Here is a 72,089-nt window from a genome sequence, read left to right on the forward strand (position 1 = left end):
AAGTGTCGTTTGCTCATAAAAGGAACTAGAAACCCAAACATCACTCCTGCATGGTACACGTGTTTAAGACATTAATTTGTGACGGAATTATAATTTTGTCTTAAAAAAAATATTACATCATATTTTTTAATTTTTAATTATCTCCAATTAAAGCAATACCTATATGCATGGTCTTTATTATAAAGAATAAATTTTTATTCATTTCCTCTTCTCCCATGACAGAGAACTCACCGTGCAAAGCAAACTAATCGATCAAATGGAGTTGTATGAGGGATCAGCGTGCAAACTCGTTGAAATGGAGTAATTAGAGGCACTGAATCTACAGTACCCACTCATACAAATGCTTCCAAATGGAGCAATCAGAGGCAAGATATTTGGATAGGGGGTATTTTTGCTATAAGAAGAATGATATCATGTAGTTTTTATGCCCTAGGCACTGCAGTCTTCTTCCACGGTTTTGCTCCTAGAGATTTTCGTTATTGTTGTCTTGTAGCAATGGAGGATCTATTTGTTTCAGCTGTTTAGTTCCAACAACCTTTCCCGTTGCACTTTGGTCATCTTCGTGCCTTGAAATCAAACATAAATGGTATGTTCTTGCTTTTTAGAGTTTATGTAGGAGTATTTTTCTTTTTCTTTTTCTCTTCTCTAGCTATCTTTGTCAATGTTTCTACCTGTAAACCCTTCATTCAAATTGGGGTGGAATCTAGATCTCCATTGAAATGTTTCTACCTATAAACCCTTCATTTAGATTGGGGTGAAATCTAGATCTCCATTACAAACAGCTCATTATTTTATTTATATAATATGGGTATCATGTGAAATAATACTTATAATAACATTCTTTATTTTGCATAAATGATCATGCTTTCATTTTCCATCTAATGCAGTGAGTTGTTTGTATTGCATCAGTTTCTTTCATTTAGTTTCCTCCATTGATGCTTATATTTTCCCTTTATCTTGAAGCTGAATGGGTTGATTGTGTCAAATCTCTCTTTGGTCTATAGCCCCTATTTTGCCTCTTGTTATTAGATCCCCATGCATCCCTTTAGTCAAGATTGCCTTCCTAATAAAAAAGAGGATATTTTGCCCATTTTTACAGGTTTGACGTCTGTAGAAATCAGCTTTGGCACCCACTCACCCAAAAAGGGAAGAATAGAGATAATATTCAAAATGCTAAATCTTAGATTAGCATAAAGTCACCCTTATTAGAAGTAAATATTTAGTGAAGCATTTTTATTTATGGGGTTTGATATGCTTTATCATAGTAAAGAATGCACAGAATCCTCATTCAGGTCATGTTATTTGTTCTTCTAAATGGCCATGCTTTCAAATTACATTTCCATACAATTTGGTCTAGATCTTAATTTCTATAATCAAACAAGTTGTTACCAAACTATTAAGGTGAACATTTAAAATACTTTTATGTACCATTAATATTTTTGTTATTAATTAGCATATATCTAAATTACTTTGATTTGACCATAGGAAATTTTTTTAAATTTGGTAAATAGATTTTTTATAGATATGAATTTTTTTGTTTCATTTTCCTAACATGGTATTTTTAATCCCATACTCTGCTCCAACAATAGTGGTTCCCATACTCTAATCTAACAATAGTCTTGGTGCTGACAGGAGTCATGTTGAGTGTAATAGGAATGGCACATTTTGGGTAGAAGGATCAGGATCTACGAGCTCAGTGTCAAACCCATGTTATATATTCACAAAAGGAAAAGAAATAATTAAAATTATCTTGTGAATAATGGCTTCTCTACATTCATATTATAGATCTTCATATTACCTTTGTCATTCTTGATTGTGCTTTCTAGAAATGAGGTTAATTAAATGATTTTTATTTTTTTTGCTATTTTCAAAATTTTCTTTGTTTACCTTGTATATCTGTTTAAGATAAAAATCCAGTTACACCAAATGAAGTGATCTCACTTTGATCTAGTGTTCATGTCAAGGAACATAGTTGTCATTTTGAAACCTTCACAAAAGCCAAAACTTTTTTTGTGAGCACATCCACTATTTTCTTGCTAGGTCTGGAGGACAAGTCATCCTCTCAGGTTTCATGCAAAGTGTAATTACTCTATGAACCATTTGTTTTCTAGCTTATAACCTTTGGTAGACACAATTATGAATCCATAGATAAGTTAGCAATCAACTGCCAACATGATAGTTTTCTATTGTTTTGTCACAAATTGTTTTATAATAGAACAACAATTATGCAATTTTATAAATGGTGGTGAAAATGGTTATGTTAAAGATGAAACATTACTACTTATGTTTCATGAAGAAATCTTTTGTTATAAAGTTATCTTTTATTATTTATAATAACCCATATTAGATAAACAAAATGTATGATATCTATAGGTCCGTTAGGAAAAAAGTATATGAACAAAATATCCCTATTTCTGTAGCTTAGACCTGCTCACTGCTTTTCACACCAGCTCCTCCAATGTACAGTATAAAAAAATGTATTAGGTCTACTAATACATTAATATTATTTGAGATAAGATTAGCGTGCAAGTCAAAACCAATATCAGTAGTTCAGCTAAGACTCAGTTACTATAAAACAGATATAAAGATGCTTGAACTGAACTAAGTATCCAAGCCATTTGGTTACTCTATTTTAAAACCCACAGTAAAATATGCTTGGAGAGGAAAATATGCACAAGCCCAAATTGTGATAATGCTCAGGACTAAGAAAAGTTCTGAAAGCTTGCATTTAGTATTATTTTCTAGTTGGTTAGGTAAATAGAAAAACATTCTTCATGACAAAGATCATCAAATTTTCTTTCAACTATCAAAAATCCAATTAGCAAAAGAGACATCAAATCCATATATAATGTTTTGGAGCATACAACAATTTTTTCAGGCTCTTCCTTAGCTTCGTCAACTCTTGCAACATTACCAAATGTTATAGCGTTGCCATTTTCACCAATTTTGGAGCTTCCAGAACCTCGAGCTTTACAATTTCTCAACTAACTAGTTAAACACCCTAATCATTAATAAAAGTGAAACATAAAAAGTGAAAACTTTTACTCTCACTATCATGTTTATTTTTAAATTCAAACCTTACAACTATCTAGTATATTGCTTTAAAAGTACCTAGGAAATTTTGAGTCGAGGACAAAAATGCTTGCAAAGAAAGCTATGGAGAGAAGTGCAATCTATGGAAAAAGGATACAACAATCACTAAGAATTGTATGCTAGCATGTGTTGATTGTGATTGTGCTTGTATAAGTATCACTATGAATTGTATGCATGAGTATCGTAAACTTATATCAACTCTTAAAGACAACATAGAGATATCTCATTGTTTCCAAGTTCAAGTTGATAGTTTATACTCGCAAAAATATTAAAAATATAGGGTGGTTTCTACACTATGTTCTAAACCCAACCAATATGGTATATGTATGAATCTGCTCAACTATTGACACCACTATCAAAAGTGAGGTGGAATGCCTTAGAACTTTTTTTTAGACCCATATGTTTTAGGGTATATTATAGTTATTCTGACTATTTCTATCTAAGTGACTACTATTTTGACACTATGTTCTAAACCCAACCAACATGGTATACGTATGAATCTACTTGACTTTTGATAGTACTATCAAAAGTGAGGTGGAATGCCATATGACTTTTTGTTTGACCCATATGTTTTAGGGCCTATTATAGTTATTCTGACCATTTCTATCTATGTGTATAATATCCCAATGACTACTTATAATACCATCAATTATCTTCCACAAATTTCAATTGTTGTGATAGGGGACCACTAATATTTCAAGTCTCTTCTAATTATTGTTATCACCTAGCTCTACCACTATTTGACAATCCCACGTAGTTCATTTATGGGTTCTAGTTTTCTAGTAATCAGCTCCATTGACTTGTATCTAAATATTGCAAGATAGTGGAAATCATTAGCATCTTAGGAATTACCATCTCAATTATATGGACTATTGTTGCTTCATCCATAGTCTATGTGCCTTTCTATGCCATAGTCCCATATTATTGTGTGATAACTATTTTACATTTCTAAACAGTACTTTATACTTTGGAACAGAAACTCCCATAATTTTCATGGTTCTTTATTGATTGTGCTCCTCCTTTTGATTTTCTCTGAGATCATATTGCTCATTCTAATAACATCTTGTCACTATAATAACCTTCATGTTGCATTCCAAAATGAAGTTGTATTGAATATTTATTTTTTCACTATGACTATCATTGTATCTTTCTCTTTATTGCATTACAAATCACATATTTTGTATTGGGTATCGTTGTTCTAGTATTTTAGCAAATAGCCTCTCTGACTATCTTCTAATAGTACCATTTATTGATTATAGGTCACGTCTTTTCATAATCAATTTTGAAATGAAAACTATTATGTTAAATGTGTTTATGAGACATCGTTCATAATGTCTTGATAGTTCTCAAATATTTTCATCGCATCAATGTATAGTCTTCACTAATGAAGATGAATGGTATCTCTATTACATATCTTACACTATGGTTTTATTCTTATTGATTAGATTAGATTGTTATAATTTTCATTAACTATTAGGTGCTCCAAAAAATCTACAAAAATCCATGTTTTGATTTCAATATGATTTGTTTAACGAAAAATGTTGGCCACAAAATCATAAGCAAGTGGTGGTGAGCCCTTGTTTATAATATTGGACTGAAAGTGTGTCAATGCCGCTTGACTGTTATTTTCTCTTACTAAGGGAATATGGACATGGATGTAAGTGTTTTTCAATTCATGGAATCTAGTATAGGCAAACCCACAACAAGAATATGTGGAATGGTGATAGATTGTATCATTAATGTGCATATTTACTTCTTGCTAGATTCTAAAAACTATGGGCAAACTAAATCTCATCTAGTGTTCGTAGATGAGGTCATTTGTGTGTATATTTACAAAATTCAATCTAATCCCTCAATTTTTTCCCTCTACTTTGATCATCTCGTAACTGCTAAATGAATATTGCTCAGATTCCATGCTTATGGTTTTTCTAGCTTAGAAATCATGATACTTTAGGGACACATTGAAATGCCTATATACTTTGACAATTTGGTTGTTGATTGACCCAGTTATGCACTAGGCTAAAAACCACTTTCTTGCCTAGGCCTAGTTTGTCATTCATTACCTCCATTCTTAGCATCTTGCACTCGATATCTTTATCTTGCACCTAGTTTATCATGTTCACCTGGTCACAAAAAGGAGAGTTGATAGTTGCTATGTCTTCATAATTCAATAGCATGTAATGTCCATGAAAATTTCCTCTTGAGATCTTCACTAATGTACTACATGTTGTCCTCTAGTTCTATTAGCCCTTGCATGTACTATGAGTATAAGAGAAATTTGATCACTTCTTCAATACACCTTATACAATTTTCTCTATACAAGTATTGGTCTGTCAAACTTTCCATGCCTTTATATTATGCTCATAGGTTGCACATGCATTAACAAGTGGTGCATAATAAGGTTAACCAAATATCAGTCAGTAGGGAGTTGTTGTTACCTTTAACTTGCTACCACATCTACAATGAATATGACAATCTCACCTATATCTGGAACTATTTGCTACGTAAATGCCTAGAAGCTGAGCATCTTCTTTTCTAAGGAGACTTCATAGACATCCAAAGCTAATGTTCAATGAGTTCAATACCAGAAAGATAATAGAGGAAGAGATGGATGCAATGGGAGTACATTATGAATGGTCATGCCCTTGTGGTTACCTTTTGTGCTGATGTGGATTCTCTGCCTCTCTAGGTATGAATGCCTTCTTTTTAGATTTTTATTCCAAGTTGAGCTACTAGATGTAGTCATCTTCCATCTAAACATAGCTATAAAAGAAGAAGGCATGCATATAAGGTAAGGTACTATTTAGGTGGGCACTAAATTTGGAAATGATGAAGAGTTGTGCCCTAATTTTTTTATTTTATTTTTTGTGGGGGTGTGTTGATGTCAGTTTTTATATCACGTAACATATTAGCAATTGAGTATCTGATATGGAGTATCAAACACACAATTCCTCTCTTGAAAAGTTAATACTCATGGGACATGAGAATAACTCCAATGTTCCTTACACCTGTGGATACTAACTCAGTATATCAATGTGATTTTTTGGTAATCACATAGGCAGCCTTACATTATTCATTCGAGGATGACTTGGGTTTTTGGTGAGATGGTGATGATTTTGTATGAGTGTCAGGTGATGTTGATGGTGACAGTGATGGTGGAGGGTGTAGTGCCAGATACTTTTGATTGCATGAGGAGGCAATAATGCCTCTAATGACTTCCACCTTCCTAACTTTCTTAGAGTGAAATCCAACTACTCAACTACTTTCTATTCTACTCCTACTCCTATGAATGGAAAGATTAGAAAATGGATGGGGATCAAATCTAATGAAAGCTAACCAGCGGCTCCACCTCCATAAATGCAATGATTCAAAGGAAAAGAGAACTATTTTACCACACAAGGCTCCCTAACTAGTAGCTAAGATGCTAGTGGCCTAGTTGTAGATCCCTATCAAACATTCACTAATCATCACCATACAATTAGCCATCTACTTCTAATCTAACAACATGAAATGAAATCCTACTTTAATTTGAGAGATGAGACGAACCATGCAATACACCACAATGATCAAGCCACAACAACGAATAGAGAATAATTTTGATAGTATCATTGCAAAAATTCTCTAACATAACTCCCTCACAAATGAGAGAAAAATGGCCTTATATAGAGGATCCAAGAGATTAAGAGGAAAAATCGAGGGCCAAGATTATATCTTACAAACCCTAATTAGGGTTACCATGATTCAACCAATTACAGGAGGGCACCAACTTTGTGGGCCAATGAGAAAATTACAATAATTTTTCAACCAATGAGAACATAGGACACATGGCATGATTTGATTGCACGCACATGAAAGTATCACTTCATCAACCTTATCTTATAAATCTATTCAATCCTTGAGACAAGGTGAAGCCTTGGATGCTTAAGCTTGTTCTTAGAAACTTTCTCATCACCACTCAAACTTGCTTATACTTGATGTCCTAACCCTGAAAGGATGAGGTCTTCATGCACTTGGAGTAATCTTGCCTTGGCCTCAATGGCTTTCTTGGATGTGAACTTCTTTGCAACTTCAGAGCCTTACTCTTGGCCACTACCTTGAAATTGAACTTGATCTCCCCCATTATCCTTGTCTTCCTAGTCTTACAACCTTCCCATTTGAATTTGGTTTGCATGAATAGAGAAGCCTTGCTTAGCCTCAAATATTTTCAAGCCACTTCCTTTGAATTTGATCTTCTTTGAAATTCACTCTTCCTTGATATTACGGGGCTTCTTGAATCTCAATCTTCAATCAAATTCCCCCTTCACCTGATTTCATTCTTCACCAAAGCTCGCACTTCAGCCCTTGCCAGCTTGCAATCAACTAGAAGGGCTAGGACCCCATGTGGAATTGCTTCTAGTTTTGCACTACCCTAAGTTGTAATTCTAGATTTCCACTTATAATTCTAGCCCAATAAAATTTGTCCCTTCCATTTGCAATTTCATCAATAAAGAAGTACATCTAGTTTTCAGATTGCATACCTTGAGCTAGGCCCATGATCCGGCTAAGAAGCACCATGAGATCAACATATTCTAATTTGAAGTATGCCGCTGTGAGCCTCGATGATCTAGTGATTCCTTTCTTTCCTTTGTGTAGCCAATTCTACTTTTCTAGATCTTTGCCATGGGGAATTGTCCTTCCTTCAGTCTATCCTTTACTTGTATCATTTTTATTGTTCTGACATTGGTATCAGTTATTCGCCTCATTTTCGAGAAGAAAGTTGTTTTGGGCATCATATCCTCTTTGTCTTTCTTAGTGTTTGTTCCCTTAGGGTTCTTGCTTGCACTAACATCTACCATCCTAAACACTTATTTCTACCCCTTCATTCTAAGTGATATGGACTACCCTTATCGATCTCCAACCTTCTTTCTATTGATAGATTCTACACTTATTTTTGCCTCACCAAATGCCCTATCACTATACTTATCAATCTCCAATCTTCAACCTAAAGGTGGGACTACCACTTATTTCTACCTTGCCTTTGTCTTAGGATGGACTACACTTATATCTCCCTCTCCAATACCTAGGGTGGTCTAGCTTATTTCTGCCTCTTCAAATGTCCTATCATAGATTCTACACTTATCAATCTCCAAACTTCAACCTATGATTGGATGATGAATACAAAAAGAACCAAGGGAGATAATATTTATACAAGAATGAAAGAGAGAAATCAGCTTAAGGACCCCTTTCAACTCTAAATGATTTGAAGTTACCTTTACCAATGGTCGATCTTCTTGTGGAATTTAGGATCAGACTTGAGAATTTCAAATCCCTTGCAAATCTTGAGGCCCTAGCTGAAAAAATTAGAATTTTTTCCACTTGAAATTGCCCATGCATGTGTGAAAAAATCAGACTTTATCACTTGTTTTATTCACCAAAAAAATCATCCAATCTCTATCAGAAAATCACAGCTCCCCTTGAAAATTAGAAATTTGTCTTCCACAAATTTTGGCTCCCACAAAATTCAACTCGCCTCCCACAAAATTCGCCAAGCAAGAAGAGTGTAGATCTGCCCTCAATCATGGAAAATCACCAAACATAGAGATCTCTACCATGAAGAAATTTGCCAACAATAATGCCAATCTACCCTAGCTGGAAAAATCACCCAAAGAAGATGCCAATCTACCTTAGGAAAATCTCTCAAGGAAGAGAAAATCTGCTCTTAGCCAAAAATTGCCTAAGCAACAAAGAGGAGTGAGGGATGAGGAGAAAAGGGGAAAGAGTTTCCTCTTATATCCTACTTGCTCATCCTTCCTAGCTGGCTGACTGGGACCTTAGTAGCAAAAACTAAATAAATTAGAACATAAAATTGGCCCCCAATTAAATGCCTAGCTCGAAGTTAACTTTTCCAAGATGAAATTTACTTTTTTTAAATTGCCAATTACACCAAAATTGCAAAAAAGAAAGTAAATAATGCCTTGGAGGAGCTAAATGTTTCCATTTAATGATGATTTAACAATTAATATGTCATTAAAATTGGATTTTGGCTAGCCAAAAGCCATTTTTTTTCAATATATTAAATTACCAATTTTATTAAAGGCTTAAAAAATTTCAAGGCAAATTTAATCCATTTAATGCCAATTTTTTGCACTTCAATTCAAATTGATTTTGCCAAGCAATTAAAATTTTTGACAAAAATAAAATCATTTCTAGAGCCTCAAATCGATTTTGCAATTTGATTTCATCTTCACAAAAGAGTTTTTTTTCTCACCAAAGAAATTTAAGATTTTTCAAAAACCTAAATCTAACAAAATTTTACCTTTTGAAAATTATCTAAATTTACACAATTATATCCAAATTTTCAAAAGAAATTTTCTAAGTACAAAATCTACAATTTTATCCTACCAAGAGTTGCTCTTTGAAATTTGTCCAACCTAAGGATGAAATTGGTTGTTCTAGAAAATCAAGTTGAAACTGGGTGAAAAAGGACATCACAATAAATCAAATCCCTCCTGGCCTGAAGGCGTCAAAGGTGTGAAATGTTCAAATTTGAAACCTCAAGAGTGAAAAATTGCTAAGGCAACCAAAAAAAGGGGGTCCCCAAAATTTTGGGGCGATGGTGTGAAAACCTCACAACAGGGTGAAATGTGGCTCTTTTTCTTTGGAGAAATGTTGCAAATATTTTTGGCTTTTGATGGAACATATGCATTATACTTACTTCGTGCATACTGCATACCCTATAAAAAATGAAAGTGTGGTCTCTCCAATGTTTGAAGATATCATAAACAGGGTTTTCGTAATCATCAATTTTGAAGCTTGACTAATCAAGATTATTTTTCAAAGCGGACTAGTATCGTATGCTTTATCTTCACCATAGAGTGTTAGTGCTTGTGATTAAAAATAAAAAGACATTGAATGAATATGGTCTTGTTCACTTAAGGTATTCTATTGGAGTTGTAGACAAAAAAAATTCCCAAAACTTATCCTATAGAGGTAGTACAATATGGCGGTCAACATGTGACTTCAACCTCTCCAAAGTAGTCATTAGCCAAATCTTTATCATAATGCATGATGTATAGCCAATGTATAGGCCCTGAAAACTTGCTAACAAATAAAAAATTGTAGAGCACAAATCCTATTGAGGTGACCTTCTAGAACTAAGTTTTAGTAAACAATTTATTACCATTTTAAAAAATTAAAATAAGAAAATATTCCAATTTATTCTTTTCGATATCTTATATTTTTCACAATTTGCAACTTATTGTTGGGGCTTAGTAAAGACTAGATGAGTCCAAAAGTAACTTTAAACAAGACACCCAACAATGAAATGATTAAATGGTGATTAAAAAGTGTAGAGAAATTATCCCATTTTTCTTTGTCCTAAATAAATCAAATTCTACCATTGTTGAACAACTAGTGCATTTCTCCCTAGTCACCGTCCCATACCTATTTAGTCAGCTTGATTTATAATCTGCAACAATAGTGGATCGGGAACATAAGAGTATAAATTTTGGAAAAATGCATGCTTGTGGACATGATGCCCATGTAACTATGCTTCTAAGGGCCACCAAATTGCTCCATTGACAATAGGATAAACTGTAGTTATTCTCCAAACACATAATTTTTTCAATTTTAGGATAGTACCATAGGGTGGCTGGTAGATTGGCAATTGCCAATGATGACTTACTTCAAACTATGTTACAAGATATAAATCTATTGATGTACAAAGTGTGTATGCTTCTGAAGGTCAAACCAATAAAATCATCTTTATCTCTATATCATCTTAAATGGATCATAGTGAAGAATTTGCATAGTATAAGGAAAAGCATAACATATACTTCTACATCACGCACAACTTACATGCTGGATAAACCTACATAACTTGTCTTTCCATATTTCCCCTTTGGTTGATGAAAGTATCTTGTGAACCTTGTAAGGGTAGTGTTAAACTAAATTTCCAACTAGCAGGAGGGTACACTTGGTGATGCAAAAGCTATAGTTGGAATGCATATTACACCTTACATATCAATAGATATTATATCTTCAAGCCTAGGGCTAGTTTTTGACAATTCATGTGTGATTGAAGTTGTTATAATAGAGGGTTAGTTATGCTACTATGCCACATAGGACTATAGATCCTATTGTAGATGCATCACTTAAAACTTTTAGTTAATGACAGATAATTTATGGAGAGACCAATCCACTTGACATTTGATATTTTTTAATTTTAAAATTATAATGTCACAGTATCAAAACTCTGCAATTTAGACAGAATTTCAATGAGATAGTTTTACCTCTGAAAACTTGGCCATGAAAATTTATACTCATAGCAAAATATACTTAAGAAATACAATAAGATTGTCCCAAAATGATGTCTATTAGGTTCAATACTTCTGATAATAGGTTTGTAAAAAGAAAGACAATAGCTTTAAGACTTTTATAATTGTTCATCCTAGACTTTTTTATTTGAACTTATTTTTTGTTTAATTGTATGATGTATTTAACTCTTATACTTTTTATAATGATCTTAATAATAAAATTAAAAAATTATTTATAATATTGAACATGAAAATTTAGTCTTACTATCTTTTTCTTTGACATAGACTTGTTTTGGGAAAACATGTATACTTGATAATGGATAAGGGTTGAGAAGTATTATAAGTCCTTAATCAAGCTATGTTTCATGAAATGTCAGGCTTCCACCTTTTATTGTGAGTACTATAGTGATCACACCATGCTTTATAATGTGTTTTATTGTTCTCAATTTCAACTTGCCAAAACCATCCACAAACACACCTTCGTCCCATCCAGCCCTAAGCAAGGACTACAACTACATGCAGCCCTTGTTTTGGACTATAGTTCTAAATTCTATTGATATTGTGTTTTCTTATTCTTGAACAACTATTTTGTTGTCATCGTCAATTTATCACCCATGGCTCTTTCTATTTTGAACGTTATTTCTACATTCTCTATCACTTTCCATCTATGGTTATTTCTTGTGGCTTATAGATTGGATAAGTATGATGAAATCCCATGCTCAATATCTGAAATCTTCTTTTCCAACTGTATACAACAAAATGGATCCTACTTATCCTTCTCACTAGTTGGGTTCTACTATGATGTTTTCATTGAGATGCCTCTTTTCTTCCATCCATAATCCTTGCCCTTTGTGCATTTGTTTGTCTTCTTTTATACATGGTCTAAAGAGTCAATGCCTCCCCCAAAATAACTAAGAAAGATTGGCATTTACAACTTGATATGTTATAAAAATTAAGACCTTTTTATTAAAAAAATGGTTGGTAGTTTTTTTTCTCATACAAGGAATTTATACATATTATAGGCTTATTGGAAGGAAACAGAGCATTTACAGTCTTCCAGTTCTAATAATTTGAAATTCTAATGACTATTGTTTTTGTAAACTAGTTTAGACATGCACATATTGAGATAACTTCTTGTGTAACATACAAAAGCACTCTTTTCTACTATTTTGGGTGAGTTTCAAATTTTTTGTGATACATTTTTTTTTCTATATTTTAATAAAATTTTATTTATTGATCCTAACTAACATCTACAATTTTTTTTTTCTAGCTTGCTATTTCAAAATATTCTTGGTCTCCACACAAAATGGTGAACTCGGTATTTATGTTATTTTTTGTACTCCTAATATCATTTTATTTAAATGAAATAGTAAATAGAATTAAATATTTAGCACATAGAGTAATATTTTATATCATCATTAATATGATTAAAATACTAAACTGGTTAGTTTTAATTGTATTAGTAATTTACACTATTAATGAAATGTCTTTATGACTGTGATAAAACCCTTGAAATAAGAAAATACCTTCAAAAATCTTACCATACAATGATAATATGTGTAATAAGTGAGACAAATATATTAATCTTACCTTTGGGATATTGAACCAAGATAATCATAGGGTTAGCAGGAGATTTTTTTGAAGAGAACTATGTTTCTTAGATGGTGCTTAGGTACAGTTGTATGATGATATGGTGCTTATGTATGATTTTATGATGAGATGGTTCTTACTTATGGTCACATCCTCTTTTTGCTATAGAATTGTGTTAAACAAAAATACAAATTATTCTAACATATTATCTCGAGTGAGCTAAAGACATACAAATATAAAAATTAGGTTTCGCAAATTCTAAATTTCTCAAGTTGCAATCATGAGCTCATGAAGAATATATTCTATGCAATTTTAAAACTTACCACACTTATTGTTGATAGTACATGGTGGATTCAAGAAATTAGGACATCATCATCATCTGAATATTCAGATGAACAAGCTCCAAGACTTTCTCTAGGTATGAATGTATACTTCAATGAAATGATATATTGCATTTGCAAAAGGTGCAAAAATAGGGAACTACAGAAGTGATGACTTGTTTGTATCCATAGAATGAAATACAAAGTTTATATATAAGAGGTACATTTTAATGACATATCTGATAATAATAATTCATATGCATATTGTTTAATACTTTATTGATGATCATTTCATTTGATTTTTTTATTTGTGAAATGCCACTTCCAACTTTGAACATCATTGAAGGACTTGTTAATGATAATGATGATAGGCAATCCCAAGATGAAGAGAAAGACAAATTTATGGATGAAAGCAATTCACAGATAAATGAGGTTGGAGTTATTGAATTTATCCAAGACTTCTACATATCTTTTGAGAAAGTTATTGATTCACCCATATCTCAACTGGCTAGGATGCCTCTATTTCTAAATGCATACACTTATATACTAGCAACACTTATGTTATTGTTGAACTTGAAGGTTACACATGGATTGACAAATGCATGCTCTACTGACATATTAAGGTAGGATATATATTACTATAAATAATTTCTCTTTGGCATCTTCATTTATTTAAGAATTTTGTATAATTATTAAAATTATTTTTTATCATGTAGGCTTTTGACAAACAAAATACTTCCAAACGACAATAAGTTGCCTCATTCTCAGAGAGAGGTATCTTCACTGATGAAAGACATTGGAATGGAGTACAATATATATGATGAATGTCCAAATGACCATATATACAATTACTATGGAAAGAATGCAAATTTGAAGCATTGTCTAGTGTGTCACACAAGTAGGTATCCCCAAGATCAAGTGTCCAAGAAGATTACACATAAAGTATTATGAAATATCCACTAAAGACAAGGTTTGAGAGAATTTTCAAATGTAAGGAATTGGAAAAATATATAAACTATCATGCACATGGGAGAAGTCAAGATGGTGTCATGCGTATGGTTGCAGATAGCAAATATTGGAAAAAGATTGAGGAAAAATGGCCACACTTAAGAAATGTGCCAAGGAATGCAAGGATCTCTCTAGCAATGGATGGTGTCAATCCTTTTGGAGATCTTAGAACAACATATTCTATCTGGCCAATTTTAATTATTAACAACAATCTTTCTCCATGGATGGAAATGAAAAAGGAGCATGCAATGTTTTGATTAAATAAAAATAGTTTTAAAAGGACCCAAAACCTTGTATAGAGGGACAAGAAAGATATAACAATGGGAATCTTTAAAAAACTATGGAAAACCACCTAACAAACTAGAGGGACACACTAAGGTTCCCAACAAGAGGGCAAACAACCCAAGAGACCACAGACCATCAAGATTTGCATTTTAGTCCATTCTTTTGAGAACATAAAGACATATCAAATAAAGGTTTGGAGGATTTTCCTTTTCTTCTTTTAACTAAAGTCCAACCATCCTCCACCTTCCCTGTAGCTTTTTGCCAATCCTCACTAATCCCCAAAACCCCCACAATAGGAGAACCAGCAATAGTGTTTTGGACAAAGTCAACAGCAGAAGGGACAAAAAAAAAATGTTGACTCAAATCTATCAAAGGAACAATAGAGTTAGCAGTAGGAAACAGATCACCAACAACCTTTTATGTCAAAACCATCATAGAGACAACATGTGAATCATCAAAGACCTCAACAGAATCCTCATCCAAAGTGAGATTAATATGAGAGGAGCATGCAATCTTAACTCTTATCATACCAAGTATTAGAACATATAAATTCAATGGTTTCTTGAAGATTTTATGCAAATACTTCATTTTTGTTAAAACCTAATAATTTTGTTGTTTTACATAGGAAGTATCAGGTAAAGGATATGAATATATACATGGACACCCTCATTAATGAGCTTCATGAACTATAGAATGGTGTAAATATGTATGATGTATCAAGATCAATCAATGATAGAAACTTTCTCTTTCATGTAATATTGATCTTGACAATTCATGATGCCCTTGGGCTCTCTATGTGTTATGGTGATATACAAAAAAATACATTTTTTAATTATTATTTTCATTGTGCCATTTACTAAATCTAATTTCCATTCTTATTTTAGGGCTACAAACAAAGGGGAAACATGGTTATCCAACATGTGGGCCAAAAACCTTATAGAGGCAGTCAAAAGATCTTAGTAAAACTGTGTATGATGAGTATAGACATTTCTTACCACAAAATCATTGTTATCGAGTGCGTGACAAAACCAAGTTCAATGGACAAGAAGTGGAAATGAGAAAGCCAAGAAGAATGAACCTTGCTAGGTGGAAAGTGATATATGACAAAAAGGAAGGGGCAAGATTTCCACTAGGAATGAAAAGATTCTCAAATGTTCAAATGTTCCAAGTATTATGAAATATCCACTAAAGACAATGTTTGAGAGAATGTTAAAATGTAAGGAATTGGAAAAATATATAAACTATCATGCACATCGGAGAAGTCAAGATGGTGTCATGCGTATGGTTGCAGATAGCAAATATTGGAAAGAGATTGAGGAAAAATGGCCACATTTAAGAAATGAGCCAAGGAATCCAATGATCTCTCTAGCAATGGATGGTATCAATCCTTTTGGAGATCTTAGAACAACATATTCTATATGGCCAGTTTTAATTATTAACAACAATCTTTCCCCATGGATGGAAATGAAAAAGGAGCATGCAATGTTTTGATTAAATAAAAATAGTTTTAAAAGGACCCAAAACCTTGTACAGAGGGACAAGAAAGATATAACAATGGGAATCGTAAAAAAACTATGGAAAACCACCTGACAAACTAGAGGGACACACTAAGGTTCCCAACAAGAGGGCAAACAACTCAAGAGACCACATACCATCAAGATTTGCATTTTGGTCCATTCTTTTGAGAACATAAAGACATATAAATAAAGGTTTGGAGGATTTTCCTTTTTTTCCTTTAAGTAAAGTCCAACCATCCTCCACCTTCCCTGTAGCTTTTTTCCAATCCTCACTAATCCCAAAAACCCCCACAACAGGAGAACCAGCAACAGTGTTTTGGACAAAGTCAGCAGCAGAAGGGACAACAACAAAATTCTGACTCAAATCTATCAAAGAAACAATAGAGTCAGCAGTAGGAAACAGATCAGCAACAACCTTTTATGACAAAACCATCATAGAGACAACATGTGAATCATCAGAGACATCAACAGAATCCTCATCCAAAGTGAGATTAATATGAGAGGAGCATGCAATCTTAACTCTTATCATACCAAGTATTAGAGCATATAAATTCAATGGTTTCTTGAAGATTTTATGCAAATACTTCATTTTTGTTAAAACCTAATAATTTTGTTGTTTTACATAGGAAGTATCAGGTAAATGATATGAATGTATACATGGACACCCTCATTAATGAGCTTCATGAACTATGGAATGGTGTAAATATGTATGATGTATCAAGATCAATCAATGATAGAAACTTTCTCTTTCATGTAATATTGATCTTGACAATTCATGATGCCCTTGGGCTCTCTATGTGTTATGGTGATATACAAAAAATTACATTTTGTAATTATTATTTTCATTGTGCCATTTACTAAATCTAATTTCCATTCTTATTTTAGGGCTACAAACAAAGGGGAAACATGGTTGTCCAACATGTGGGCCAAAAACCTTATAGAGGCAGTCAAAAGATCTTAGTAAAACTGTGTATGATGAGTATAGACATTTCTTACCACAAAATCATTGTTATCGAGTGCGTGATAAAAAAAAGTTCAATGGACAAGAAGTGGAAATGAGAAAGCCAAGAAGAATGAACCTTGCTAGGTGGAAAGCGATGTATGACAAAAAGGAAGGGGCAAGATTTCCACTAGGAATGAAAAGACTCTCAATTTTCTACAAATTGGAATATTATGAGAGCTTGCCTATCGCCCACCTATTTAATACTATGCACATTGGAAAAAATGTGGCAAAATGCTTATGGAAACATCTAAATGGAACCAATCATGAAGCACAAATAAAGTTGCAGAAGGCCTTGCAAGTTGCCAATATCATGTTGAACATGTGGTTACACGAAGACAACTCATATGTTGATGCTCCATGGACTCTTATGTCAATCGAGAAAGAAAACATCATTGAAACAATGAAAATGATTAGATTTCCTTTTGGATTTGGTGCCTCATTAAAAAACTTATTCACAAGAGATGGATCAAATTTATTAGGCCTAAAAACACACGATTGATATAATTAGATAAAGGTAACTTTGTAGTATGTTACCAATATTGGAAATCTTGTTAGAAATTTGCATATCCAAGTGATAATATCAGCTCATGCATATTTTAAAATGGTTATTCATCAACCAATAGTGCAGTATGTGTTGCCTACAATAATACCAAGAAGTTTTGATCGTGATGTCACATTAATAATATACAAATTATTCAAATATTTGAGGTATTTTGAATCAATAATGCATAATAATATATTAATCTTATCGTTTTAAGTGCATCATTACTTGTGCATATGTATGAGATAATCCTTTCAGTTTTGAAGATATCAAAAATCTTATCTAATAATTGCTAATAATTTCTAATGTTTGTAGGTAGGTCTGATCTAAAGAGATACATCAGGATGACTTGAAGTATTGGAAAAAGGAATATTTAATTTTTGATGTGTGATATTCAAATGTACATCCCTACCAGTTTTTTAATTCTCAAGAGCACTACCTTGTACACTTAGTAGAAGAGATTGAGTTGTGTGGTCCTATTCATATTCAGACAATGTGGCTAGTGGAGAGATATATGAAGGTTTTAAAAAAATTTGTTAGGAAAAAGACTTGGCTAGAAGGATCCATGGTTGAAAGGTACATGGTTTTCCAAGCAATGGTTCATTTGAGTGAGTACTTGCCTCAATTGTACCTTAAAGCTCCACAATTATGGAATTATAACCAACCTCTTTAATATTTGAAGGAGAAAAATTAGAGGGGCAGAGGACATCAAAGAGGATAAAATGTATGCAATAATGTTGAAGCAATAATTTTATGTTAAATTTAACAATGAAAGAATTTAAATAATTATTAATTTATTGATCAATTTTGTTTTTCGTTGTAGATGCTAAGGAGTGGGAGGAATCACATTTGTATATTGCATACAATTCTGACTTTATGTTGGAATGGAAGGAGAAGTATGCTTAACAAAAGAATTTAGAGGATGAAAAGGCATGGGTTGACATATATAATAAAATCGTCAAAACACTTCTTGAGGGCTACCTACAAGTCATAAAAGAAGATGGACGGACAGATCCTCATGGAATTGGATAAAGACCAACATTGAACATGTGGCAACAAAAAAAAAGAATAGTGACACCACAACAATTGAATTTTGTTAAAAGATCAATGAATGGGGAGGTGATTCATATATATTAGCATATTTGATACATTTACTGTGTTATATTTTATTTTTTGTATAATTAAATCTAATTAGTTGTTATTTTAATTATTTTAGGTAAAATATAAAAAAGCAATGTGGAATCTTTGTCAAAAATTTTGCATTAGAAAAGTTAATGAAAAGAGACAAACCTATTATTGTGGTGTTTCAGCATCATTTGAGGTGGAATATCGTTCACATATAAATGATAGACAACCAATCACAAGCACACTTCACTATTACGGAGTTCACTATTACGGAGTTCATTTGTGTTTCCTTTCATCTACCTCGATACTTTCTCGCCAAGCATGTTATTAAGTATCTCTATCTCTTTTGTCATTTCTTTGACTTCCTTAGTTGAATTTTCTACTTGATCATTCCTCTCCTGCAATACTTTCTTTACTTAACATTTTCAAGGGAGAGGTTTTGAACATTTGGCTATTGCCATTTAAGAAATATATTTAATGGTGTAGTAAAAAAGACTAATAAATTTAAAGATGGGGTAAGTTCTGGATTTATTATTCATTCACATTTAATTTTTCCTGCCCAAGTTTTGGTCGAAAAAGCCCTCGAATACCCTGAAGACCGCCCCTGACTTGGAATTTCCCTTCTCTTCTACCGAAATCCAATCTTCCAAAAGAAATTGAAATCTCGATTTGATGAAGCAATACCCATACCTAGGAAGGGTTTGATGCATCATCTGTGTGGGAGAAAATGCGGTGACGATCCTTCTCACAGAAGTGTGTAGTGAGAAATGATCCATCTTCTGCATTAGTAAGGATGTTTCTGGCAATCTCTAAAACTTCTTGTCAATAAACATAAATTTTGGTATGGTTACTTTCTATTTGATCCTTAGAATCAGATCTGCCACCATTAAAGTGGTGACGTGATTCCTTTTACTCTTTAGTGCACGACTGCTTTATCTAGTATAACTCTGCATCTATTATGTGATCTCTGCAATGACTCATGAATGCTTTATTGGGCAAAAATACAAGAGCATTCAGACTATTTGTCGCTCTCTCTGCTCACCAATTTTAAAGGCCATATGGTCTGATGGAACAATAGATTTATATTACAGTCAAATATATAAAATGGGTGATTTACCAAATCCTCTGCTTCCAAAAGACATGAAACCAGTAAGCTTTGCTACATGAAACCAATAAGCTTTGCTACATAAAAGTATATAATATATTGTAATGAGATTGATCATTGAAATTTCTGGGTAGAAAAAATAAATTAGGGATTTTACAGTGAGTATTCTAACTTTATTATAGAAATGAAAATTCAGGGGCTATTATGGTAAAAGTTGAGGAATCCAGTATTATGTGACTATTATGCATCAAGTAGAGTCTGGATCAGTTTTGGTATTCTCAATCCTAGTGTACTCTTCATAGCTCATCCATTTCTATTTATAGGTTTTTGAGAACATCTGGACTGCAAGCAGGTTCTGGTGTTAGCTTCCTGGAAAAGAAAGATGATGACATTGTGTTTGATGTTATGTTTTACTTAAGAAGAAAGCTACAAAGGTATGCATAGCTTACGACTATCATTAAAAGCTTTGTTGATTTTAAATCTTTCACAGGGCATTGTTGTGCATGTTGATTAGAGACCTACAGGAAAGGGTATTATTTTAAAGTGTTTTTGTATTAATAGAATCCTTATTTTATATCTCACTTCAATCTTATTTATTCATCAGGGATTCTTATTGGAAGAATGCTGGAGTTCTAAATGAGTCACGGACGTTTAAAAATAAATATATATCGAGATGTAATTGAAAAACATGATGAGATATTTTAGAATCTTTTTTTTTTCAACTCTCACTCACTCTTGCACCAAATTTTTTGATGAAGCTTTTAATCAGAAATTGTTGTAATTTTTTTCCTACATTTCAGATCACACTTGAGGATGCTTTATGTGCAAGGGTTAGTCAGATTAAAGCAATAACTTAGCATACATTATTATGATAGCAAACTATGTTTACTCATAATGATTGTAAAACAGTGCAATGGTTTTTGTAAGGCTGTGGAACATCAAATTTCAGTAACTGTATAATCATGACAGAATTAACAGATCTATTGCACTAGGCACTTGAAGCTCTTGTATAAAGGTGAAATATTACTAAAAAAAGTACAAACGATTGTATCTAGTTTCATTTTAGTGTGGTAGCCTGAACTGAGGAAGAACAATCTCAGAGCTTGTGAGTATAAAATTTTCTTTCAATTGTGCCCAAAACTCTTCCCAGTAGTGAAGGCTCTGTAATGGAAGCCTTTAATTTGGGCCATGTATATATAATCAAAATGGTTTAATTAAATATCACAGTGATATCACCTTTTCATGATGGCTGCAAATGTTATCAAACTAAATTTTGTCATGAATAATATAAAATGGAGCAATATTTATATGTAAGAGTGTGGAACATTAGGTGATAATGAACTAGAATGAAGAGAGGGTATCACTGGCATATTTTATTGAATGGTTTAAATGATACATACTCAGCCTGAAACAGAGTGGCTTCCATTACAGATGTTTCACTACCAAAGAATTTTAGGCACAATTTAAAGATGATAAATTCACAAGCTCTAAGATTGGTCTTTCTCAATTCAGGATAAATAAAACTTAGAATTAAAAACAATTACATTACAAAATAGAGACTAGATACAATTTTATGTACTTTATTACTGTTTGTTGCCTTTATGCAGGAGCTTCAAGTACCCAGTGCAACAAATTTGTTAAGTTTTCCATGTCTATTGGTGTCTCCCTATTTATAGTTAGACCATTTTGTCACTTCAAGTTTGTTATGCTTGATTGGGATTGAGAAATTTGTGTGCTTTTGGTGCTTGTCCGTGCTCAACATGTTATCAAAATAAGTAAACTATGAAATTTTACTTGTTGATTATCAAAACTGTGTGAGGACTGAAATTTTACTTTCCTAATTTTTAATCTACGAAAGGTGAAGCCCTAGGCATGTCATCGTCATCATCTTAGCCTCAAATAACTCTTCTTTCTTTAACTATGGTGAAAGGGATTCTTATTGAAAAAAACCAAGCTCTTCTACGGTAGAGAATAAAAATATATAGTGCAAGATGACTTATAAATGTGGAATGGCCATAAGATAGATCTAATCTATAAAATTGACTTATGTTAATTCTGGCTCCAGTGAATACGCTGCCGATTAGTTTTGCCAAATTTAAGGTAGAATATGTTAGTCTTTTGTAGAGGCCTCCATGAAAAGTATTGTTATGCAAGTAAGGCAGGCCATAAGCTCTTTGTTCCAGGAAAGATGAATTTTGGACCATTTAAAACCGTGAAGAATTTCCGTAGCTTTGATTGAGTTGGTTATTGTCTTTAGAAATCTTCAAGCAAATGCTCTTCGTAGGTATCAACTAAAATTCCTCGACCTTTGTCAGCATCCTTCTTGCTTGTGGACATCCACCAAAGTATTAAAGATACAAATTATTTTTCTCGATTCAGTTACGATTTTTCTAGTATATGCGTAAATTGTTGAAGTATGGACAATGCGTATGAAATGTTCAATCGAATGCCTCAAAGAGATGTGGTGTCCTGAACTGTAATAATTGCGAAATATGCACATAAATGATTAAATGAAAATTCTTTGGAAAATTCTGTAATATCAAACTTGACAACCTTTGAAAGCTTCCTCCTTTGTTCCTCTTTCAATTCCATCAGAACAATCTATAAAATTTTTTATTTTAAATTGCTCTATTTGAGAAGCAATAGCTTCTTGAATTTCGGAGTTTGCCCCAATCTTCACTTTTCCCTCATATCAATAAAATATTAGAACAATTCATGATATCCATTTTAAGTACAATGTATTTAAAGATTTATGGATTTTGATAGTGAGCATGAGGAGGAGATGCATTCACATGATGACTTTTTTTTCACACAATGAGTCAATCAACATTCCTCAAACTCAGGAGACAGCCATCGTTGAATCTTATCAAATGGGAGATCAGAATAATGAAGAAAATGTTTATTGCAATGAACAAGCTCAAGGCATAATTCTTGCAGTACCTCGTAGAGAGAACAAAAAGGACACAGATGGATAAACATAGTTCGTAGAAGATAGCATAAAAATATATTAAATTATATATGACTTTGCGTTTTACTTATAAAAATAATGGTCCTGGCTTTGCATCCGCTAGTATTGCTACATATTGTTCTTGGAGATGCAGAAAACTTTATTTTATATGTAAAACTAGTGCAGTACCAGTAATTTGTGGGATTTTATTTAGAGCATTCAGTTGATAACAGAGCCTTTGAACTCTTTATATATAGCATGTCTACTCCATTTTTTTTGCAACTTGAGATACACACAATTTGTGCATCCTTACCATTTTTGCAACATAATTGTAGGGGATTGTATAGAAGAGAATGCAGTTATTTTCTACACATTCTTTTCGTTAAATTGTTGAGGTTAACGGATATTACAAGAGATCAATGTAATATTGAACTATTCTTATTTAATACAGTTATTGGAAGAGATGAGGTGGATCAGGTGTGTTGGAGTTGGATATGAAGTCCACAATGACTGCTGGTGTGCAAGATATCAATGGAGAAGATGTTGCAACTCAAAACCACATCATTACTCCTTGGCGTGTCACTATTGTCAGGCAATTTCGTAATCACATTTCTTACTGCTAACATTATATTATTTTAGAGATCTATGATATATAGTTTTGCTGATTCTGAATTGGATTGTCTTGACTTGACAAGAGATCATTACTCCTTGGAGTGTTACTGTTTCTAGGTAACTTAATCATTAATTTTCTTTCTGCTAACATAATCTTAACTTAGAGATGTCATCATTTTACTAGTTATGTATATTACTGATTCTGAATTTGATTGTCTAGATTTAGTTACAGCTATCCGTTCCCTACAATATATAATATATTTATGTAATGTTTAGTTACAGCTATCAATTCCCTATAATATATAATATATAATATATTTATGTAATGTTTACTTGGTGCATGCATTTATCGACATGGACAAAATATTAACATGAAAACATTTATCAAACAATCAATGGGCATGACCAACATAATTATGGCATCTTTAGCATTACCAGTAGCTGGATTATCATAATTTACAGACTATTTATTGGGATCAGCTTTTCAATATTAAGATCATATAGCCTAAGCTTTATACAAGACTTAGACATCACCCATGCAAGCTCTAGATATGCTATAATAGGAGAGTTGACTGGGTGGTGTATCACATAGACCCATTCAATCATATGTTAGATTCACCTTTTTGTTTTAATGTTTACAGATATGAACAGTGTGTTATATTTTTTTTTTTTGGGATATTCTGTCTTACATGAAGACTCCACACCTGTCTTTATTCCATGTGATCGATAAGGCAGAGTGTGAATAGCTCTTTATATTAGCATCGTGATAGTCATAAAATAATTATTTCCTTTTGCTGGCTTGAACATCATAGAAGAACCACCATGTCTGTATACAAGGGTTTGTGCAATTTTGCATGGTTTGGGATCAGTAATAATTTTATTTAAAATGATTCTCTACAAACCTTGTGCTTCCCATTGTCCAAGTCAATGGTGAATGCATGAAGCCTTCATGTATCAGATTCAAGTTTATCAACCAATGACCACCCATTCCCTACATATAGATGCCACATTTGATTTATCCTGGCACTCAATTTATATAACATGGGTTGTGAAGCTTTTACACATCTTTAATGAACCACTTCACACAAAATCTCCCATCCTTGTTCGTGATTGATGTCATACCTTCCCTGTCAAAATTTTTTCCTTGCAATCTCATATTATATGATCATGTCTTATCTTTTAATTTGGAATATGACAGAGAGGTGGAAATGGTTGGACTAGCTTAAATCATTGAATGAGATCTCCTTTGCGTTTGATGTCGTGTGTCATGGGGATCTTTACGTTCTTCTCAACCTAATTTGAGGAATAACCATGTTCAATGTATTCCTTTGACATTTTGTCAAATGGTTCACAGGCAGTTATAGTAAGCTTCCTACGGTATTCATTTCGCATGATCTAGGTAATAGAGTGCAGATGACAGCTTGTTGACGACATGACACTAATGTCATTAGAATATGAAGACTCACTAAGGGAAATAAAGAGTCCTATCGTGTTCTATGGATATCACGACCTCATGTTCAGTTTCCGTTGGGTTCCCAAACGTTTTAAAGAGGGCGTTCTGGATTATGTCCCAATTAAGTTGTCATGCATTCATACTTCATAGCTATGTATGTTCTCTCAAATAGGCTCTTGCCTCTTTGAAAGCCATAGACATGATGTCTTCTCGCATGTGGAGTGGGCTTACGTGATTGTGCAAATGTCCTCCCAAGCAATTCATGAATTTCCTCTGCTACATGATGCACTCCATTTGCAAACTTGCTCTTTTCATAGACTCCAGTACCGGGAGATTGTGACACATGCTTCCTATTTTATGAACCAGCCATTAATAACATCACGCCAAATATTTCAGTCACCCCTACATATTTTCATATTTCAAGTTCAATAAATAATTGAATTGGCTTCAAAGGGATGATTCATGTGTGTCCATAGCACTTGAGACCAAGGAGATTAATGTTTTCATGATAATGGGGAACTCTTGAACTGATTCAAACTTGGGGGCACACTAAAGTTATCATGATCTACCTATTCGACAAATGCAAATGCCGCACTGGTGACATCTACTTCTTCTAATAAAGGTGTGATGTGCTATGTCATCCCATGCTATTTGTCAGGTTAAAGCACTGCCTGCAATAGTAGGAATGTGGCATTGACCCCTTTGTTAATTGGGCATTTGTCAACTATTTCTACTTAACGTGTTTCACTTAATTTGAGCTGCTAAAACAAGGAACTTTACATCTGCAAAACCTAGGCACACATCAGCCATGATCTCTTCTTGGTGTTGAGAAAACTATAGTGATCACTGGCATCACAGAATATGTTTATTTGTTATTACATTCACTTTGAGTAGCAACATGAGTTGGACAGTGCATAGATGAATCAACATATACATTGTAAATGAGGCACTTGTTGATTATATGCATCATGCCATGTTTACTACGTTCGGGTGCTTCAAAGGAGTAATACTCTAATTAATCAATACACTTTTTATAATGGCTCCTCTGAAACCATATTTCCGATCTTCATTAACCAGTCTCAATATACAAATATATGATTAAATGCCCAAGGGTTTGATACTGCATGTCTTGGAGTTGACAAACTCACAACCTTCAATTTGAATCTGCATCCTTGAGGTTGTGAATGTTAACTCTAAAATGTCACATCATAGACAAGTTGCATGTGTTTCTTTTTGATAAAATGTGTCCAAAAGTGAATGCACAATTTGGGCACACTGACTGTAATTGACCCAGTAGAAATAAAGTTTAAACAACCTACATATGCTGGCAAAGACATGTCCCAAATATAGAAGCACAGAAAGGGCACCTGGACTGTTTATAAGAATGCCACCAGTAGTTTCATAGTCAGTATGGATTTTTTTGCAAGTTTATAAATAAAAAGAAAAAATCGCCAAAAAAACATATAACCAGCAAAAAAACTTTAGATCAATATAGTAGAAAATCATTTTATATAATGTGATTCTTACATACCATTTTGTTGGATTCAGATTGCAATTTTTTTCATTACTAAATTGTTTTCTTGTGGTTGTGGAGATGTGTTCTTTATAAAAGAATCCTTGCAAAGACAATTTCTTATTTTCTCTTTAAGAAACTCTTTGCTTATTTATAGGTGTAGATCTAAGTTACAAATTGTCATCATCCTATATAAAATTATTACTCTGATAGTGCCACTTTAGTATGCAAAATGGTCAAATAAAATTCATTAGGTCAATAGATAATAAAAATGTTGACCTATCATGGATAGTTGATTGGTTGAAGGTAAATTGTGTCTTCGCAATTTTGTTTTCCAATGTTGCAATTTTGATGTATTTCAGTTTTGTATTCTTATGTTTGTCATCATTGAAGATGCTTTCTTCTTATTTGATCACATGCTTTTCTATTTGTTGTGATTCACTTCATACATTCGCTTACTGTAAATTGAATATTTTTGTCATCTTGCAAGCTAGAAGAGTGTTGAAGGGTGTCTGAATAAAACCAGCTAACACAAGGTATTTATGAAATCAAAATAAACTTCTTTTGTTTCTTTTGAGACTCTATCTTTTGAAGAACACATCCTTGACTTCAAATAGTGACTTGTGGTTACAGTAGTGTTAATGATCAATTTCACTAGTATACACATTATGTCCTAGCAAATTATAGTACCATTTTGAGCTTCCATCTAGTTCCATTCTTGATGAGGACCTATTTCATCAAGGCCTTGGTGATTGGAATTCTTATAGCGATGTAAAATGGTCAAACAACATTCATTATAAATGGTGCAAAAGATAAATTGCATTAGGCCTTAAGTATCACAGATGAATGTACTCAAGGAGTGTGAAATGCATCTCATTGATCTTCATGGGGAGAATTTAACAACTGCTCTTCTAGAAATGAAAAACTGTATTGGGCCTAAATTAGTTTTATTCCTAGTTGAAGCAGTGTGAAATGCAATCCATTCATCTTCACGAGGAGAATTTTACAACTTCTCTTTCGGTAATGATTTTATGATCTCTATTTCAAACATTAGTAGGTGGAAGATACATTATAAAAGCAAGTAGGATTGTAGCTCTTTTGAAGTGCTGGAAGTTACTCAAAATAATGTATGTATTCCTCTATTGCATTTATTGAAGATTCATGTCAATATCATGCCTTTATAATCTATTATATATGTTATTCTCTCATCTCTATATCATCTTGGGTTTGAACTCTGTATTCCCAATAGCATCATATTTTAAGTCATCTTTCAGTGAGGTATGTTCCCAATAGCTTCATATTTTATAACATATTTCAGTGACATTTGTTCAATTTTGTTTTCATTTAATCTTTGTTCCTAATAGCCATAAGTGTGAACATATCAGATCTCTATTTATTTGTAGACCGGTATATAAACCATTTAGTGCTCTAAAGCCCACTAACTATACCTAATGAACATTAATGAATAGGGGTTGCCTGTGGTAGAGAAAGAATGTCTAAATCTCAATCATTTCTTCATGTTATCCCTCTTGCAGCTAGCACATGGAAAGTAGTTCAAGTTTTAGGAAACACTTATTGCATCTATTGGAAGTGAACATTTAAATTCCTTGCAGTTGCTAGCTCCATACTATTGTAACTAATGTAACAATTCAGAATTCATTCCATTACTCTGTATTTGAGTTTATCAATAAATTTGAAACAAGCATCCATCTCCATTCTATGAAAAGCACTATGTATTGGTCTAAAGGAAAAATTAAATACTCCTAGAGTTGTATTTTGGGTCACTATAATCTATCAGTCAGTAAAGATGCACAGAAAATAAATGGTTAGATTAATAAATTCCTGGAGGTTGGTCATTAGACTTCTACTGGTACACATCTACAAACTATTTGATAGAATGTCTTCATACTTATACTTCAACATCATATAACTTGATAAAGCTAGTATATTTACTTTTCCACAAATATAGCCAGTCCTAAATGGACTAAGATTTATTGATATTTGTGGCTTCCTTTTAGCGTCCAATTTTAGCACCCAAAAACTTCTACCTCTCTGATCCCGCCAAGTCAACCAAAAGGAGATGTCTATATAGTGTATTGTTCAATGATCCATTCTACAATCTCATAGCGATACATTCATTCAAAGTGTCATCTTCACATTGTTCATTGTTGTGTTTCACTAGCTTGACATCAACTACAACATATCACCTCTAATTTCACACATTATGTCATAAATGGAGGCCCTTATTTTTATAAAAAATTAGGCTCCATGGATTAGAGCTTGCTAAGCAGCTTGCAATTTCTTCTGATTTATGGTCAATGCATCTTATTTTTTCTTTTCTATTGAAGCTAATTCAAACGGAAATTGAATTCACATTAAATTGTCAAAAGTAGATATTATTTGTTAGCCATATCCATTATAGACATTTTTAAAGGAAAATAATAAACTAAACATTTTCGATTTATTTTCTGAAATCTTTGATAAGATTTATTAGGAGTTCCTTAGAAGATTATGAAAAGGAAAGAATTCCTTCTGCCTCTATTATTTCTCAAAAATCTTAGTCCATTGGTGTTATACTAATCGATGAATTCTACAATTGGTTGTACAATGCTATTCCAAAAGGCTAAATATTGTAAGTGTTTACAATATGATGAGTTTCTTTTATTATCTAAGTTGATGTTGTTTCTTCCTATAGATAAGCTCTTCTTTTCAATGAATATGAGATACTTTTTGTTTCTGCTTTTCTATGTCAATCAAATTAGACAAATTGAGCTTTTGATTAAACCAAAATAACATATTCTCAACAATTTCTTATTTGGGAACTATAAATCTATTTCTAGTGGTTTCAGGTCTGATGGAAAGTAGAAGTAAAGGTCAAAGTTAAGCAACCATTGTTTGCACAGTAAGTAAAATATGTCATGTTTTCTTGAGACTCATTGACATGCTACTGCCTTCGAATGTTGGTCTATCTTTTATCATCTTCGAACTGCAGTTAGTATGCAACAACATACTTCAAATTAGATGGGTATGGTATAATAAAAGTTGAAGCATTTGTTGTGAAGATGAGCGATTTAAAGCTACATGCTTTTCCCCTGGTTTTACCTAAAAAAAAATAGGAATAATAACCATGGGGTGCATTACCACAACTACCAAAAGAGAAAGATTTCTTTATCACCTAGTTAGTTCTTTTGCATTTCATTGATTTTTTATATGTGAATGCATTTCATACATAAATATGGTGCATTAGTTGATATTTGAAACAATAAGTTTCAAGATCTAAAATAAGGTGAGTATTGAATTATATGGCATTAAAATTTCTACTAAATGGATTGTAATTTTTCCCCTCTAATCAATTTCATGAAGTTAGGAAATATTTGAGATTGCACCATGGCTTTGATCACAATTTTTTACATTTTTGTATATCTGATTTGTTTTCCCTTACCCATTAAACTATAGACATTTCATATCTATGTCTATCTTCAACATCTAAATATGGAGATTTTTTTAATGATATCAAGTCTTCTACTACATCCCATATCAAGGCAAAGATGTTTTATATTACATCCAAAGACATACTTAGAAGGAGCTTGATGGTGTTTAGTATGAGTTGCAGGCCACAAAACCCATTAAGATGGGTATTCACGTCATTAGGAACCAATATCTAAAAAAGAACTTTCCTTATGGTTTTCTTCATAAACATATGTATTTAAAGCATGGATCGTTTGTACTACACCATTAAACTTGGTCGATGATGTTTGGGTCAGTCTAGTCACTTCACTATGAGGCTATATGGTTAAGGACAAAGATGTTTTATGCTACCTCAAAAGACATACTTAGAAGGGAGCTTGATGATGTTAACTATGAGTTAAAACCCACAAATCTCGCTGAGATGGAAAAATCCCACTAAGATATTTCCTTATGGTTTTATGATTTTGTTCATAAAAATATGTATTTAAAATAAGGATCTTTTTTACTACACCAATAAATGTTGTGGATGTGTAATATGGTGTTTGGGTATGTCTAGCTACTTCATTATGAGGCTATAGAGTTAAAGAAACTCAATGTTATTATTCAATGATGGATACGACATATCTAGTGCTCCGAGACTTTGCAAGTCTGAGCAAGACTCTGTGAGTCTAAGGTAGAGGCGGCCTTTCCAAGGCAAATGACCTCTAGACTTTGACTTGGCCGAGTCTTGGTAGAGTCCACAGAGTCCAAGAACTCTGTTGAGTCCCAAGCCTAGGACTCTCCAAAAAGATATATTTTAATTTTTTCAATTTTTTATTTCTTTTTTAAATTTAAAAAGATAGAGATTTTTGGAAGGTGTTTTTTTTTCCAATGTATATGAATTCTGAAAATGATGTTGTGGTATGTTAGAAATTTATTAAGGATTGAATATTAAATCTTCAACTTTATATTATGTTATTTAGTTTTTTTTCCTTCAAAAACTCGTTGTTATACTTATGCGATCTATGCAAAATTGTGTATGAGTGTTAAGTAGCTTCTATTTATCTCAATTATTGTGTACTTCATGTTAATTGACTAAATGATGCATGAAAAAATCGTTAAATCCTTAAAAATCGTTGAATTTCATGGGTTTTTCGATTTTCTGAGTCTTTGTTGAGTCCTAGCTGAGTCCAATACCTGAGTTAGAGTCCAAGTCAAAATTTGACTTTTTGAGTCAGAAGCAAGTCCAAGTCCCATAACTATGGGAAAATCTACGATGTACTTTATTGGTTGTGGTGGACCAACTCCCACATCATTTTGTAAGAAACAAATATTGGAATAAATTAATTAATATGATTTTTCTTGCCAAGTTAATTTGTTATGCTACTTTGTTGAGTGTCTTATATGAGATATTGAAAATAAATAGTGTATATTTGTACTACTATTTTCTTGAAACATTAGATGTTGGAGTTGTAAGAAAAAAGTATTAATCTAATTTTTTTAAAAATAGATTTGTTTAATAATGTCTCTCAAGACAATAGTTGGATGTAAACACTATTGTCCCTCTAAACACACTAGTTGGGATTAAGGTAAATTGTCTCTAATGAGACAAAATTACTTTTGTTTCATATTGTCTTATAGCAACAATACTTAAAAGATGAGATGTGAGATAATACAAAAATTTGTAGTAGTGCGCGTGCCTTGACTTGAGTTACATGTTGCCGAACATCATATGAGATTACAACAAGGTCACTCATGATAAATTTTTATTATGTACTAAAAATTTCTCTCCAAATTTAGCATTGAAACCTAGAAATAATTATTCAAATAACAAATTTGGGCACTCAAGTAGTGTTTGACGTAATACCTACAAGAATTTCTTTTAATGCAAGTAAATCAGTGAGTTTTCCATTAAAATATAGAGAAAGTAAATTTAATGACTCGCTTAAATCTATATATTCAATCAGTAAATTGAAATTCTGTATTGTTTCTTTAAATTTTTTCCAAAAAGTAAAATATACACAATTTCTTATTTATCGAAGAACAAAAATTCTATATGAATTTTATTAAGAGATTGGGAAACATCTCCCCTACCACATGACACTCGTATGAGATTGGCAAAAGATTCAACTCTAAAAGAACTGGGTGCATTTTAAAAAATATATATCTATAAAGTAACATGATCTTGAAATTTTATTGGACAATTTTTTAACCATTCATTACTACATCAACTGTTAACCATCAATGTCATCATAAAACTTTGAGTTTGACTCTTAACATATGTAAATAAGGACGTGAAGCGTCAGAGTTCTTGCCATTGGTGTTTGAAGGGTATTTGATTGTAGATGGTTCAGATGCATTAATTCCATAATTGAATTTAGGAGAAATTAGTTTTTCATTATGTAAGGTGTACTTTGCCAAGTACAGAAATGAGAATTAATTCTTGATAGAGAAGTAGTTGAAGAATGATTTTGCAAGTGTGGATTTTTTTTATTTTTTTTTGATACAGTATTGATTACAGTTGAAGAGGCTATCTTTTTCATTACATCAGTCATCATAAAATGAGGGGGATTTATATTTAATTGTGCTAGTTGCTATTTATGCCATCTTCTAGCTATGATGTTGTTGTAAGAAGACTATGATGTTGTTGTAAGAGTCTTCTTTGGAGCCCTATGAGAAAAGGAAAAAGAGATTAGTGTGAACTTTGATTTGTATTGAGCGTATAGTCATTTGTGAAATGTAAAAATGAAGAATGTTTGAAAGAAATTTATACCTATTGAGTTTTAGGAGTATTTAGATCCATGTTTCAGCATTTTTTTTTTTGGAAGTGTTATCTATCACTATCTTCTTCCAGCAATGATGTTGTTGTAAGAGTCTTTGTTGGAGGCCTACAAAAAAAGGAGAAAGAGTTAGTGTCAAGTTTAATCGGTAGGGAGTGTATAGTGTTTTCTGAGTTGTAAAAATAAAGTATGTTTGAAAGAAATTTATACCTGTTGAGAGTCGTTTGTGCTTTTGGCAGTGTTTGTGAAGCTATTTTGCTTCTCCTCAGAGTGGGTGGGACTTTTTTTGCCTTCTAAATTATGGGTGTATGATTGCAGAAATAGATCCACTAAGAAAGTGTATGTGCTGATGTGCAATGTTATTGTGTAAATCTGAGCATATAAAAATATATTTTAAGGTGTGGAATAGTACATTGAATTTTTGAAATGTAGAGCATACTTAGGCATGAGTATTTTTTTTGTTGTATCATGTAAATGTTGTACATAGAAATGCATGAATTTATTTGATGTAGTTGAGAAAGTAATTTTGTTAAAGTAGAGGAAGATTGTTTTGTACATATAAAACCAGCAAGAGCTTTTGGAATCTATTAAGAATATCTATGTTGGAAGCTTTGTTGTTTACATCAAAATTATCATAATTCATAATGAATGTGAACGTTTATATAACCCTATTTTAAGAATGGGAAAAAGTAGATTGCATGATCCGGATGTAGAACATTGTAAACGATGCATATTTCTATTTTAGGATTATGTAGATATGGAACATGGAAATACATAGATATAGTATAATTAACATTAACAGTAGGTGTAGCTCAATTTGCCTTTTCAAAAATGAGTTCAAAAAATAGTAGTTGTTTATGCAACATTGTAATGCAAGAGTAATTTGTTTCGAGTATTTCTAAATTAATGGAGCTTGGAGAAACTATTTTTTGACATGGTCAAAACTAGGAAAATGTGAGAGCTCATTTTTTTGTTTTTGTCAGTTGAATTTCCCATAGAGCTCGTAGCCATAGAGAAGGATATGTTAAGATGGACTGGAATATGCATTTGTCACAGTTAAAATTCCAATAAGCTGTAGCAAATATGTCAATGGCACTATAATATTGAAGTAAGGTAATTCCTTTATAAATGCTTCCTCATTTTCATGAATTTAGATTGTCAGTTGAAATGGGGTTTGAATCGTGTTGCTTTGTGCTGTTAGAAGTAGAGCAGTGCGATCATGTTTTTCAAAATCTATATGGATGTGAAAAGCAATGAAGTGTTTATTTGAATTACCTTTTACTAATTTTTTCTTGCTTTGGGTCTTGTTCACTCGCTGGTTGCTTTGGTGGATTCATTGTTGCTACATAAATCTCAGTAAGTTTCTATGTCAATATGTTTTGTTATCATTGTTGTCATTGGTATCATGAAGGTGCACAAAAATTGCAAGATGGTCAGACTAGTATGCATGTGTTTTGTAAATGGAACATATTGTATGAGGTGTGTTTATCCAGACATGGTCTATTAATGATTTGTTTGCAAAATGGTTTTGTTCCATCATGAAATGCATGTTGTGTTCTAACATATAATTTTTGATGATTTTTTGTGTGTTATTGTTGTTGGACATGTCAATATTAAAATCCCCTAGAATAAGATGAGTATTTGTTGTTCTGATATCTGTCTGTATTTTAGTAATAATGGTTAAGATCTCTTGTGTTGAAGTTTTTGGTCTTGAATATATGTTTGAGACAGTAATGTTGTTGAAACCTTTTTGTAATATTATTGTTATGGCTTCTGTATTTGTTGTCTTATGTTGCAATGTTGTGGTGACTGATAAGTATTTTTTAGCTAATGTCATTATACCATGTATATGGTACATTGCATAGCTGTTATACTCATGAAGGGGAATCTTGCTTTCTGGATAGGGTATAAGTTGGGTTTCTTGAAAGAACAAGATATTTGTTGCCATTAACTCATGGTCATTGATGATGTCATTTGTGTGTGATTTGAAACTTTGAGTGTTTAAAGTACACAATAGTAAGTGTCTTTTAGATATGAGGCAGTTAGTTTGGTTTTCAAATTGCCATTGTGCTTGTGTTTCAAGACGAGACATTTCAGCACATATTTTCGGTTTCACTTTGAAGTGTTTTGGTTACAAAGGCTTCAATAGATACAATGATTCAATTGTTCTTGTCCAAGATAGTGTTGTGTATGTTAGACCATGTTGTGTAATTCCTGAAGGATCAAATGCCAATCCTTGCATTGTGAGGCCTTGAGAGCGATGTATTGCTCGTGCACATGCTACTTGTATTGGGAATTGTTTCCTAATTGTTGTGTTTCCAGTTGAGAAATTTTTGGGGTAAGGCCTATTTATTCGTAGTATGGAAACCCATTTTTTGTTTGTAATTTTATTGTAGTATTGGGCTAGTCTATTCTTCTATTGGATGCCAATTTTTGGATCATAAAATTCTATCCAAACTATATCAACATTTGGTTCTTTTGTGTATGCTCTGAATATTCCATTTGATCCATTGACAAGTCCATCTTGTGTATTATAGTTCCCTGCAATAATTTCTACAAGGATGTTAGGTTTGAGGATTATTTGACTAGGTAGCATTGCTGTTGTGTTGTGTAATCGTAGTCCAAGAGTGCCTTCATCCTTTTCATCAACTACACCTAATATTATAACTTCACCATCAATTTTAGACAACATATTTTTGTTATGTGTATCAACATCCTTTTTGGAGTGAAATAGATAAGGGAATGTTGGTTCCATTGGTGGTGGTCGTAGGCAGTTGTAATTGAGATATTGTAAGTTAGCATTTGTTTGCTGACCTATTCTTATTCTATTCAATGTTGAGATGAATTTCTAATTGGTTTGGCACATTATTGTGTTCAGTGAATAGCATTTGACATTTTCTTTCCAGAAATTATAAGGCATTAGTTGTATTGCATTTGGTTTTTTCTCGAACACAACACTATCAAGAACAGGCAGTGCTTGATATAAATCACCACAGAAGATTGTATCTAGATTGCCAAAGTATGCAGTTGGTGTTTGCATTATGTCTCATAATCTTTTATCAATGTAGAGCAAGAATGTTGAACCAACAAGTGATATTTCATCTATAAGGAGTACACGTAGTTGACTATAGGTCTTTGATATTGTGTCTAGTGTGTCTATATTTAATGGTATGAATTTTGTTTTATTAAAAGGTATATGAAATGCAGAGTGTAGTGTAATTCCACCTATGTTGTATGCAGCTTTACTGGTAAATGCTATTATTAGCCCTTTTGGTTTATCTGGATCATTGTCTAGGTGATCACTGTAGACATGTAGGAGAGCCTGGTAAATGGCTATAGCAGTAAATGTCTTTCTAGTACCTGCTCCACCAGTTAGGAACAAATGTAGTGGAGTTGTGTGGTCTTTTATTTTTTTTCATTGTGATGTCTTTAACGATGGCTTGTTGTTCTTTATTTAAGAGTTGTCTCAATTTATAATAGTCATTGGTGTTCATCAATTGTGGAGCTTGCATTGTTTGAAACTTTTTTGGAGCTATATTATCGAGATTCCTATGGAAAGTATTTGGGATATCTGATTGTATGTCATATTCCTCATGTTCTATTTTTTTTTTTGGGACATGTGTTTCACTATTTTGATTGTCATTGTCAAGGTCGTCTGTAGCCTTGTCAATGTCCCCCCATATAGAATTTGTGTTGTAAGTAAATTTTACACGATTGTTGTGAATTATATGTTCAATATGTAAATATGTTTCATGCCAGGATTGGAATTTTTGTTTTAATGTGTCTTCGTGTATTCTGAATGGTACATACAATAATAGTTGTTCTCTACAATGATTCTCTAAGTTCGTATGTTTGCTGAAATTAATAAAGTGGAGTACACGTGGTTTGGATTTTGGATCTAGAGAGGAACCATTTTTGTTGTATTTTGAAGCAAATTCAGCAAGGCATGTGTTGGTTATGTTTTATGGGCATTTTAAGTAGTATTGTATGAGTGATTTGCACATTACATTTTCAAAATCATCTTTCTCTTCATTTAATTGTTTAATGGGTTTCAATATAAAAGTGCATTCGCTATCTATTCTTGTGTCAATAAAGATACATTTTCTTGAACTCTGATTCAGTGGGAGGACAGAACAAGGTGAGCGGCCTGTTGAGATGACATTTGTTGTAAGTTTAATAGAGCATTGTTGAGTTTGCTGATCATTTTCAATGCATCTATATTTTCGTGTTTGTGGTCTTTTCAGATTTTTTTAAATGCATTTGTCATTGACTTGTCAACCTTAGCCATGTATGAGCTACAATACACTGCTGATGCATACGCATTGAGCACAAATTGTGCATCTGTATTGGCTTTCCACATTTTCGGTATTTTCCTTGCAAACTGGTTGTTCCAGATGTTTGAAGGATTTCTTTGGAGGAAAAGAGTTGGTCTATGAATTGTTGACCTTAAAGCAATGAAATAGTTAGTTTTAGTGATTTCATGTTCCATTAAGAAGTCATCGAATGTGAATGAAGCATTGTAGTTTGCTTTCTGTAACTTTTGGAGGATATCATTTGCAATGGATCTTGTAATTTTCATTTTTTTTGGTAATGGTTCAAGTATTGTTGTTTCTCAAATTGGTGGAAGAGGGAAATTGTATCTACATGTTTGTTTTTTCGATCTTCGACATTGTTTGGTATGTTTGTGAAGCATGACTAAATGAGGTTCTAGTTGTGTAGTTTGACATGTTATATAAGTATCTACAAATTGGACAATGGTGCTATTATTGTATTTTTCGTAGATGGGTGCATTCTTTACCCATATAAGCATGTGATCATGTTCATTTCCTTGGTTTTGGAATTCAGTGACTGAAAAGTAGTCCAATATATTTCCGAAGAAAGAGCTATCTGTAAATATTAGCTTTTTAAGAGAATTTATTCTATGTCTGTAGTATCATTCACATGTAATTGGATCCTTTTTTATTAGTTCAAATTTATTAGTATGATGATTGTTCTGCATTCTTCCTGATACAGTTGTTGAATAGTAGGTGTTGTGTAGGTCGTCAAGTGTGGCTGTCAGGGAATCCCAATTTTGTTCCGCACTACAAAAAGTGAGGAAGAAAGTGGGGGGTCCTAGTTGGCATATCATTGCAAATACATTTTTTTAAAGTTGTTGAATATAGTCTGGGGCTATTCTAATTCTTTTGAAATCAACATAGCCAATATCTGATTTTAAAATTTTCTCGAGATTTGGTTTATGTTTAACATCTTTTGCTAATAACTTTCTCCCTTTCAATTGTCCTTTTCGTATTCTAACTGGCATTGTGGGCAACACTTGGTGTATGAGTATTTTGATTGTTTTGAAGAATAGGTTTGTTTTGTGGTATGCAAAACACCTATTGGAGTGTAAGAATTCTCACTGGGCTATTTTTTGGTAGCTAATTTTTTTAACAATGTCATCATCATGTGGATTGCCAAAGTAGAGTGTTGGGTAGTTCATTTCCTCAGCATATTTGTCCTTGAATCTTCCAATTGGGTAGTAGTCTTGTGTTGGCGCAATTTCAATTACTTTATCTTGCATTTTATGTATACTGTTTGATTTAGTGAATCCATGAATCAAAGTTTTAGATGCCTCTTCTTGGTCAATTTTAGTATTTGAGTCATTGTCAGTTGCCTTATATTCATAATTTTGTGCAGTTTGTATTTCCATTTCTATTGCTTGTTTCCAATTTTTGTTCAGCTTAAATTTTTGCATTCTATACAATTTAGTTCTTATCAATTGGTTGAGAGCATGAATGATTGCATTTGGTCACACCATGCCCTTTTGAAATGCATTCTTCTATTCTAATCATCTTTTGAGGGCTACTGCAATTGTTGTTGTGTTAGAAATTGATGACGATAATGCTTTTTGTATAATGTGTGTGTCAACATGGAACATTAATAATTGAACCCATTAGTCTCATTTGGGATCTTTTATATCCTAGCTCCCAAATTTGAGCAAATGCAATTTGCAATGAAACAAGTCACTCCTCTAACTATGTGAGCATTTGCACATAGTGCAGTGGTTTGTTAGTTCATATCCTATGTGGGACAGCATACTTTGGAATTGCTGATTGTTTTAATGAAGCATTACATGAACAAAAAATCAAATTATCCATTAATGTTTTTTCGGTAGAATTGACAAGTTTGTAATAGATTTCTTTTTGTTCATTTTTTAAAATTCTAATGTCTTTCTTGAAGCATAATAGGTGGCATATTGTGCATACATGCTTTGGCGTGTCTTCAATTGCTTTTTAGTAGACTTCTATTGGTAGAATTGTTTTCTTCCTTTTCCTAGTTGGTGTTTTATTTTTTGAGTTGTTTTGACTACTATTCATGTTTGTTTGTGTGTGAGCTTCTCCTAGCAATAAATGTTCACATTCATTTCTTACAACCTTTTTTTTAGATTTGTTGCTGCATGTTTTTTGTTCTAGTGGTTGATAATTTATTCTAGTTCTAATGAATTTTTTTACATGACGTAGTGATTTTTCTTGATTTGTACTTTTTTTTGTCTTGGGTTTGCTATCAGTTCTACCATGTTCACATTTACTATGTTTCCACGATTTGTATATGTTTTTTGTTGTGTTTGTATGTAGTCCATGTTACTTTCTACAAGTGGTTCAAAATGACCACAAAGCGGATTTGCATCACGATAGAGTATTGAGTAGGATTTTTAATGCAAGTTTTCATTGAACTGCAAATACTTTTTTCCCGATGACATTGACCAAAAACATATTTCTATATTTAGCCACTTAGACAACCAATGGATACAAAATATATCTCCCCAAAGTCCTATGTCATTTTGGCCTAATGGTGTAGCAGACAGTCGCATTCTCCTAAAATATGTTTCATGATTGCTCACCTTGTGCAATTCATATAAATGATCAAGATGTAGTTCAGTGTTGAACGAGTGTATTGCTTCTATGTCATGGTTATCTAGAAAGTCGAGGAAGTAATCAATAATGCCATTACATAGTTGACTTGATGTATACTGCTTACAAAGTAGAAGTTCAAACAAGTCAAAAAGGCAGTCGCCAATGTTATATGAAAATGTTTTTATTCTTTGAAGGCCTTCTTTGATTAGTGAGTATTCAATGTTCGAAATTGTAGTTTGTCTTTGGCTACTGTAGTCTTCGAGTTCTATAGTTTCTACTTCTTCTCTCCTAATTTTTGACAGTGGTTCCATTATTGTCTATTATAGCATAAGAGAGATATAATTACTATATTATTACTCAGAAATGTTTTTAACCAAGGCAAGACAATTTAATGAAATGAAATGTTTGTTATGAGGGTTACCTTGTTCTGCTCTCCACTGGTTGTTTCGACGTGCTCGTTCTATGCTGTTTGACTTGATATGTGGACTGCAAAGAGAACACACTAGTTAGAACAGTAAAGGTAAACATGAATGGAATGTTAAATATTGAAGTATGGTTTCTCATATCTCATTTTATATAGTTTTCAATGAAAACAAAGAGAATGAGGTAAGTATTTTCATTTTCTATAATTGAAAATTTTCATGGTCATTTTAAAATATTTGGCAAAAATAAAATCAAAAATTACTTCAATGGTGAAGAGAAGAAGGAATAGCCATGGAATGAGTGGAAAAGTTATTGACTACTTCAAGCTTGTATATGTTACCACTATATTTTACAAGTGATTTTATTAGCATAATAGTTTGCTAAGATTATTATTACTTGTATAATTTTAATTTTAGAATATTTTTAATTCTTTATCAATATAAGAGAAATTGAATTATATTTATCATTTATAAAACTAAATAATTAACTTGAACGAAGTGGAATGAAAGGAGAAATAATGGAAGTTCCAGAGTCTTCCAGAAGAATAACATTAATTGCAATAGTTGACATATATTAGCACCGAAGTTTCTAAATATTTTTTATTGATGGTGTAAGGGTTTTTCTTTGACATTTTCAGATTAAAATTCCTGACTAGGCACTGATTATATTGATAAATAGTGGCAGAATTGATGAATAGGGGATTAACAAGAGATAACCATCTTGTTTTGGTTACAGCTGTGTAAAATTGAAAGAAAATTAGAAAAATAGTCTTCATACCATTTAGTTTTTGACCCTCAAGTTTCTTCCACGTTTCAGATCAAGTTTCAGATCGAATATCATGGCTATGTTAATAACAATTGTGGAATCAATGAACAGGGGATTTGTATGATAGACACTAGATTTTCATGCGAACATCTTGTTTTGGTTGCAAAGGAATGAAATTGAAAGAAAATCACGACTTTTTTTTAATAGCCTCTGCTTTTTTGATTTTTGATAAGGTAATTTTTCATAGCTCCAAATTAATTATATTTCTTAACATGGTTTATTGAATGTTTGAATTTGTAAATTTAAAATTCATTGTATGAAAGTCCATTTATAAAGTACGTTTATAATGGGTTAAACATTTGGACACTGATTTTGCTTTAGTGGGCATCATGGTCAGGACTAGTAGTAAAAGTTAGATTTTTGGAGGTCGACTGGGACTGTTCTGTGGAGGAAGAAGATTAAATATTGATGTAATGTCCAAGCTCTAGAAATACATTAAAAAAAACATTGTAGCTCAAATGTCTCCACTTAACAATAAATGGTACTATACAACATATGAAAGATTTACCTAATCTCACCATTTGGGGTCTTTGCGATCTTTGTGAATTTTCTTGATGAATGGATGAGTACCTCGTCACAATTGAGCTTTAGGCAATTTGTTTTTTTTTTAATTCAGCAAGGAAACATTTTTCTTTGCAAATTAAGTTTTGATGAAAATAGTTTCATCATTTGTTTGTAGAAACTTATTTGAAATTTGAAAGATCTCTTTAAGCTTTGTCCTATTTTCAGAAAAAAAAAAAAAAAAAAAGCACTATTTTATTGTATGTATTTTATGTAGAAATTATGGGTAAAATCATTAGATTGGTTGTAGCAATATAGAATTCATTTTGACATAAGATGGTATTTAATTTGTATTTGTTAAATTAGGTGTTTCAGAACTGGTGTGTGAATATCATAGCTCTAATGTTCAATGCACCTATTTCTGAAAAAGAGCAAGCTGTTGGTGTTGGGACTGTGGGATCTTCAGAGGGTATTATGCTCGTTGGCCTTGCATTCAAATGCATGTGGCAAAACAAGAGAAAAGCTCAAGGGAAGCCTTATGACAACCCTAACATTGTGACAAAGTAACATTAATTGGGTTTCTATTGATTCAACGTGATCTCCAATGTTTATAAAACTGAGGAGAAGCTCATTACATTTCACCTTAAATGAAAAGAGCAAATACAGAATATTGATAGATTGATTCTTTAGGGGAGGGTCTAATTTTAGCCCAATTTAATGCAGGTGCAAGTCAGGTCATTGCTCAGTACTACCAACTCATTCGTCTTGGGTACGAGCTAAGAAACATATGATTCATTTAATCAGTAATTTATGTTTGAAAGAACCAATTGACAAAAACCCAATTGCAAAATGGGTGCAGGGATATAAGAGAATCATTGAAAATTGTAGAGCAGATACCAAATATTTGCATGATAATCTCATAAGAATAGGGCGATTCAATATGTTGTCGAGAGAGGAGGGTGTGCCTCTAGTTGCATTCTCTCTCAAGGAGAAGCTCAAGTACAATGAACATGATTTTTTAGAACATCTGAGAAGGTTTAATTGGGTGGTGCCTGCATATAATATGGCTCCAAATGCTCAGCACATAAGCCTTCTGCGAGTGGTCATACGAGATGATTACAATAGAAGTTTCGCTGATAGGCTCCTGCAAGACATCTCTATAGTTTTGAATGAATTGGACTCATTACCAGTCAAACGAGAGAGGAAGACAGGTCATGTGGCTGCTCATTCAAATGTGAATGACCAGGGAGTTTTAACCAGGAATTTAGCTAATCTCACCATTTGGGGTCTTTGTGATCTCTGTGAATTTTGTTAAGAAAGTTTTGTATTTATTGTAAGAAAGGCTTTGAATAAATGATTCTATTTTTAGCAGTTGTGGACTTCACAATTTTGAGCTTCAGGCTTACAATTTTATAATACATAGCAAATTTTTTCTCCATAAAATATTGATTTCAGTAAGATTACCCATCAAAACCATCAAAGTATTCATGAGAATTAGGAATATTAAGGTTAGAAAATGACTTACATTATTTTTTTGATGTCGATATGATTTGTCTACTACTTGGCACAGAGAAGAGGACGACAATATCTTATATCAAACTAAAATGGTTCCGCTTCAAATTGATATGCAAGTCTTCTGCCAAAAAGAGAACATGGAAATGCCTCCCTTTGTTTAGTCAATCGCTTTGTTTCATCAATTGCACCTATTTTGCTTTGCCGCTCACCGACCATAGTACCCATGTATGTACAATTCACCAAAGCTTATAAATGCTCATTACACTAGCCTGCACATAAATCTAGAGGCTTCACCGATATATCTAGAGACTTCTTCTATTTTCTAAGAAATTTAGCTATTCAGAAAATTATTTTTCTCCCTACCAAAAATAGTAGAAGCTAATCATATTGCAAGGAAATATTTTTATTTTAGATTTTTAAATTGCTCAAATTTTAACAACTTTAGAAGAGACAAATAGTTTAGAATAATTCTTAAATTACATTGGTTAGTTTTTTTAAAGATTAAGTTTAATTGGCATCAAACTAGCATCAAACAGATGCAATAGTTTCCTGCACGGTAGGAACTAAAAATAAAATTAACTAGCAATCACACCTTAGTGTGCAATAGGTACACCGTATTTTGGTGTAAGTTTTTTTGCTTGACTATGACAAATGAGACATTGTAATTGTTCCTCACATTTAATACAATATGTTTGGTAATGAACAAGCAGATAGATAATTAGGCGGGAGATGGAAAGTAGCAAATATTATTGTGCAGCACACTTCGATGAGCTTTGATTTCCCAATCGATCTTGTGTCTGGGCCCTTTTTTGTGTGTGTATGCAATGTCATTTACACCTACATAGATTATAGTATTTTTATAAGCTTTGAATTTGTAGAGTCTAATTTGTAATGTATGTATGGAAAAAGTAATTCAAGCTTACCTATAGTATATGTGTCAAATTTGCAATTGTTGTAGTACTTGTATTTGATAATCCTTGAAGGCGATTCTCCTCTTCTTTCCTTTGTGCAATAAATGGGTTTGTTTGCATTCGTGCATATCTTTCAAATGTGAATGTGGGTTGAATGCGGAGGTTAGTAACCTCACATACTCTTGATATTGCTATGAATGTTAGCCCCTATCGATCTATTTTCCCAATGTCGATTGTTGCTCTTTGTAGTGTCAGTCCTTGTGACTTGTGGATTGTTAGGGCCCATGCCATTTTTAAAGGTATTTGTCTATGAATGCCATGACTTATTGGTAGAACTGGAATATTTTGTGGGTTGTTATGGTCCCAGGGTGGCCCAATGTAGTTTGGAAAGTCAACAACTACAAATAGAGGGAGTTGAGGTGGCTTTTCACCAACATTATAGACAATTTTTTTTACTTGTCCAAGTGCGCCATTGACAAGTCCAGTTTCTACCCACAAGTTTGGACAGAGCATGACCTTTTGGTCAGCACATAAGAGGATTCTTGACTGAAGTTGTTCTTCATTTGGATTTGAACATGGTAAACCTTTTAGTTTTTCTGCATCAGAAAGGGCAACTTGTTTTGCCAATGAGTGTAGCATGCATTTGTTATGTAGTAGTACCTGTTGATTTGTGGCAAAAAGATGTATTGATGACAAAAAGAGGGTGTTCTCTTCTGAGCTGATTGTGGAGCCTGATCTTGACATAAGAAGCCTCCAATCTGCAATTATTGGCGTTGCATTCTGTAAATTTGATAGTTCACAAAACTGCAATTGTATAATACTGTCTCCACTCTGTCGAAATATTTTGTCTAATGTAACAATAGTTTGGAAGCTATGCCATAGTGTGCCACCATAGGAGCTAGAGGCATACATAGGTATGTCTTTGACTGGTGGTAGTTGTCCCAGGTCACCAAATAGAATGAGAGAGCATCCCCCAAAGGGACTGTGGGAATGCTTGTCGCAATCTCATGTCTATTTTTTCTAGTAGCTTTGGACCAATAAAGCTCATTTCATCTATTAGAATATAGCGAATGACGTACATGCACTCTTGGAAGCTAGCAAGTGCCTGTCCCTGTAGAGGTGTCATTTCGTTGATTGGTATTTGAAGAGAGGAATGAATTATCGATGCTTGAATGTTGAATGCTGCTACGCTTGTAGGTGCTAGTAATAGCATTGGTGACTTCCCATGTGGCATTGAGTTTACCATTATGTTTCTGACACTTTTTATGAGATGTGACTTTTCTATGCCTGTTGTTCCCTGAACAATCAGCTTTAGAGGTAATCGTTGAGTGTCGGAACGTAGATGTGCTACAATTATATCATGTGCCTTCTTTTGTGCTACTGATAGTACATGTTGTTCTAGGGGAATAAGTATTTGAGGGGCATGAAATGTAAGGTGATTTCATTGTATGAATGTTGTAGCAAATTTTCGTTGGAGAGTGCTAAATTCTTGATCTTCCCAAATATTGTTCAAATCAAAATCACGGCTTCCTAGCATGTTTAGGTCATTTAAGTGGATAGGCAAGCCTGGGTACAGTCCTGCAAAGACTTGCCATTCATTAGGGATACTATCTGGAATGATATTTTCATGATCTTTTGGGCTAGCAACATCATTTATTGGTTCTTGTATGTTTCTGCGTACATGCAAGGGTTTGTATTGTATTGCATAAGTTTTCCAATTGTGTTCAATTTGTTCAGCTGATGCACCTATATCTGTCGAAATGTTGTGGAATGGTTTGTATAAAATTAATTCAGTCCAACAAAAGGATACATAATTTTTGTCTTCCTTTGCAAGGATTGTAAGGAAACTTGGCAATAAAGAATATAACCGTTTCTACATAACCCATAATAGATCTAAAATAAACACGGAATTAAAATCCACATGCAAGAGAATAGAAAACATACCCACAAAATTATGACACAAGATATACCCTGGGAAACCCTCATTGAGGGAAAAACCCAGCCTCCAAAAGCATCCATTATCATGTATTATTCAACAAAAATACCATTGCCATACAACCATGGAAGCCTTCATGGCCATAGCCACAACTGAGCAAACTATGTGAACAAGCATGAATCCACACATCCCATGCCATGCTTTCAACCTTCACAAATGCTCCCTTGGCTAACCTGTCAAGCCTTGTCCCACTCGACTCTTGCCTTTTGTCTTCTCCTTGTCACTCTCGCTTATTACAACAACTACCCTTGTGGCTGCTTATATAGTAGCAAGTCCCACAAAACCACCAAGTGGTATTACATAAACCATGTGCTAAAACCATGTGCTACCTAACCCACTGACCCCACATTTAATATTGGGCATTTAATTCTTTTCCCCAATATTAAATAATTACATGAAATATTTTTACAATGTTACAATACAACTCATCAAGAATATTCCATGGGAATCTTTACATGTTGCACGTCCATCTAGGCACAACATTACATAACAAAATAAAATAATAAAATAATAATATTATGCAATGTGTGCAACACCCATTATCTCAACAATCTCCCACTTGTTGTATACATTGCATAGGGTCAATCCGTAGCCACACAAAATGAACAAGGGAACAATCCCTCCCAGCACATCCACCATCATGGATCAAAATACACCAAGTGCTCCATCCTAGTACCCGCGACAAAATCAAAGTATCCAGCATCTCAAACATGAATGATCTCACCTCCTATTATGCCACTCCCACTAGACATACATAGAAGCCATCCAAAGAGAAAGCCACCCAACCTGTCGCATTAGAAGATCATAAAATTCTGTACCAACTAAAATTCCAAGCACAAATAACCTGATCCAAAGGTAATCACATGTATCCGTAGTTGTCAAAAAAAAAATATCCATAGCTGAAATAACACCTACAGCAAGTGCCAAACCCATCCAACTATCCATACCTCAAAGGTATAACAAGTGAGTCTCATAGCACCCACATATCCAATCTATAACCTGCAATCACAAGCCTCAAGAGCAATACCTGCCACATATATACCAAAAAGCTCCCACTGCAAAAGATAATGTCAAATCTATAACCAATCCACTCAACACATCTCAAAGAAGTGAATCCATGTAGTATCAAGGACATCCACAATACATAATCCAAAATCCTGCAAAAAATAACTCTCATAACAAGTCTCCAATAGTCTCCCAAGTTCACCACAACCAACAGAGGAAAGAGATAAAGGAATAACCATGTCATCTCTCACATGACATACATGAACACAAACCAGTGATCACAATCTCTAACCAATCTCAAATCCAATGTAAGCAAAAATGAACATCCAGGAAGATAACTAAGACCAGAGAAACCATGCAAATCATAACCTGTATCATGTCCTTCTACACACACCTCTAGATGTAAACTGTGCAAGTATGATCTCCTCCACAAAACCCCAACAAGAAGCCTCAACAACACCCAAACCATACCATATAGCTAATCATGGATGCAAGCCTCTCACAAGAAGATCAAACTCAATAAACCATTCCTAAACCAAGGAATAACCATTCCTAATCCAAGGAAAATGCCCAATATAAAACCATCTCCCAAACTCAATCAGCATAACAACATATGCACATGGAGATAACCAATGCTAAACCATCTCTCAAATGAACCCTCCAGAACTAACTCATGTACCATAGCTCAGGATCCATATCCATGAAAGATAAGCATAAATATAATGCAACTGAGAGAAACAATGGGCTATACCTCTCAAGTAGCAAACCGCCGAGTAGACCAAGAGTGGGGAATGAGAATGCTCATCAAGATACCCAAGTCTCCAACCAAGACTCATCTAAGAACAATCTCCTCTCAAGTCCATATCAAGTGACTGCCCCTCGGACTTCCTACTGAAACCATCAACCGTCCCAACAAATACTTCTCTAATCCAAGAGAAAATCAGCGTCACCACCGTCTCTAAGTATCCATGAGCACCTGTAACCAATAAATCCATGCCAACTCCAAATGCAACATAGCAATATCATGAAGTATCCAGCTTATGATCAGTGTACTCAATACAAGGAAACTAAACCAAGATCAATGTCAAAGTTCCAACCATGGCCTCAGGAACATAAACATGACAACATGATCTTACCATCTCAACCAAAGAGATAACATGCTCCACATGAACATACTATAACATGTCACAACTCTAAACGCGTATCAAGAGTATACCATGACATAATAATGAAACCATCCTCACACCAAGGATAACATGCCAAATAAAAGTATAAACCACACCTTTACCAAGAACCCTGTGAGTCCTCAAGATGCAACCATCTCCACACACCATGAAGAAAAACCATCTCCACATACCAGGAAGAACCATCTCCACACACCATGAAGATAACCAAGAACTCCATGAGTCCTCAAGATCTAACCATCTTCACACACCATGAAGATAACAAGTGCACCATGCAAATGTCAAAGACGCTTCTGCAGCAACAGGATCTAAGACAAACCTCCAACATCTGCAAACACTCAATAAATATATCAATACCAACAATTCCCACTCAACTGTGGTACCAAGTCACCTATGGCATCATAAAATCCATCCTCTCCAAACCAAGAAGATATAAACCAAACCAGGAACTAATCCTGCATTGTCACCCCATCACTGTCACAAGCTCCCACTAAACCGTGCATCCAAGCTATCCATGACATCATGATGAAAAACCCATCCTCTAACCATGAGAATCAACCAAGACATCAAACTATCAAAGAACTCAAAGTGCACATCATGAGCTCCACAAAAGAAACCAAATAACCATGATCCTCAACCAAGAAGATATACCACCATAACTGAATCAGAACATCTAAGCTAATGAACATCAAGGATGTACTTGTATAACCAATCATGCCATGCCAAAATCCATGACATCATGATCACATCCATGAACTGAGCATCTGGCTCTCAATATGTCCTAACCTGTCAGCATAGTCAACCAAAACCATCCACCATGACTGTACCTGGTAACAACATCTCATCCTTTCTACATGAAGAAAATAGTAGATCATGTGACTTAGGGCATAGACAACCCAAATCCAAGCCACCAATCTGAATATGCATCAATAATGAAAGATCAATGGGCAAAGACAACCCATAACCAAGCCATAAATGCAACCTGTAAGTATAGATCGCTTACAACACTGCACAACTTGTAGACCCAACAAGTCATCATGCGTATCCAAATCAAATACTGATAACCATATCATCATGAGACCAAACTGAAATATGAACTGAGTATACAATGACATCAAATCTTAAATCTTCCAATGCCATAAACTCACAATGTTACCATAGTCAAAATATATACCATAAACTATTTAGATCAATATATCAACAAATAATTCATGCCAAACCTGCACCAAATCTAAACCAATGTGTAGAGCTCTCCAAGAGCTTTCCGTTGACTACTCGAAGTCCAAAATCCGACTCCGTATGCCCAAGTTATGCCCCAATCCGTGCTCAAAATAAACAACATCTAACTTTAGGGCTTTGAAAACCTGACAAAATCTCAAAATCATAGAACCAAACCTACACCATCTTGTAGTGCTCTGAATTAGCTTTCCAACTCTTGTAAGAATTCTAAAATCCGATATTCTGAGAGAAAGTTATGGTCATTTTACTAAGACAGTCTTTTTACCATTTTTCAGTACGCTTTTTCATTTTTTATTTTTTCAGTGACGAAAATTCTGACAGTATTAAATTTGACGGCCATCATGGGCTGAAACCAAAAAACTCTTTCATTTCCTCTGAACATGGCCAAACTAGGGCATATTATATATCAAAATTTATGAAAATGTTGACCTGGATCCAATGGTGAGGTCTGTTTTTACCTAGGAGGTCATTTCTGCATGCTATCCCCCAAAACCCTCATTTAAATGAAACATCTGAAAAAAACTTTTGTCCAACAATTTCACATGCCCAAATCTTTTAACATCCCATCATAACAGCAAATCCAAAACTCTCAGATCTGCAATAAATTATTCATATATCTTGCCATTTCTTTTATCCTCTCATGCATTCCCATGGATTCAATCTAGGGTTACAATAATAAAACCATAGCTCTGATACCACTTGTAAGAAAACTTGGCAATAAAGAATATAACCATTTCTACATAACCCATAATAGATCTAAAATAAACACGGAATTAAAATCCACATGCAAGAGAATAGAAAACATACCCGCAAAATTATGACACAAGATATACCCTGGGAAACCCTCATTGAGGGAAAAACCTAGCCTCCAAAAGCATCCATTATCATGTATTATTCAGCAAAAATACCATTGCCATACAACCATGGAAGCCTTCATGGCCATAGCCACAACTGAGCAAACTATGTGAACAAGCATGAATCCACACATCCCATGCCATGCTTTCAACCTTCACAAATGCTCCCTTGGCTAACCTGTCAAGCCTTGTCCCACTTGACTCTTGCCTTTTGTCTTCTCCTTGTCACTCTCTCTTATTACAACAACTACCCTTGTGGCTGTTTATATAGTAGCAAGTCCCACAAAACCACCAAGTGGTATTACATAAACCATGTGCTAAAACCATGTGCTACCTAACCCACTGACCCCACATTTAATATTGGGCATTTAATTCTTTTCCCCAATATTAAATAATTACATGAAATATTTTTACAATGTTACAATACAACTCATCAAGAATATTCCATGGGAATCTTTACATGTTGCACGTCCATCTAGGCACAACATTACATAACAAAATAAAATAATAAAATAATAATATTATGCAATGTGTGCAACACCCATTATCTCAACAAGGATGGCTATGTAGCGTGGGCTGGCACAGACTATTGCATTACTAGCACGTCGTTTCCATTACATTTGTTTTCGACTATTCTTGAAGGTCCATTTTTGAGTTACTTCGATAAGTGAAGTATTCTCTAAATGTATAGGTCGTGAGACGTAGGCTTCAATTTTGTTTGGCTATGTTGGCTCTCTAAGGGGTTCAATTGGTACACGTTGGAGGTTTTTCTTATTGAGATTTAAAGATACAAATGTCCTACTAGAAATGGAGAGTGGTAATTTTAGCAAGAGATGGCTTGTTTCTTGGGCACCAATATCTCGATCAACAAGATTTTCAATAAGCATTTTTTGAAAAGCAATTGGGGCTGGCTTTGCAGAGTTTAGATTGTTTGAGATTTTGGTCAACATGGAGTGATACGTTTCTAACTTGTTCTCAGCCTTTGCTGCATATTTTGCAATGTATTTGAGTACTGCATCTATTGAAAGGATGGGCTGGAAATCTACATTGGCCCTCCAAATGGATAGGATTTATGTATTATGTAGTTTTAGACGGTCATCATTACGAGTAGGGGTGTGGGTTGGCTGACCATTTGTGGCCAAAGCAAGTGATGAATTTTCTTGTGTACTCCAAGGGGCTTTGTATCGACATGTAGGAGTAGAACCTTTCATCTGAAGGCATGTTTGCAGGGTACATTTAGTGTGACGTTGGACACGGTTTACTAATTCTGTGTAGTCTATTATTGGGCTTGCGTTGTTGATCATTGTTGTATCCAACAAGCAAGGGTCATCAAGAAGCGAATGGTGTGTTTTTTTGTTGCGCAAATGTAGACTTCAAGGGTTCCATGTAGATACATATCTATAGATGAAATCAAGTGCATTTTGTATGGATTGACTCTCATCCCACTGTAAGCTGCTAATGTTTGGTGCCTGGCGTAACCAGATGAACCCATGGATATGTGCAGATCCCCTGTGTTGCCATTCATACTTGATAGTATATAATGTTGTTAGTAAGTACAAGCACTACAAAATTTTAAACCAATTGGAAGTGTAGTAGAGCTTTACCTGTACCAATGATCTGTTGCATGGAGAAGCTTGTCTAAGACTTCCTCACGGAATGCTGTAAATATATGGTGCATGTATAGTGCTGCAAGATGTGGATTTTGAAAAATATTTTGTATCCTCCATGTAGTTGTTGTGCTTGGGTGTGTTGGTGTAGTGGATGGCATGGACATGTGCAAGTCTGGCCATTTCATGTCTGCTGCACTAAGAGTGAAAAAGAGATTTGGACAACCTATTTGAACAACCATGTCAATAAACTCTCCTCTCCATTGACTCCAGAATGGGCATGTGCCACGAATTGTTGAGCTAAAATGCTTGAGCTGGTCAGCAAGCTTTTCATCAGGCAAGTCCTTTAATCTCTGGCGTAGGTCCTCAATTGTTGCTGGCATGGAACCATCAAGTTTCTTGTGAACAAATACTGATGATGTGGTCTGGCTTCGATGTCGCATTAGAATATTAAGTATGAAGTACCTAAACCAAGGGTGCTGGCCGAACCTGTTGTCATGGTATTGGATAAGGTGGCAAGCATATTCATGTAGCTTGACATCTTTAATACAATGTTGTTTGAATGTGGCCTTCCCTTGTGGAAATAGACACGGGAACGTCATTGCAAACAATCCTTCAGTTGTGTATTCATTGATGGGAGATGTAGAAATGTTTGGCCATTGTATGCTTGGACTTGGTCGTCCTTCTCCTAATTGTAGCAAAGATCTAACTTCTTCCATTTCTCTACATGTAGTGGGTAGGTCTGGCACAAATGAAGTGTTGTGCATGATCTCCTCTATTGGATCTTCTATTGTTGATTCACTTTCAATCGACAAGCTTTGATTCTGGAGTGGAGTTAGAGTTGTTGAGTATAGAATGTTTGAAATGTCAGTGGATGCAATGGGCAAGGATGCCAGTGCAGAACCATCTACCTGTACATCTTTGTAATAAGGATCATTGGATATTTTATAGTTTAGTGTTGCATAGACACAATCTTTACTTACCATGAAACTGTATTGTTTATGGTCTATGTTTTCTTTGTTGACAATAATTATGTCTAAGGCATCTATTGTCCTTGGAAAAAGTGTTACGATTGTAGAAATATCTTGAGGAAAACATATAGCATGACCACTATATTTTAGTTGCCCACCTCTTGCATAAGTAACTTGAAGGATAGGGCTTATTCTTGCTATCAACATCTCCTCAACTTGGCTGAGTATTTGTAAACAATGTGGTTGTTCACCAGGGTTCATATTATTCCATTTTGAGAATCGATTGCCATTCCTTTTTTATGTGCATCTATAGCAAGTGGTTGATCCATTTGATTTCTTTATTCATATTCCTGGGTATCTTTCCATGCAGACCAAGCATGTAGAAATTTTAGAAAGGTTATCCAATTTCTTACGAAAATTATCTCTAGGTTTGTAATTATTCTCAGAGAAATGCGGCAACTTTGTTTTTTCTAGTTGGTTTAGTTGAGTAGCATTTTGTAACTCTATATTGCATTCTTGTACATGGTATGGCATGGGGCAAGTAGGTCTGGTAGAACTGTGTGCTCCATCAAAATTTTTGTAGCGACTTTCTCATCTTTTCTTGTTGATTGTGTCCTTTGTTACTTGGTACCTTTCTTGTCTCTTTTGACTACTTTGAGCATGTTTCTCTTGAATTGTAGCATTGTATATGTCCATCTTTAATTGTATACCTAGAAAGAGAGACTGGGTATTTCTACAATTAGTGTTATTGGCATTAGGAAGTTTGATAGTGTCAATGTACGAAAAATTAAATATAATGGCTATTGTGTGTCCATCCTATTTTCTATTTTAATAGGAAAACATGCACTCAGTTTGGAACAAAGATAAGTTTCGAATATTGAAGGTGTATCATTGAACAAGAGGGTATGGCAAGGGTATGATAACTTTTGTACTTGCAAGGGGATTTAAATAGTTATACCATGATATGAAATTTAAAAACTACTAGATCTTTTGTTCTCATATATTTCAATATGTTTTGCATGAGATGAAATAAGAAACATTTTGTTGTCTTTTTCAAGGTTTAAATTGTGTAAGAACATCATAAATTACAATATGTAATGAACTATACTTTGAGTACAATAATCGTAGTTGGATAGTGAAGTGTGTATATGGTATGCATAAGCTTTTTTGAGATATTGAAATAGTTAAATAGATATTTAGAAATGTATATAATATGTGGTGATAGCTGTACAGTAAACAACATATATAAAATATGAAAGAACACTTAGGGTACATGTGTATATTAATTGGGAAGTGAGAAGTAAATACATAGTTGTATGAAATGAGAGGGAATCTCAGTACATGTGTTTTTATACACTTGTGGAAAGAAACTAAATATAGAATTACAGTAGAAACAACAAAATAAGAATGTGTTGCTATAATTAGAGATCTCTATTTGCAAACACTATGCATGCCTTAGCATTGTTACAACAGTGCTCTTTCTTTCTTCTCCTCCAAAGTGATTCATGCTGATGCTAAGTTCAAAGAGAAATTTTTTATTGATGATGTTCTCCAATATGTTCATTGCAGCATCAGGTTCAGCTAGAAGAAGTTGCAAGTCTTCTGCTGGTATCCCTACCAAATAGTTTGCTGGTCCTTCAAATGCAGTAGTATTTAGCAAATCACCTATCTCATCTTGTAAGTCCATCTTGAGGATATAGCTGTAATCAAAGGTAGATAACTCTATGCAACATTTAGGGCACCGAAATTTGTTGTTTGAAGTATGAACAATTTTTTTCTTACACTTCTTCTTGTCCACTACTAGTGGACAAGAAAGGTAGTAAAAGTTATCCAAGTGCAATTTGGTAATAGTAGCTTCTACACAAATAGGTTGTGTGGTTGGACTCCCTAGTTTTTCAATAGAGCATATTTTTATTGGATTGTTAAAGGTGTGTTGCCGAACATGGCCTTTTGACAAGGGTATGGAAGGGTGGTCATTTCCTACACTTGCATACCAAAGTTGTAATGCAGAGGCTTCAAGAAGGTTTGGATTGATTTTAATGGAAGTTGAGAAGGTAGTATCAAGTTTTTTTCCGTTCCATGAAACCAAACGTGTAGATTTGATTAAAATAATAGTTGGGGTTGGCTGTAGCAACAAATCAAATATTTTCTCCCCTTCGGCCTCACAATGATGTCCCCATAGCGTTACTTCTATGGTATGATCTAACATATCTTTGATTGTGGCTGTAAATTTCTTGGTGGAAATATTATTTCTCTTTCATATGGTTGATGCAAGTGTGAAAGATACAAGTATGCCAATGACATCTACAAGAGAGTTAATAGGAAATGTGTCTAGGGAATCTATGCTTCTAAAGTGGAAGCTATGGTTTGGTATTGTAGAGTCTAGACAAGTGGATGGAGATACTGTTGATGTGCATAAAAGGTGTATTTCATATGGGTTTGGTGAGCTACTATATTTTGTATTACTTACTTTGATGCGACCACCTGAGATCTTGTATAAATAACCAAGTTGAATAACATTGTAGAGCCCATCTACTACTTCATTAAAGCAAGTAACGTGGATTTCAGAGCTTTCTTTGTCAATGAATTCAAACCCAAAAACCTTTCCATCACTATTATCAGTTTTGTATTCATGGATTGAAGTTTTCTCTAAGACTCTACCCTCAATGGACCAATGTCTATGGTATGGAGTCAATGACTTAATGGGGAGTGATAGTAATGGAGCCATGTTTTGCACAGCATATTCTGCATTTTGTGAGGGAACTGACACATCTTTTGGAGTTGGAGGCCGATGGTAGTTAGTTATTTGGTGGAGTGGAACTGGAGATCCAACTATGGCTGCATTTTTTGAGACTACCACAATGTTTTCAAGCAAGAGTAACCTGTAAAGAAAGGAATTCATAATATAGCATGGACATTAACATGATGTAGCGAAAAAAATCAATGGTAGTGGGAAAGAAATGGCATACATGAAGTTGTTGACCAGATTGCATGAATAATCCTGTAAACATATAATTGTGCCCATTGCTAAACCTTTTTCAATGACTAAATATGTGTACTTGTCTAGAAGAAGAGTCAAATGAGTGTGTGTACCATTTGAGAGTTGAACTTGATATTTGATAATTGTAGAAGTAGGTTGATGAATAGAGTGTAAAGATGTAACTTGTAAGTATGGATCAATAATAGATGAGCCTACAAGAATCTTAACTAGTCCACCACTAGTTAAAGTCACCATCATGAGATTAAGTGGAAAAGGAATACAAGAGCCTGCAAATAAGTTGATATGATTTGATTAGACTATATAAGGATCAAATTTTTTGTTCTTAAAATACATGATCGAGGAGAAATAGATGTATCTTACTAAGGTAGATTTTTTTAATGAACATAGCATATTAAAATACGTATTTTTTCAATTTTTCCAACTCCTTTAATCACATGCGAGAAAGGGAAATAGGCTTGCATTATTTTTTTGTATGATTGCATATGTTAACATTATTTCCTTGTATCTAACTCATACTAATATCATCTAGCTTGCTACCAATTTTATTGCTAGAAGCAATTTTTTGTATAATTGTACTTTTTTTAAAATTTCATGTACGAAACATGTACTTTCATGTCTTTTCTGAGGTTACATATGTTGAAAATTGAAACCTAGATAAATACATTACAATTTCCTATATAATTGTATATATTTTTATTTCATGTATGAAACATGTACTTTCATGTCTATTCCAAGGTTACATATGTTGAAAATTGAAACCTGGATAACTACATTATAAAAGTTGATAAAGGCAATGATCTTCGGGTTACATAGTATGAAAGAAAGAGAAAAGATCACATTTTATTCAACTACCTCTCATATGTGTCAACTATTGAGACTGTATCACCATTTGCATAGTGTTGGTCATAGTAGATCTCCCTAATGAAAGTGCACAGCCCCTCCAACTCAGTGCAACCATTCAAAAGTTGTATCACATCCATTTCTTCCACATGAGGCAAAGAGAGACAATTTGGTTTGAAGTTATTCAAAATGTCATGGCAGCTACTTGAAACAGTAAAAGATAAGCTATGTATGTTACTTGCTAAACATTTTGGTTTTTTTGCAGAGCTACTTGCTTATCCTATGGAAGTAGTTACTGAAAGTCCATGCAAGGGGTTGTTGATACTCTTTGTTGAATCCCCATTTGAAATTTCGATGATTTCTTTGCTATTTGCAATCGTTGCCATTTCCTGAGAGGAGGGAGCATAAATTTTGTATGAGTACAAAGTGGATTGTACATGGAATGTTCTTCTACTTTACATTGAATTTTTTCTATCTTCAATTCATACATGGGGATTTTCTAATGACTACTTGTATTTGTGTTATTCATAAGCAAGGGATTTTCTAATGACTAACTTGTTTCTCTTCCCTAATAGTTGGTAGGTCCATAAATTTTAGTTAAATTGAATTGTGAAATTAGAATACGTAAAATTTCAACAAATTTTTTAATTATTTAAGAACCATATTGTAAAATTTTCTCTTCCCTAATAGTTGGTAGGTTCATAAATTTAAGTTATATTGAATTCTGAAAGTAGAATACGTAAAAGTAAACTAATTTTTTCATGATTTAAGAACCATAGACTACAATTTTCTCTTCCTGAATAGTTGGTAGGTTCATAAATTTAAGTTATATTGAATTGTGAAATTAGAATACGTAAAATTAAACTAATTTTTTAATGATTTAAGAACCATAGAATATAATTTGAAAGATTGAAAAAAACTAAGTAAAAAATAATGGAATCATTTCTCATAAACTGTAGATATAAAATGTCAACAAAGTATTTTTCCTTTTATTCTTCTCCTCTTCCATTTTCTCTATAGATTAATATCTTCCATCTCACCTCTCTCTCTCTCTCTCTCTCTCTCTCGTTTGATAAAAAATTCACAATATTGATGATGGGTTATATTTGACCATGTTCCATCATATTGCAACTATACCTATCATATATTGAATCTCACTATGATACACAATTACAAAGTTTAAGCATGTGAAGTGAAATGACATATGTTTATTTTGTCTTACATTCTATTATGATCAATTTTTACAAATTTAAAGAACATGTGCTAAATAGGTTATATTTGACCTTTGTCAATACCCTTTTCTAGATCCTCATGATCATATAAAAATAACAAATCTAAATTATATGTCAATGTCTACTTCATTTTCTTATTGAGTGGATGTATTTCACCGTCTACCAAAAATGTCAGTATTATATGTGATAGATACAACTAAGAGGTCTTAAATGTTAATGGTTGAGTCCTTGAGAAAATGATTCCTTGAGTCAGATTGATGCAAAAGAGGATCATAATGTGGGCATAATGAATTGTATATGTCAATTGTAATCGTATGAAGAGAACCCAAATTGTGACTACTAGAGGGAGGCATTGTACAGATCTCTAGAAGGGTGGGCATCGAAGGACTGGCTCAACAAGGACCCCAAATTGTCACTTCACGATACGTCATTTCAGAAATGATTTTTTTGGATTACATTCACTTGTAAAACCTAATTTTACACATGGAAATTTGAGTGCGTGTATGAAAATGTAGCACTCAATGTAAAACTTGACAATCTCGCAAAAAAAATTTATGCACCTGTTAGAGCAAACAGCAATTTTGGGCACACAAGTGAAAATCTTGAGAAACAACATGAAGTTTATAGTAAATTCGAGCACCTCTTGGAAAACTTAGAGCATTCGGATGAATATTCCCACAATAAAATGAAAATTTTGAGCATCCACATGATGTTAAATATGGCGTCTAAGTGCATTCATGTGCTCTCTGCTGCAGAGACATGAAATGGCTTGAAGGGAAATCTCATCATTTTCAAACTGGTGTCATGGGCTTCAACTAGTAATCAGGGAAAAGAGTTTGTAAAGTTGAATAATGGCAAATCAATCTCGTCAACTAAAAGTCACAAGCAAATTGGTTAGGAAAGCAACATTTCCCTTTACATAGGAATGACCCAAAATACTAAAAGTGCGTTGAATGAAAAGCACGAATAATAAATCTCACTTGCAGCTAAAAATGTAAAACACGACAGCCAAGGGAGCACATTTATGCAACTAATGAAAAGATATTTGGGGGTTTCCTACTCTTTATACAATCAAACAAGGAGTAACTAAGGTGATTATAATCCATAAAGTCAACAGCCTTAGCTTAAGAATTGGCTCTTACAACATCACATCTCCTTCTTCCCATATCGATCAACCCTTATTAACTTTCACACGCCTCCCAACCAAGCACTGGACGACACCCTTTACTGGCTTCATACGCCTATTACTATCCTCTCTCATATCGATTGTGCTTTCCTATCCTAGAAAGCTCGTGCCAATCCTAAGGTCATTTGTGTGAATAAAATCAGAGTATTCTATCTTCCCGAGGACTCTACTGACTCCTACTTTATCACACCAGGGATCTGAACCCATCTTCTTACCTTCTAAAAATAAATACAAATATTGAAACCTATCATGGGGATACAGAAAAGAAAGGTACTGGAAAAGGTTGCAATGTGCAGCTTTACACCTACTAATTTCTGATGCCAAGGAAATGATTGATTTTGCTTCAATTAAACAAAATGATGAAAACCAAAAATTGACAGAACCACCAGATTCATCTCAATTAACAGGAAAGCAGATCAATGGTCTTGAAGGGCCTCTGGAGAACAACGATACTAACCTCAAAGAAGGCTCCAGTTCCAACCTTGCTAACTACAACAGAAAGCAATAAATCTCTTTGCACTTGGAAAATTAATCAGCAGATAGAACAATCATATCTGCAACACCCGGAACAGAGAGAACTGATGTCAGCATAAATAAACGGTGGGAACCAAAATGGAAAATGCTAAATATAACTCATTCGAATTCCACACTCAAGTCAATAATCTATAAATCTGTAGCTTTTGGACGCAAAAAATATAAAAACCAGCATAAAAATCACCTAAATGATATCAAAGCTCTGTTTTCTGGAGTCCCTTTGCGTTTCCAATGCGTAGTCGTCCAAAAATGTATGGGTTCTCGCATCTATTTAAAGGCGGTCTGAAAGACGTTGCAGGTAAACATTAATATCTGTTGGTCAGACTGCAATAACTTGATGTGTTAGTAGCGGTGAGCGTCATCTCTACCACCCCCCTTAACATGATTGAATGGCGAGTTGACTGACTTTTCAGCCGCCTGTAATAAATTCTAGTACAGTTACCTATCGTTCCACCATGTCTATCGTAGACGCCACTATTATGTAATAGCAATATAGCATGAAAGAAACAATAGTTTTGCAATAAGATTGATATTCCAGCTTCTCAATCTCACATAGGGAACGTTAACGGTTGAAAGCCTCTCAATGGCAATCATCTGCTCTCCATGGCTGTCAACCGTTGGATGGCGTAATGAGCCTCTCAACTTCATAGAGGAAACGTCTATAGCGTAATTATGATCACACTCCTCAACCATTTGATAGAAAATGATTTAACAGCATGATAGTGTTAGAAATAGTCAAAAAAATATCATGCAGATCCACATCTGTTATAACCGCTGCAGATTTTCTTGCTAAATGGATATGGATGCTGTCCTCCAGAATAGATCATATAGCATTATCTCCTTATCCTCTAGAAACATCTTTTATTAATTCCCTCCTATCATAGGCTCTCTACAAATAGAGGCCATTGCATTGGTTTGTAATCAATTAGATGAGTGAATAATAATATGCTGTTCTTTTCAGTCTCATTGTAATAGTGTTTATTTCTGATATCTTTCTCATTGTCTAGTACTTGTATTGCTGCTGATATATCAGTTCTTAGTAGATATCAGATTTCCTATTTCTCAATATGGTATCAAAGCATTTGTGATTCTTGGGTAGTGCTAGCTTGTCTTTGTGCAGAATTCCAGTCGTTTCCAGTAGGCATAAATCTCATTGAGCAGCATTTTTTTTTGGTAAAGCAATTACTATACAAATTTGGTGAGAATTTCTTTAACTGATTATCTTTACAGTGCTGAAAGTTTTGATTTTTTTTCTTTATCATCCAAAAAGGAGAGAAGTTGATTAATGGATTCTCTTGGTGTTCCTCTACCATCAACTAAATTGAATGGAAAGAATTACTATGATTGGGTTTCACAAATTGAATTGTCTCTAACTCTACAAAACTGTTATGATATTGCTGATGGTAGTGAGCAGAGACCAACAGGTGCTAGAAAAGAATGTGATGATTGGGATAGGAGAGACAAGAAGGCAGTAGCTTTGATAAAGTTAACACTTTCAGAAGAAGTATTTCTAGAAGTTTGAAATGAAAGAAGTGGAGTGCAAGTATGGAAGATTCTGAAAAATTTGTATCAAAATTCAGGTGATGTATGGATTATATCTCTTACCACAGAGTTATATAATCTAAAATTAAAAAGCTCACAAGAAGTAGTGACTCATTTAAGTAAATTAAAGGAAAAGAAAAATGAATTGGCTTCTCTTGGAAAGAGCATAGATGATAAAGATTTTGTGCAAATAATTTTACAAAGTCTTCCAAGCTCTTATCAATCTTTTATAAGGGGAATTGATACTGCTAATAAATTAAAAGGAATCAAACCTGATGAGTTGTGTGCAAAGTTGATTCAAGAAGAAAAACGTCAAATAAAAGAAAGAGTATCCTCTGTTGTTGATAGTGAATCTCAAGCATTTGTAATAAAAGGAAAACAATATCATCAAAAGACACAAGATAATAGATCTAATGGATAGAATTGGAAGTATGGAGATAATAATAATTCATATAGGAATCAAAATAGAAGTAAGTGGAAATGTCATTACTGTGGTAAGCAAGGACATAAATCTAATAAATGTTACAAAAGGATTAATGATTCAGAAAAGAACAAGTTTACAAAATCATTTGATTCAAAGAGGAATGCCTTTTGTGTAGCACTTAAAGCAAATAGTTCTTTTAAGGATGAATGGATAATTGATTCTGGTTGCACACAATATATGTCACATAATAAGGAGCAGTTTGAGTTATTAAATGAAAGCAATGGTGAAAATATATATCTAGGAGATAATAGTTCTCTAAAAGTTCAAGGAAGTGGAAATGTTCAAGTAAATAATGGAATGTTCAAAAATGTGAAGCTTGTTCCTCAAGTCTCAATAAATCTTCTATCTGTCTTTCAAATTGCAAATCAAGGATACAAAGTCGAGTTTTACAATGAAAAATGCTTAGTCAAGGATGTGAATAAAAATTATGAAGTAACTGCAATTGGTAGAGTGGACAATGGCCTTTATAAATTTCAAGAATTTGTTGGAAATAAAAATGTATGTTGTATTGCAAAGTATGATGATGTGAGTAGGTTGTGGCATGAGCGTATAGGACATGTAAACTATCAAAGTCTCAAGCTTATGGAGAAGTTGAAGATGGTGCATGGTCTACCAAGAATCTCTCCAACAAAAATAGTATGTGAAGGATGTGCAATGGGCAAGCAACATGTAGAAAGTTTCCCACAAGGAAAATCATGAAGAGCAAAAACACCTTTGCAATTAGTCTATAGCGATGTGATGGGTCCTTTCAAAACACCCTCACTTGGAGGTGCAAGGTATGTTCTCACATTCATAGATGACTATTCAAGAAAAAATTGGGTATACTTTCTACAAAAGAAAGATGAAGTGTTTCATAAATTTAAGGAGTTTAAGGTTCTAACTGGAAAGCAAAGTGGAAATTTTCTAAGAATTATAAGAACAGATAGGGGTTCTGAATACATGAATAAAGAATTTTTGGGATTTTGTAAACAAAATGGCATAAAGAAAGAATCCACTATTTCCTACTCACCACAACAAAATGGGGTAGCAGAAAGGAAAAATAGGACTATAAGGGAAATGGTTAGGTGTATGCTCCATTCTAGAAATATAGAAGTATATCTTTGGGCTGAAGCAATTCATATAGCAGTTTATATTTTAAATAGAACTCCTATAAAGGCTGTCATGAACATAACCCTTGAAGAAGCTTGGAGTGGAAGAAAGCCTACTGTATCTCATTTTCGTATTTTTGGTTGCACTACTTATGCTCACATCCCTAATGAAAAAGGAAGTAAATTGGAAAGGAAAAGTGAAAAATACATCATGGTGAGATATAGTGAAGAATCAAAAGGATATAGGCTATATAATCCTAATACAGAGGAAATTCACATCAAAAGAAATGTTTGGTTTGATGAAGGCTTTGAGAATACTAATTCTTCTACATTTTCTCAAGTTCCTTTTTTTGAAGAAGATGAGCATATTGACACTAATGTTTCAGAACAAAATATGATATCTCCTACAAAAGGAAAAGAAGTGCAAGATGAAGATTCAAGCAGCAGTGATGATGAAGACACAAGAAATAAAGGAAAAACTTGAAGCATTCAAGAGATCTATCAAGAAGGTCCGAAGATTGTTGCTAACTATGCTCTCATGGCTAAGGTGATGCAAGTTGAAACTCCAAGCACATTTGAGGAAGCAAAAGGAAAAGAAGAATGGGAGGAGGCTATGTAAGAGGAGTAGAACTCCTTGATGAAGAATGGAACTTGAGAATTAGCAACACTTCCAGAAGGAAAGAATGTGGTTAGTTGCAAATGGACCTACAAAACAAAGTTCGCATCAGATGGAGCAATTGAAAGATACAAGGCAAGGTTAGTGGCCCGTGGCTTCTCACAAGAAGAAGGTATTGACTATACTGAAACATTTTCCCCTGTTGCTAAAATGACTTCCATTCGAACTATTATAGCTTTAGCTGCAAAATGTGGATGGAAAATATTTCAAATGGATGTCAAAAGTGCTTTTTTATATGGAGACTTAGAAGAAGAAATTTATATGCATCAACCACCAGGATTTGTTAAAAATGGTGAACATCTAGTATGTAGATTGAAGAAATCTCTATATGGCCTTAAACAGGCTCCAAGAGCATGGTACTCCAAAATAAATGAATTCTTTGTAACAAATGAACTTAAAAGGAGCAAAGGTGACCCAGATGTCTATGTCAAGCACATTGAAAGTGAAATTGTTATCATTGTTTTATATGTGGATGATCTAATCATTATAGGAGATTTTAGCCAATGTATTGATGACATCAAGACACAAATTAAGAAATTTTTTGAGATAACTAATCTTGGATTGATGCACTTTTCTTGGGCATGCAAGTTTGGCAAGAAGATAGTAGGATCTTGCTTTCTCAAACCAAATATGCTATTGATGTATTAAAAAAAATTAATATGAGTGATTGTAAGCCATCTCCTACACCATGTGAAGTAGGTTTAAAATTAAGTGTTCATTCTAATCAAAAGAGAGCGGATGGCAAACTATATAGGCAACTTGTTGGTAGTCTCTTGTATCTCACCGTAACTAGACCGGACATTGCATATGCAGTTGGTGTTGTCTCTAGGTACATAGCAAATCCACATATTGAACATTGGAAGGCTGCTATGAGAATCTTGAAGTACATCAAAGGCACTTACAAGCTTGTCATTGAGTACCAACATGGAGGAGATCCTATTTTAGTAGGCTATACAGATTCTGATTATGCAGGTGATGTTGATGATAGGAAATCAACTTCAAGATATATCTTCCACCTTGGATCCGGACCAATCTCTTGGAGTAGCAAGAAGCAATCTACAGTGACACTATCATCAACAGAAACTGAATATATTGTAGCATCAAAGGCTTCTCAAGAAGCTCTATGGATCCGAAGATTACTTGAAGAGACCTGTCATCTACAAGCTCATCCAACTACCATATTTTGTGACAACCAAAGCACTAGCAAACTTGCAAAGAATCTTGTCTACCATGCAAGATCCAAACATATTGAAGTTCATCATCACTTTGTTCAAGACCTCATGGAGAGTAAAGTCATCAAGTTACACTTCATAGGCACTAAAGATCAAGTTGCAGATATTTTTACCAAATCATTGTCTACAGTCAAATTTCTCAAATTTCGAACCTTGTTATGCCTCAAAGAAGTTAATGTTTAACTTTATTCTTGTACTAATTTCTCCCACACAATATTTTTCGTGGTAGAAATTAAGGGAGCGTGTTAGAAATAGTCAAAAAAATATCATGCGGATCCACATCTGTTATAACCGCTGCAGATTTTCTTGCTAAATGGATATGGATGCTGTCCTCCAGAATAGATCATACAGCATTATCTCCTTATCCTCTAGAAACATCTTTTATTAATTCCCTCCTATCATAGGCTCTCTATAAATAGAGGCCATTGCATTGTTTTGTAATCAATCAGATGAGTGAATAATAATATGCTGTTCTTTTCAGTCTCATTGTAAAAGTGTTTATTTCTGATATCTTTCTCATTGTCTAGTACTTGTATTGCTGTTGATATATCAATTCTTAGTAGATATCAGATTTCCTATTTCCTAATAGATAGACGGCTGCACGCCATCCATAGAATGGTATGGGACATGTAGCGTGAGCGGCATAACAATTTCGTGCCTCCAGTCCATAGCCACTGCCCCAGAAATATGCGTCCAAAACGGTGCGATTAGATTGACTGAGAACGCGGAGGGATGGCAATGACAGGAGGATGGACTCGTTTTGGTACTTTTTGTTTAAGTGTAATCTTTTCACGATGTTCTCTGTATAGTCATTGTTCTATGCATGTAGCAGCAGAATATTGGAGGTATTTCCCCTGATTTTGTCAGCAAATTTTGAGTAGCTGCTAAATGAAGAATTGCAATCTAATAATGGCATTTGGATTAATACAACTTTACCGCCAAGGTTGGTTTATGGATTTAAAAAGGACAAAAAGTCACAAAGTGATGCTCAATTAAAAAACGTCTGTAAAAATTATCACAACTAAAGTCTAAATGGGCAAGCACATGTTCCTTATCACCTGAAATACCAACGACGTGTGATACGTAGCTTTCTTCGACTTTGAAAATGAAAACGTAATAGTTCTGGTTCATACCTTGGGCAATATTTTCTACTGATTAAGTTTGATTCATTGGGAAGTAGACCTTTCAACTTCTGAGATCAATAATCAGGACTGTTTATCCTACTATCCAAAAGACGCGCCCCGACCCATCATCTTAAAAGACCCGATTCTATGTTTCCCTTGAAATTGTTTCTGGATTCTTCAAAAGCATGTTAGACATCAATATCATCCTCGTTGCAGTAACTATTTTAAAACAACTTGAAAGACATTTGCAATTTGCAGAGTAATTTCAGCGTTAAACCTTGAACTTACAGACTTCTAGCATTTTCGTCACAGAAAGTCATCGCTGAGACTACATGACGCGGACAGGACCGCTCATCTGAAAATAATCCAGAAGAGGAATTATAAAATGGCAGCAGATAAAACAAGTACGCTTAAAAACTCGAAAGACGTGAAGAAAACTGGCAAATATGAATGTACCTCTATTGCTAGGCTACTGCTGGCAACGTCTATACAGCCACGAAAATGCACTTCTATACGATACAGCCACGAAAATGCACTTCCATACGAAGGAGAGGACTTAAAGATGGAAAAAAACAATCTAAAGGAAGTGCATTTTCGTGGCTGTATAGCTACGGGCGGAAAGTAACGGCAACGGTTGAAAAGCGTGCCTGTCCATGTCCATGCGATCACATCCTTTCTTTATGTTGTCTCATCCAAGCGCAAAGGTTAAATCTATTTAAAACACTTTTTGGGCGCTACCGTGGCTAAGAAAAAACATCTAAGATATGGTTTAAGAAAAAAGTTGGATTGTTAGTTTCTGTCTTATCTACTAGCATATATATATGTCGACAGATATTCTTTTTGAAGCGTCTACTTTCATAATTCTATAATTTCCACCATCACATATTTATGTGTGTGAGGAAATGACTTGGGACTTTTGATTGTCTCAATTTTACTTCCATTTCATCCATGTAAATGAAGGTCAATTTTTTTTTTAAATGGAAAATGTTTACATTGAAGATTGTTGCAATTGTAGAAATCCTCTGGCTTAATAAGGAAGGGTACTAATGTTTTTGGTTGTGGTCAACAATTAAATTTTATAAGCAAAGTCTACATATTGCTAAAGTTTTACAATGATTTATTTTTAAATGAATTTTTAAACATTAATTTCTTATTTGTGATTGGCTGATCTCTATTTTTGTAGGGGTAATATTCAATTTTTTCAACAAAAATACAAATATTTTTCTAACATTAATTAATGAATGCATTTATTACAATTTTATCTTTTCAACACTTGTGACAAGTGGAATAACTTTTTTTTAAAAAATATTCTATCTTTGACTTCACAAATGAATGTCTAATCAATATTAATTATTATTATATATTTATCTTACCAAGTTCAAATATAGAGTTATATGTTTTATATTTTTATTTTAAATATATTTATTATTAGTTTTACATTAATGTTTATTTTTGTGATTTGTAAAATGTTATTTCTTTAAGTTTCCACTATATTTTACTAGTTACTATTTTCCAATCTTACATTAATATTAATAAAATAATAATAAATATAGTAATAGTTAATTATAATTTGGTTTAGCAAATACTTATATAATTAAATTATTTTTTTTTAAATTTAAATAATTGCACTATAATATTTAATTTATTATTTATAAATTTAAAAGTGTATAAATTATGAGGAATTTGAATAATAAGGTATTATTATTATTAGTGTACTAATGTTTGGAGGCATACAATTAATTGCCATGAGAAATAGATTTTAAAATCTAAAGTTTTGATAGAGATTATTTTAAAAATCTATTTATGAAGTATAATTTCTTATTTGCTATTGGTTGGGAAGAGTTTTAGTGGGAGTTATTTTCCATTTCTAATTGTAAAAATTATATAAAAAAAAAGCAATGAGAGTATAAATACGAATTTATAATATATGTCAGCTAGGACAAGACATCGAAGTATAGTCACTTTCAAATAATGTTAGAAATTTTAGTAAAACGCCAAAGTGACAGAATAAATATAAAATAAATATAGGAATTTGTGACTAAAATATTGCAAAACGTGTAGTTAAAGTAAAAATGAAATAATCATACTTGACTATATTTATTTAGAATATTACAAAGTTGCATGACTTATATTTTTCAAATCAATTGCAATTGTCACCAATTTATATTTTTAAATTTATTTTTTCTTTTTAATATTTTAAAAGTTTATAATAAATTAATCAATACAAAACTTAAGATTAAAATAATATGCAATATAATATATTAACGGTTAATAACTTATTTTTTATATATAAAATGATTATTATATCATATCACATGTAATATATAAATAAATGATTTATTGTATATAATGTAAATATGATTTGTAATGATATTTTAAAAGTATTTAATATTTTAATAATATCTTTTAATACAATAAGACAACATAAAAAAGATCAAATATTTAAAATTAATTAGTTTGTGATTTTTAATATATTTTACAACTAAAAACTCTATCTTTTTTTCCTATTTTTTTAAGGTAATTTTTATATTTTATTAAGTAGAAGTAAAGATTTACAATTTTTAGGCAATTCATTCTTGCCAAAGATCTAAACATCTTGACACTAAGCCACTACAACTATTTAGCTACACCCATTATACATTTGACAAAATGGTCATAAGCACCAAAGAACCTCCATCTATTTTATCTACTTTCTAACCATCACGTAAGGCATTGACTCTAGCTCAACCAGAGCTCTTATTTTAATAGCACTCAGCAAATAATTATTAAGTTTAATATGAACTATAAAAATTTGGTGGAGGGATCATATAAGAGTTTAATTGAATTAGAATATTATAAATTATCAAATATATTATATTAATAAATTATCACACAAAAACTTCAATATTATGGTTTTAATATTAGATTTTTATTTCAAAAAGTTGTAATTTAAAAAAATAAAAATTGGACATACATATAAGAGTTTAATTGAGTTAGAATATTAAAAATTATCAAATGCATATTAATAAATTATCACACAAAAATTGACGATTATGTTTTTAATTGTAGAAAGTAGTTTTCCACAATCCATTATAATTATTATGTTTTAAATATTATATTTTTACAAAATAGAGAGAGAAAATCTCTTCTTAAAGTTATTAAAAAAGAATTTCAAAATTTCAAAATAACATTGTAGATACATCATAATCTTGTTAAAATGAATAATAATGCCTATGATTTGCAAACAAATATTGTATAATAATATTATTTTTTCCATTAATATTTTTATACCTTACTATTAAATTATCTTTTAGAAATTAATTTATGTAAAAATAATAATAAAATTATAAAAACATGATTGGAATGGTTACTTTACAATCAATTCAAAACTACATAACATAAATTATTAAATTATTTCTTTAAGATTTAGTTGATTTTTTTAAAAACTACATAACATAAATTGTTTCATTACTATTTTAATTTCTAATTTTGTGATCTAAAATGTCAATTGAAAAAATTACAATAATCTAAATTTCATTGTAGTTATCTTCTCATTTTGTCACTTGATTAAACTATGCTTCAATTTAAAATTACTATGAAGAATATATAAAAGTTTAATTCAAAAGTTTACTAACTACCTCATTTTGTCACATCATGATATATTTACATCCCTATATGATTGCTAAGACATTTAAGATTTAAATAATTTTTATATCTATTTTACGTTCATAAACTTTTAGATCCTTGAAGATAAATGGAAAGAATTTTAATGTCCACGAGACTAAAATTAATCTGACTTTTGTAATTCAATTCACTTTTTGTGCAAGCTAATGATGACACTACTACATAGAGGTGGGGTTAAAGACGATTATAGAGATAATTGTTGAGTCAATTGTCTTTATTTGAGATGAAATAAAAGTTGTTTATTGTCGTAAATATTATCTTTAATTTAGTGTCTTTAATTATTGTCATTAATTATTATCTCTTAAAGATGATATAAAACCTTTACTTATTTTCTTTAATTATTGTCTCTTAAAGATGATAAAAAACCTTTACTTATCATCTTTAATCAGTCTCTTAAAGACGATATAAAACCAAGCTATTTATTGTCTTGTAGAGACAATTTCACTTGTGTCTTTATATTGAAAGACTAGATAGAGAGACGACACATTTTTTTATATCACCTTTATGAACGAATTTAATAAAAAATAAACAATTTTATTATATATAATTTTTAACATTTAATATTTACTATAATTATTTCGAATGTTTAATTCTTGCAAAGCACTAAACAAAATAGTAAAAAACTAACTTGAACAAAAAAATCATATTTATTTTTCATTTATTATCAATGTTGTCTTACAAAATAATGTGGGAGCTAATCCACAAAAGGAACACAACATTAAACACTAGCAGTTGCACATTTATGTACGCACAAGAAAGAACTGATAGGAGCATATTCTTTTCTATAATGAGAAAAAATAGTTGACAAGTGATTAAAAAACCATAGAGCCCACCAAAGAGCCCAACACATTTTTGACAAGTGATTGAAGAACCATAAGAGTTTAAGTAAGGGCGAGTGGTCTAAAAGGCTTTTGTACTTGATGAGAGTAGTGAAACTCTAGCTACAGAATCTTCAATGCTCATTCTACATACATCCTCAATGGAAGCCTCCCTTGATAGCATTTAAACTGTTAGGCTCATTTATGGTTGGGAAGAACTCATTCCTTAAGTGTACAGAGGGCCACTTGAATAATTCTTAAAACCTTCTACACAATAATTATCTCCCAATTTTGGATCCACAAGATCTAGAAGCTTGCCTTTACTAAGCAATTCAAACACCTGCATTGCATAAATTGCATGTCAGCTATTCGTCATAATAATTTTTCACAAACCTTTTCATGGAGATGTTAAAAAAGTCTTTTAAAAGAAACCCTCATACTTAACAAATTAGAAGTAGAAAGATACCATACCAAGTCCTAGATCTATACTTCTGATACTACAAAAAATCTAGTTATATTAGTTCAAGATTTGAAGCATATTTTAAGTATACCTTATCATGCCACTAGCAACAAGTCTTCATTTAGAATCTTGGACAACCTCATAAAGGTCTTCAATCATCTCTTCACGATGTGATTGAGAAAAAGCGAGACCCATATACTTTGTGATTTTTGGCCAATCTTGGGAAGTCATGACCTAGTTTGACATCCAACACATTGAATTTAAATAAGATGTGACAAAGATTAAATGCAAATTGTACTTAATGTGAATCATTAGAAATCATGAGGAAATCCATTGATATCTCCCCTTTTTTCATCTCTATGGTAAGAAGCATACATGCCAATTGTAACACTTAAAATAAATTAACTGAAAGAAAATTAAAAGATACAAAACATCCATGAACTAAATTAAAGAGGGAAGCATTGTTTGTTTACAGCTGCTATGGAAGGACTCATGTCATCTCCAAGGTGAGGGCAAGCTACATCTACTCAAAATATTATAGTTGGAACATCAGTGACAAGAGATATCCTCCTTTATAGAGCATCTGCAAGAACAATGTTCCTTCCACCCACCTATAACCAATCCCACCATATAAAATTGATTATGAAAAAATTATAACTTCCATGGGAATGAGTTCATGCACTATATAAAACATAGAATTTATTTTGCATATCTACAATTCAAACAAACATCCATCAAAATTTACAACATATCACACTATTCACCTTAACATTAATCTTGAGAGATACATTTGCCATGTGCTATTTTCTCTTCTTCTTTACATGTTTGGATAAACAACATTGAGAAACTATGGTGCAGTCAGTCTTGCATATCCTTTTCAGTTCTCCTAGAAAAAGCATAAGGATAGAAATCAAAACTCAACTTTCCATGTCTTCACCCCATATATCATGACCGCCTACTTGGACCAATAGTAAAAGAATACATAATTGATGACACATACCATATAAAGGACCATTGTTATCAGGAAAATTTATAATCAGAAGCTCCAATTCCTTTTCCCTAAGTCTATTTTTTATTGTGGTGTACACACATTTCAATGCAGACTCAACTTGATTAGGAGGTAATGTATATAGTGGAACTGGTGGCTATAAATTTAACTCTTGAAGAGAAACATCAGAGAAACATTGTGTTAAAGTGATGCAAGATAAATCTTACTCATATAATGTAGTTTTGATAGTAAGATACCATGTTTAAAATTAGTATGTTAAAGGTTCAAGTCTATTCACTTCCCCTTTTTCATAGATTCCAAGCATTACATTGTAAATCTTAAAATTCAAGGTTTCTTAATGGCTACAAGTTACTCACCTACAAAAGGTAAGCACATGGAAAGAATTCGAGTAGCATTAAGGAACACCAATCCAGTGATGGTGCTAACATTGAAAGAGAAGAAAAAGTTGGCTAAGAAAAGAAATTGTGAAAAGGAAAAGTAAATGTAAGCATAAGGAAGCGCACAAGAAAATGTGATAAGAAGCAACAGATTGGTCAATATTAACAATCATGAAGTTATGAAATTGCAAGAGCCACAAGCCATGTATAGACCTAGAAGTGACTATTTCTAACCAAATGGCACTATTTTTCATACCATTTCTTAT

The 72,089-nt window shown here is 33.1% G+C and overlaps 1 protein-coding gene and 1 long non-coding RNA gene across 3 annotated transcripts; both read left to right on the top strand.

Moving 5' to 3' along the window:
• The first annotated feature begins 19,326 nt into the window (after positions 1–19,326).
• Positions 19,327–20,760, top strand: LOC149546901 (uncharacterized). 2 transcript variants are annotated; one of them, XR_016354385.1, is made up of 3 exons: positions 19,327–19,563; positions 20,205–20,315; positions 20,486–20,760. It is a non-coding gene; the product is annotated as an uncharacterized LOC149546901 (long non-coding RNA). The 2 variants fall into 2 exon arrangements; XR_016354384.1 differs by having other exon boundaries at positions 20,234–20,315.
• Positions 20,761–41,677: 20,917 nt separating this feature from the next.
• LOC149546902 (glutamate decarboxylase-like) lies at positions 41,678–42,590 on the top strand. The gene is made up of 2 exons (XM_089794068.1): positions 41,678–41,838; positions 41,999–42,590. Exons 1-2 carry the CDS (start codon positions 41,678–41,680, stop codon positions 42,588–42,590), a joined length of 753 nt encoding a protein of 250 aa, XP_089650194.1.
• Positions 42,591–72,089: the final 29,499 nt, after the last annotated feature.

The sequence above is a fragment of the Cupressus sempervirens genome, chromosome 7 (assembly GCF_028749045.1).
Source record: "Cupressus sempervirens isolate cs-2001-9-10 chromosome 7, ASM2874904v1, whole genome shotgun sequence".
Taxonomy (NCBI): domain Eukaryota; kingdom Viridiplantae; phylum Streptophyta; class Pinopsida; order Cupressales; family Cupressaceae; genus Cupressus; species Cupressus sempervirens.

Excerpts from the sequence above, each read along its gene's own strand:
- LOC149546902 (XM_089794068.1), top strand. The coding sequence starts at position 41,678 with ATGTTCAATGCACCTATTTCTGAAAAAGAGCAAGCTGTTGGTGTTGGG. Across the intron at positions 41,839-41,998 it reads AACCCTAACATTGTGACAAA|GTGCAAGTCAGGTCATTGCT; the intron begins GTAACATTAATT and ends AATTTAATGCAG.